The sequence below is a fragment of the Periophthalmus magnuspinnatus genome, chromosome 8 (assembly GCF_009829125.3).
Source record: "Periophthalmus magnuspinnatus isolate fPerMag1 chromosome 8, fPerMag1.2.pri, whole genome shotgun sequence".
NCBI classification, from domain to species: domain Eukaryota; kingdom Metazoa; phylum Chordata; class Actinopteri; order Gobiiformes; family Gobiidae; genus Periophthalmus; species Periophthalmus magnuspinnatus.
In genome coordinates, this window is record NC_047133.1 from 7,539,739 (window position 1) to 7,608,811 (window position 69,073).

At 39.0% G+C, this 69,073-nt stretch overlaps 1 protein-coding gene across 2 annotated transcripts; it reads left to right on the forward strand.

Annotated features, from left to right (window-relative positions):
- The first annotated feature begins 7,055 nt into the window (after positions 1-7,055).
- On the forward strand, positions 7,056-53,817 carry sstr3 (somatostatin receptor 3). Of its 2 annotated transcripts, none has more exons than XM_033971881.2 (2): positions 7,056-7,238; positions 51,979-53,817. In XM_033971881.2, exon 2 carries the CDS (start codon positions 52,055-52,057, stop codon positions 53,489-53,491), a length of 1,437 nt encoding a protein of 478 aa, XP_033827772.1. In that variant the 5' UTR covers positions 7,056-7,238; positions 51,979-52,054; the 3' UTR covers positions 53,492-53,817. The 2 variants fall into 2 exon arrangements, with proteins under 2 accessions (XP_033827772.1, XP_055079791.1); XM_055223816.1 differs by having other exon boundaries at positions 7,062-7,238; positions 51,984-53,811.
- The last annotated feature ends 15,256 nt before the right edge of the window (positions 53,818-69,073 follow it).

A 69,073-nucleotide genomic window follows, 5' to 3' on the forward strand; every position in this document is an offset into this window, starting at 1 on the left:
TGTGTGCTGTCATTTCACCCTGATGCCCTTCCAGACGACGATACAGAACTCTGCGATGCAAAAGGCCATGCTTCAAAAACAGCCTCACCCCCTCAGCCTCCACACAACACGTCCTCCTGCTCTGCTCAGATGATGTGTTATTCTTGTATTATGTCTTCTCTGTGTTGTGTTGGAGCAAACACCTTTTGTACTGATCTTGGCGCTCTTGCTCAATATGTGAAACCTGTGGTGACAAATCTTGGTGTGAGGCTGGATAATGATTTAAAACTTGATGTCCAGATTAGCGCTGTTGTCAAAACTAGCTTTTTTCAAATTCGTCAACTCGCGAAAGTCAAACCTGTCCTGTCGCAGCATCATTTTGAGATTTTAATTCATGCTTTTATCACCAATCGTTTGGATTATTGTAATGTTCTTTATATTGGTCTGAACCAAACTTCTCTCGCACGTCTCCAACTTGTTCAAAACGCAGCTGCTCGCCTTTTAACTGGTACAAAAAAACGGGAACACATTACACCTGTTTTGATGTCTCCCTGTCCCATTGGCTTCCTGTCTCTTATCGTATTGATTTTAAAATTCTTTTATTTGTCTTTAAATGCCTCCACGGCCTCGCTCTACAATATCTGTCCGACCTGCTTCAGCCTTATGCTCCTGCTCGCTCACTCAGGTCTGCAGATCTTTTACTGTTAGTGGTCCCAAAAATGAGGAGGAAACTTCGAGGGGACCGGGCCTCTACTTTTAAATCAGGTCTTAAAACGCACTTTTTCTCTTTAGCTTTTCATTGATATGTTGACTTTTATAGTGTACAGTTTGTCTTTTATAGTGTACAGTTTGTAGTTATTTATTTGTATGTCTGTCATTTATCTGTGTTTTTAAAAATGTCTGTTGTTTTTAAAGTGCATTAGAAATAAAGTTGGATTGGATTGTGTTGTGACTGGTGTGGGTCCTATGTGCAGTTTTTTTTGTTTTTGTTTTTTTGTACAGCTGTGAAAACAAATCTCCCTGCACGGACAATAAAGTAACTGAAAAAAACAAAAAAAACAAAACAAAAACAAAACAAAGCAGCATGAGTTATTGATATGGTGTGGAGTTCAGTCACACAGGAGGAGCTTGGAGTAGACCCGCTGCTCCTCCACATTGCAGAGGAGTCAGCTGAGGTGGCTTGGGCATCCGGAACAGGGCACGCCCCACCGGGAGGAGGCTCCGGAGAAGAACCACGAACACCCTGGCTGACCTGGGAATGCCTTAGGAACCCCCCCGGAGATTAAATTAGCTCAGTTTATTCCGTTTGAATCCTTTTCCCGACATGAACATTATTGGCCCATAGACTCAACCCCCACAGATGAATGCCTTGGCCAAGACACTTAACCCACATCACCCCCAGTGTCTGTGAATGGGTGAGTGGTTCCTTGATGTAAAGTGCTTTGAGTGCCTTGAAGGTTGAAGCGCTGCCCCCGTGGTCCGCTCCTGGTTAAACGTAAGAAAATGGATCGATGGCAATGTTATTAAACGAGGCTTGATTGTCCATTTCTAATAAGAGGAAAAGAAACGGACATCACAACCACATATTTCCTCTTCTTCCACATCAATGACTGCTGTACATTCTCATTTACCTCTTTAAGTTGGAGGTTCGATCCCCCCAGCTGCACCATTCCGCTGTAGTGTCCCCGTGCAAGACACCTTATCATTGCCCTCGTTTCTCGCGGGGGTTACGTTCTAAAAATAACCCGCAATAGGCGAAATCCGCGAAGTATCAGCTTTATTTTTTTACAAGTCGCAATTCAGGACGCAGAACACAATACACGTTCATACGCTGTAAAAAAAAAAAAAAAAAAAGCATGCCAAATTGCACAAAAAAAGGTGAACCACATTATAGCGAGGGACAACTATACACGATTTTTCTCCATATATTTACGCAAAATGTATGTTGCCCCAGTACAGATATATTGTATAAGCAAAAGTCAAAATATGTCCACTGTGTTTAATTATAAAAACTCAGCTGAGATCTTTGAATGTTGGGAAAATTGCTTATAAACTCATCTCTGTGATTAATTAGGATGCTCTGAATGCATAAGATACGTGAGGAATAACTTTGGACAACTGCAAACTGTTTAAAATTAACTACTTCTGTTCTGTTTTTCACGTTTTTTGGACAGTAAAACTCAGATGCAAAGAGCAAACTGAGGTCACAAATCACAAAATAGTTCTAATTTACATTTACAATTAATCAGGTTACGGCGGCTCAGTCCTGGCTTTGTTCTAGTTTAGACCGGATTTCACATTGTATCTGTTTTATTTCAATCCGCGGCAAGTTTTGTCACAATCCATAGTTTTACAGATGGATTTCGGTTACAAGATTTCCAAAACCACCAAAGGGATCCCAAACACAGAAGAGTCTGAGAGAGGCACTGAAGATGAGAGAGGAGTGGATGAAAGGAAAGAACAAAAGATGGAGAGAGGGTGAAAGGAGCCGCCAAAAAAAAAAAAAAAAAAAAAAAAAAACGTCATGGAAACAAGACCAAAACAAAAAGAAACAAAACAAAACATACATCCTGTTATAATGGACCACCTGAGTTATACGCACGTGATCAATGATGTCGAGAGCGGGATTTGAACCGCCAACCTTTGGATCAATGGATGAACCTGTGTCTAAGAACAGTTTATCGGAGTTTTTAAAATGCATTTGTGGTTTGGTGGGATAGAATATGTGGTCAATACTTATCATAGATTAAAGAGGCAGATTTTGGAGAGAAAAAAGTTAAGAAGAAAAGAGCAAAAATACAGGAAGTGGCGGCGAGCTCTAAAACTGACTCCCTCTGCCGCTGTCACATACACCGCAAACTGCATACAAAATACAGAGACAATTTATGGATAAGAAATGCATTTTTGTGGTGGTTAAGGAATTATCTCTACGTATGTTATATCTGCGGCTCGTGTCCAACCAGGAAGTAAAATGATAAACTGCACTTGAATTAAAAAACCCCAAAACAAAACAAACAAACATGAAATAAATAAAAATAAAGTAAAGTAAAGTAAAGTAAAGTAAAGTAAAATAAAATAAAATAAAATAAAATAAAATAAAATAAAATAAAATAAAATAAAATAAAATAAAATAAAATAAAATAAAATAAAATAAAATAAAATAAAATAAAATAAAATAAAATAAAATAAAATAATAAATAAATAAATAAAATATCAGTCAAAATTAAACTTTAAATTTTTTTGTACAATTTTTTCCTATATATAATAATGTTAAGTGTCTTTTGCAGTCTGACCTGTCCTATGAACTTTACATGTTGATTATCAATGCCACAATGCAATTTTAGACTTGGACAAACATCATTGATCCAAGAAGGAAATGACCCCGTGGTCTTGGTCCCAGCAGCTCAATAGTGTAATAGAAAATGTGAAATGGTCTGCATGATTGTCTTGGTAATTGTTCTTAATTGTTCCAAACAGTTACGTCCCTCTCATCCACAAATGGACAAAGAGCTTCCATCCTCACAAAAAGAAGTATTTTCTCAGTATTTTCTCTATTGTTTTCACACTTGTTCACGCTGAGATTGGCGTGTTTGGGCCGGTGTGGTGTATACGTTTGGTGATCAGACGCTTCTCACGTGGTTCATGGTGTTTGTGGGGAATGATGTGCGCTGTATGTGAACAAGACCAAACCAAAAGTGAAGAAAACTACGTAAATCCAGTGATGAGGTCACTCCACAGACGAATTAACATGTGTAAAAACAATCTAACACAAGCTGAAGTACGTCTGCTTGCGTCTCCATGTTTATTTTGATTTCGGCGCTTCACCTTTGTCTCTGCTCAAACCACATAGCCAGAAGAACCCTCGTGAGTTTGCGAACTGACAAATATTGTGATAATTCATGTTGCTGTCCAGGTAATGAAAGTATGTCGCACCAAATAATTCTAGCTCAGGGGTCGCGAACCTTTTTCCTCTCTTTTTATAAACTGAAAATGCCAGAGAGCTTCTCATTTTAGCGTCCACCAGAAACTGAGTAAATATAAGAGCCACGGCCTTAGATGAGTCCAGTTAGAGAACATTAAACACAGAACATCATTTATTAACGCACAGTCAGGCATCGTTTCACGTTCGTTTCCACATTTATGTTATTCAGCTCATTATGTATTATTCATAAATCTCTTGTCGAGCTGCTTAGAAGGAGGTGGAGAGTGACTCGTACCCCCTGAGGTTGGAGACCGCTGTTCTAGGTTACACGAGGCGAAGTCGAAAAACCTCCAAACCTGAAATGACTTTTGAAAACAAGAGTGACGAACAGCACAGAAAAAAAAACAACCCAAAAAAACCCCACATAAATCCTCTACCTGTTATTACTGAGTGAAAAGTGACATTCAAAATACTGTTTTTTACACTTGAAAAATTTCATCTCTGCAATTTTTTTTCTCACAATTACCCCCCAGTTTCAAGTAGATTCTGAATGGACCTGCTTTAGTTCCATTCAGCTCTTTTTTCACAGTGAAGGTTTAAAAGCCCTGTTTAGTTTGATAGTCCCGAGTCCTAGTTTAATGTCGCACTATGTAAATTTTCTAGTGGGAGATTCATCACCCAGTTGTCTCCATGGAGATGTTATTGCTTTCCCTGGAATGTTCCACAGCACCGTATTAAACTTATCTCTTGTAACCTTTGGATCAGCGGACGAGCACTCGACCAACTGAGCTGCTCTCGTCCATGAAATAAAGTTGTTTTATTGCAAAAAAATGACAAAAAAATGCTGCAGGTGCAAGGTCCAATTTACTATGTTTGGGTTTGCCTGTCCCTGTTTCCATGGAGATAGATTAGGAGATAGAAATTTCTCGCAAAGCCAGCCAGAAAAGCTCTGTAGTGCACCTTTATTCATTGAGAGCAGTGCTTGTGGCTGAGAGATTTGTTGTTCTTATGGCTCTGGACTAAATCTGGACTGAATCTACATCGTCACACTTTCTCAAGTCCGTGGTTTTGCTTTGCTGCTGTGAATGTGACACTAATAATGCTCCATAGCTCCATTCCTTCACATAACTCGCCGTTTTAAATCTGAAAACTTGGCTCAAAGCTTCCATGACTTCATTTTGAATCTACTTACTGTATTTTCCGGACTATAAGTCGCCCTGAAGTCAAAAAAAGGCATAATAATGAAGAAAAAAACTCGGTTGTCGGGTTGTCAATGTGACCGTTAAGAATAAATGTGAAATTATAAACTCAGATTCGATTTATATTCCACATATATCTGAGTAAAAGTGCGACTTATACTCCGGAAAATACTGTAATTATGTTCATTTTAGCAATCGTAATTTATCTACATAACTGTTTTCAGTGTTATAGTAAAAACCAAAAGTAAAATCTGTCAAACGGACAAAGAGTTGTAGGAGTGAAGACGTTTCGCTGCTCGTCTAAGCCTCTTCTTCAGTTCTGGTCAGATTACTGCTGGACACTGCCTTATATGTTTCTAAAGTGAGGAGCTAACGACCCTGAAACTGGCAGCTTTGGTTTATAGTTTCTGTTTGTAGGCGAGGTCTAGTGTTGTAATGTTTTAAATAGTGTATGTAGATTCAATCGTAAGGCGTCTTTGAAAACCGTTATGAGCCGTTTATTAGGGTTTATTACGTTCATTAGGCCTATGTTATAATTTGGACATCTTAAATCACAATATTGATATAGAGTGACGTTATAAAAGAAACTGACTTCCCCCCGTGAGAGCTGACGTCACTGTAAACGTCATCACAACAACACCCCGCAGTAGAAAGTTACGCAGAGCACTTTTAAATAGATTTTCAAACATTTTTACTGTTGAAATGACAATGCAATGGCGACCAAATGCAGGCAAAGTTTAAGATGTTACCTTATTGAATCTATAGGAACAGGCTGTGGGTTATAATACAAGATGTAGATAATGTTGGTTTCTGTTTTGTTGCACGAAGAACAGGCGCAGAGGCATCGTTCTGTAGATCTTTATTGTCGGTTACAGCGATACAGTCGGGTTAAAGGCAGTAGAGTCTAAGCTTGCACTAATGTTTTATAGGCAAAGCAAGTTTATTTGTAGAGCACAATTCGTACACAAAGCAATTCAAAGTGCTTTAATGAGTAAGAAAGACATTAAAATCACACAAATCAAAACATAAATAATCACAAATAATCAGCATAAAATCAACATTAAAAGAAAAAAGTGCAGAATAAGCCTGGATTTAAAGATTGTCAAAGCAGAGGTCTGTCTCACATCTTAGCTGCATAAAACTGAAACACTGATTCTCCACGTTTAGTCCTGACTCTGGGACCAGCAGGAGGCCGGTCCCTGAAGTCCTCAGAGTGTGACATGGTTCATATGGCACTAACATGTGGGAGATGTACTTTGGTGCTAGGCCATGGAGAGACTTGTTCACAAACAGCCTGCTCTGCTTTAAAGTCAGAGAATATTATATGAAGAAGAGTGGAGAGTTAAACGTTCTATGCATAAGAAATTTAAAGCGCAGTCGAACATTGTGATTGCATCTGTGTTTTATAATAATCACACATTAAGAGATCTGGCCTTAACCCCTTAGAATTCCGGGTCATTTTGGTGAAACTGCCTTTGCTCTGACCTCTCCAAATTAAAATGATCACCATTATTGAACCCTCTGTAGTAAATACACAAGTTTTGGGGTCTTTGTAAAGGTAACACCCTGTAGTTTTACCCACAGGTGTCAGAATCACTGTATATATGTCTGCTAAGCATTTATACACTTTGGAACACACATAAAAAATAATATTTCTCGTTCTCGCCTAATTTTTTTTTAACCAAAATGACCAGAAACAGCTGTTATTTTCCCTTATTATGACACATGTCCACTGCTCTAAGAAAGTGAGCAACATTACATTTGTTTGCCATCCACACTATACATACTTAGAATCGGGAACAATAAAAAAAAAGTCAACCCTCTCGAGCTGAGCATATTGGTTTTACGCACACTTTTACGCACACGCACACGGGGACTCCTCCCACTCGCCGTTACCTAGCTACAGCGGAGAGAGACCCGTGGCTGCAGGCGACTCCTCTCATCACTCGGTCCAGGGACAGCGAGGGGGGAAAAGCGCGCGTGGAGAAGAACCAGCTCCTCCTGCTCCAAAACCGACGACTCCTCCGGGATGAACGAAGCCCAGGATAAGCCACAGCACTGCATCTGATCCGATTCTTCCTCAAGTATCCAAAACATCCACGCGAGTTGGTTAAGTTTGACAAGTGCCGTGCGTAAAGGTGAGTGTAAACTTAAGATTGCGGTATTCCTGGTTAGTTTTAAAGTGTTTTTGGTGAATGTTTTAAGCGCGTTGAGTTGTTACAGTCTAAAAAAAACACAAGGGAAGCTTTCACATCACCTGCGCAGCTCGGGAGTTTTCTGCTGGGATAAAAATAGCAGTGGTGCTGATGCCCAAATTCCCCGTGGAAAATCTCTCCAAGAAGTCAACACGGAGAGAACTAACCGAGTTTAGACCGAGTGCAGTGATCAGCCCCTCGTTCAGACAATGCAATAAACGCGCGGTTAAATCGATGGCAATTCTCTTGAAAAGTTGCCAGATCAGATCAACAAAATGATCCAATTCGCAAAGGTTGTGGTCTCATTTAGATTATCCACTTTTATAACCGAATTTAAGCTTAGAAATGATTAAACGTGTGACCAGATTGCAGCCAAATGTGTATGAGTTTTGCATATACAATTTAATAAAACTAAAAATAATAATAAATAAATAAATATTTTGGCATCCCTATTCGTAAAATAAAAGTATAAGTACAACGTGTGACCATCTTGCAGGTTTATATGATTGTATATGATTTTTGCATATACAATTTTATATATATATATATATATATATATATATATATATATATATATATATATATATATATATATATATATATATATATATATATATATAATAAATACAAAATAAAATAAAAATAAATACAAAATAAAATAATACAAAATAAAAATAAAATAAATAAATAAATAAATAGGTATATAACTATAAAATATAATGATCCTATTCGCAAAGGTTGTGGTCTCATTTAGATTATCCACTTCTATAACCAAATTTAAGACTATAAATTGTTAAACGTGTGACCATATTACAGCCAAATGTGTATGATTTTTGCATATACAATTATTTAAAAATAAAAAATAAAAAAATAAATTGGTATCCCTATTTGCAAAATATAAGGCATTTTAAATTAGGCTTGACAAAAGTATAAAAATCAGATGCTCATTGATACTAAAACTGATATTGAAACTAGATGCTCACTTCAGTAGGTATCAAAACTAAGAAAGTCACATTCACGGGACAGAAATGAACCTTTCCTGAAGCTTTAGAATGATCTTGAGCTGCATCAGAACAAGTATAAGACACACAGACTAGTACACGCCCATGGACCACTATGGAATTTACCTGGACACTGAGGGATTACACAGATATAAGGACACATGGGAATATAAAAGAAAGTACGGTCATTTAATGTTGAAAATCACATTCTATTGTCTAAAGAAAGGGTGTTTTTATTATCATTGTGGTATGGGATTTGGTATTAAGTATTAAGTATGTTCCTTTGTTTGAGGTTAGTTATTTTTTTGAGCCATTGCTGTTCTATCTGAGGTTTTTAATTAGTCCTGCTTTTCACAAGTAGCGGCGAATGCATTGGAGCTGCTTTTACCATTGCACTTGACATGGTAAAGAGGTACATAGAGATTCAGTCATTTCTCCCAGTCAGTGATCAGCTTGGGTCTTTTTATTGTATTTATTTATTTAACAGAGATAGTGCATATTAATGAACATTTGTGTAAATATCATGGATTATAGCAAAGATGCACATTTCCATCTGTTGTCCCTATAGGCGGGTGATACAGACACAAAATCTGACCAAAAAACACCTAATAGAACAGTTTAAAAGTATTCACAGACTTGATTTAAACAGGGAGTATTATGCAATATCCATTTTTTTTAGCTTTCTCCCATGTTGTAATGTTGTTCCCTCATCAAAAACATGTCTGAAGAGGTTTTAGATGTCATCCGTGCATGTTTGAGTAATCTAGTGATCTCTCCCGTGCCCTATTTGGACCCTCTGCCCACAAGCCTCAGGGTCAGCGTCAGCGTTTGGGTGGAGGATCAGTGTCAGTGTTTGAGTGGAGGGTCAGCGCCAGTGTTTGGATGGAGGGATTAGCGTCAGTGTTTAGGTGGAGGGTCAGAATTTGGGTGGAGGGTCAGTGTTTGGGTGCAGGGTTAGCGACAACGTTTTGATGGAGGGTCAGCATCAGCGTAGTTTGGGTGCAGGGTCAGTGTTTGGGTGGAGGGTCAGCGTTTGGGTGGAGGGTCAGCATCAGCGTTTGGGTGGAGGGTCAGCGTCAGCGTTTGGGTGGAGGATCAGTGTCAGTGTTTGAGTGGAGGGTCAGCGCCAGTGTTTGGATGGAGGGATTAGCGTCAGTGTTTAGGTGGAGGGTCAGAATTTGGGTGGAGGGTCAGTGTTTGGGTGCAGGGTTAGCGTCAACGTTTTGATGGAGGGTCAGCATCAGCGTAGTTTGGGTGCAGGGTCAGTGTTTGGGTGGAGGGTCAGCGTTTGGGTGGAGGGTCAGCATCAGCGTTTGGGTGGAGGGTCAGCGTCAGCGTTTGGATGGAGGGTCAGTGTTTGGGTCCAGCATCAGAGTTTATGGAGCGTCAGAGTTTGGGTGCAGGGTTAACGTCAACATTTTGATGGAGGGTCAGCATCAGCGTAGTTTGGGTGGAGGGTCAGTGTCAGTGTTTGAGTGGAGGGTCAGTGTTTGGGTGGAGGGTCAGTGTTTGGGTGGAGACTCAGTGTTTGAGTGGAGGTTTGTCACTTTGTTCCTCCTGGACTTTGTTTCCTCGTCTATGGACCACTAAAGTTTAATAAAGAGTTTAGTTTTTGATATTTTCAGCAGAATAGTTTTAAATGTGACACAGTGTTGATGTTTGCTTCATGTGGTGGAGGAGCCTGAGCTTCATGTGGTGGAGGAGCCTGAGCTTCATGTGGTGGAGGAGCCTGAGCTTCATGTGGTGGAGGAGCCTGAGCTTCATGTGGTGGAGGAACCTGAGCTTTTTTAGATTCTTTAATGTTACTCAGTGGGTTCAGGTCCCACCCGTGATAAGGGTCACACTTAGACTTTATCTGGACACATCGGCTGGTCATGAAAACACCACGATATATTATTACAGAGATACACTGTAATAAACTATAACATTGAATCTACTTTAAAAGACACAATAACAATAATGATGAGCCCAGTAAAGTATTTTTAAATGGACACATCATCAAGGCCTGAGCTGCAGCACAAACAGAACAGAATGAAGCAATAATTATCCACAGAAGTTAAATATTTAACCCTCCACAGCTCAAATCTTATTACAGTCGTCCTTCACTATATCACAGTTCACCTTTCGACGGCCTCGCTGTTTCATGGATTTTTTCAGTACAATTTTCCATATTTTTTTTTTACATCGTATGATCGTGCATTGTGTTCTGCGTCCTGATTGGCTGTTGGACTGTAGACCATTGTCCATCAGTCTCCTCCGTGCCGTGTCTCCTGTACAGTACAGAATGTGTTCAGACAAATTTACATAAACGTTGGATCGCAGTGTGACTCTGAAGTGCTGTACGTTTGCAATTTGTTTTCTCCCCGACAAAACCCACAATGTCGATGAAACGTTCTGCACCGACAAAGACGCCGACGAAGGTTTGAACTTTGAGAGAGTTTAAACGAGAGAGAAATGTGAGAAAATGTTAATGCCTGTGTGAGAAAAGTGTATAAAGTGTGTGGTGAGGGGTTTTACAGCCAAAAACATATAAAATAATAGTAAAAAATGAAGCTGATTTTGCGGATTTCACCTATTGCGGGTTATTTTTTAGAATGTAACGATAACCGAGCGACCACTGTACAACAAAAATACCCCAAATCTCCTCTGTTTTACAAAGAAAAAGTACATACGATACATTTGAGCCCCTATATCTACGGTTCCATCTTTCTTATACTGAACAATAAGTGGATTATAGTCGTTATTGTGTCGACGCAGGGGCTTGACATCTGTATTGCTGATTGCTTTGAAACGGGAGTTGATCTGCAAAATGACATCTTGAAAATAAGCGATTAAAGATTATTCAAACATGAATCACTCCAAATACAACTTCAGAGGCTCAATGAGAAGAAACAACTAGAACACGGTTAAACGCTCTGAAAAGTCCATTTTGCAGAATAGGTCTGATTTAAACCTCATTAGTCCGACATCATCTCCGCGGACTAGGGCAGAACAGTTTGGTAAACACGTCTAATGACATTTGCCCCGACGATCACCGCAATTGCGATTAGATTTGCAGTTTTGATTATTTTTATTATTGTTTGTAGAACTGTGGCACGTCTTGAACGCACCCAGGAGCATCAACATCCATAAGAAACTAAAATTAAAACATGAACTGCTAAACTAATGAGTATCCCTGAACACGTTTACCACAATCAGTTATGTTTTATTGCCGCTGTCAGTTCGCAAACTAGAGATGTGGTGCATTAAAATAAGGTCAATAAAAATAGCATTTAAAGGGCTGATCTGTTATAACGTTGTTTCCTCGTCACAAACAGACCTGGAGTTGTGTTTTGTTTCATTCACACATGTTTAACACACAAACCCTGCATATTTAGAGTTCTTCTCCCAAACTGAAAACACTCTGTTCCACCTTGTGATGTCATCTGGTAATACAGGAAGTGCTCCACTGTGTTTGTAAACTCCACACACCTTCACTAGAATCATTTAGATCAGGGGTGTCAAACTCAATTTCAGCGAGGGCCACACCACATCAGCCGTCTCAAATTTGCAAAGATATAAAAAATATGTCTGTGTAACCGCGTAACTCTGACATTTTAAGACAGTCATACATTGAAATTTACGTTGTCGTGGGCCACATAAAATGACATGGCGGGCCGTATTTCGCCCCCGGGCCTTGAGTTTGACATATGTGATTTAGATGATCTAGGCCCTGGAATTGCCCAATTTCTACTGAACTAAAGGTAAAAGAAGCTGTTAACTTGAAAACTACCACTTCATGACATCACAAGGTGGAACAAAGCATTTTGAGGTTTGGAGATGTACAGACTGATAATTAAGTGTTACTCAAACATGTTTGAATGAAACAAAACACAACTCCAGGTCTATTTTTGAGGAGGAAACAACATTATAACATAGATCAGAAAATAGAGTAATATGGGCCCTTTATAGACCTTTATGTCCCGGTTTAGTCTTTTATGTGGTTTAGTGTTTGCGTTCTCGCTAAACGCATCGGACAAAGTAAAACACACACTGCGTTTAGATTAGCGTCTCTTATAGATGCAGCTCAGATTTTGCTTTTGGGAGGAAATGAATATGCAAAACGTACAAAAAAAGAAGGAAAAAACAGATGAAGTTGTCGTGCGAGTGCTGCTTGGTTTATCAAGACAACAAGGACGAAAACACTGTGGAGGTTTATCATGTGGGAAAAACAGGTGTAAATTATGTGTAGAGGACAAACAGCTCCAGTTTCTGCACAGATGGGGCATTAAAAGTCATGTAAAGTAAAAGTACACGAGTCTACAGTTGATGGTTCACAGTTAAAACATCCTAATAATACGCAATTTTGAAGGCAATATAACAAAAAACACACATTTGACCTTTGACACTTTGACCCTAATCTGCAAAAAAAGGTGAACGTCCTTCAGCTGTCCTGGGTAAGGCTGGGTATCATTAAGATTTTGCCGATACGATACATACCTCGATACAAAGGCCATGATACTATACATATATTAATACAGTACTTTTTTGATTTGATACAATATGATACGATATATTTCAAATCAAAACAGTGAATCAAATATCAAATGTACGGCATGAACAAGCCACACAATACAATAGTACTACGACAGAATAATTTGGTAAAATACGCAAAAAAAGTATGACGATTCAGCCACCCGTGATATTGATACTGTATCAATACGTTAAACAATACAATATACTGATATTCTTGATATTTATTATGGCATCAGTGTCAAGGCTGAGAATCATTAAGGTTTTGCCGATACGATACATACCTCGATACGTAGGCCACGATACGATACATATCTCAATACAGTACTTTTTCGATTCGATACAGTAATGACGCAATATATTTCAAATTGATTCGATGCGATTCAGTGAAAAATACAGCGTTTCGTGACCCGTAATGATCAACCCCATGTTAATAAAAAATAAATATTAATAGTGCATTTAGTCTTATGTTTACAAAAGATGGATGAACATAAACAAGTGCATTGTGTTTAGTGCATTTTGCTAACTAGAAGCACACATCAGACTGTTCCATTGGTCAATATTATTCATCCACAGCTTATACGAACTCCACATTTACATTTACACATGTGGATTTTCACGGCTCTGAAGGATCACGACGTATCGACTAAATCATGACCGCGATAAACCACTTTGTTAAACCACTATCTGTGCAAAGTTAATATAAAATAAACCTACTTTAATAATCAAAACAGTGAGTCAAATGTCAAATGCCACACAACACATTAGTACTATGACAAAATAGTTTGGCAAAATATGCAAAAAAAATATGTCGATTCAGCAGCCCGCGATATCGATACTGTATCATTAAATTAAACGATGCGATATATTGATATTTTGATATTTTTGCACACCCCTAGTCCTATGACATCAGTCTCAAACGGCCAAGTCGCTAATCCAAGTCACTGTCGGCAGCACTATAGAAGGCTATTTTAAAAGTTCAGCCTGCGTTTCCCAGCATGCCTCTCTTTTACCCAGCTGTTTCTCCTCTATTACCCAGTTTTAATTGTATTGAATGAATAAAAAGGCAGAACAGTCAATGACCTCACATCCTGGAGGCCTCTGCGTGAGCAAACCGAGCACAAACAGCACAGTCCTTTTGCTCAGACGCTAAACTCTTGTGTATATATTAGAATTTCAGTAGGAATAAGAGGCGCAGTTTAACGGTAAATCGTGTGCATCACCATCTTTTAGCACGAGGCTCGGTAAATCTGCGCTGTGTGTCTTTACAGTCACGTGCAATAACCCTGTATGTTAATCCCACTCAGAATCTGCATAATGGAGGCTTGTCTGAAATGATTAATTGAGTTGAGGTTTTAATTAGACAAACCTGGTCTTGGTTTGGCCAGGAAATTGTCCAGAATTGGCTTTTTAGTCCTAGTTTAAAGATACACTTTGTAACTTTTTGGTGGGAAGCGAGTCTGTCATCTGTTTCTCCTTCAATTTATACATCTAGTATTTGTATAGATATAGATATATAAGCTTAATAACCAACTGTGGAGCGTTCCAGGCACAGCAGCAGGATTGAGTGTGATGAAGAGGCTGCAGTGGCTTAATGCTAACACAGTTTTAAGTGTGCTAAAGTGTACAAGGTTGAGATAAGAAACATTAGCGGTGAACATATACACACTGATAATCCTATGTTATGTTAGATTAATACGACATTACTTACATATTTGATACAGTTTGTGATTAAAAACACTTTTGAAATTCAACTGTCTCTTGTTTGATGAAAAACAAAGCTAAAACTGAGCTGTGTAGTTGTCAGTTTGACCTGGAAGTGATGTCATTTCTTAACAATCCCAAAGCTTCTAAAGGGAGATCAGGAGGTTACATAGAGAAGCTTTAAACTTTAAGCTTTTGGACAGTCCTGGTTTAGTCTCGGTTGAAATGTTATAGTGCCAATAAAAAAACGCAAAGATAAAATAGTTTTGACTTTTTGGCTCAGCACAGTCAAAGAAATCGCACCATTTCTCAAACACAAACGTCTTGGCGGTGGTTCCATACTGCGTAACAAACCTGTTGGACCTGACGTAGCATCTGTCTCGCCGGGAGGGCAGCTGTGCGTGAATGTCCTCCCCTCCACGAAGTGTTGGCAATCTGCGCAATTAGAGCGCACTCAGCATCGCGACCTCACAAACTCAACTGTTCATATCATCACGTTGGTCTGTGACTAGTGCAGAGCATCAAGTGTTATGCCATAAAACTCTCCTCTGACAAACTTTGCTTTTGCTCTTTCTCTGGATAACATTAAACCAGACCAATTCTGCAAAAAATGTTTTCTTTTAACCGTCTTATAGTTGCTTCCCCTCAACATTTACTCATCTGAAGTTGTATTTGGAGTGATTTGTGCATGTTTGCGTAATCTTTAATCGTGTATTGTCAAGAGTTTTTATGCAGAATAAGACAGGAGATTTTGTTGTTTGTGGGGGAAATTATGCCACTTCAAAAACTGTAGCCTTGGCCATTTAATTGTGTCCAGTCAAATTGCATTTCCAGTTCCAGACTGTGATTAATCTTTTAGCTCTAGTTTGCATTTGACCCATCCTTCAATACAGCTTTGCGAACCTGACAGGGACCCATCTTCAAATTTGGAGCAATGTTTTAGGTGGGAAAAAACCCAAAACTTAGCAATAACATGACTTTTAAATCAAACTCGTCCCTGTTTGTCCTAAACTCTTCGTCACATCAACAGATCAGGTCACAATCGTCCTAAACTATTTCACCAACTTAACATTCAAATGATTTTTATTATTATTAATCTTATTTTGTGCCTTCTTTGTCCATTTCAACCTTTTTAAGTTCATTTAAAGAGTTGTACATAGTGATAATACTGTACTTCTTACTTGTTCAAGATTAGAATTTATAAATGGACACGCTGCAACTGAACAAAGTCATTTTTTCATTTGTAATCAACTTTTTTTGTAGCTTTCTCACGTGTTCTGGGAGTTTTCCCTCATCGAGAACGTGAGGAGGTCTGGGATTATACTTTATGTGCGACGTTTCGATCAGTTTAAATCCGGTGGCGCTCGAAAAGTCAAATCATTTCTTAGATGGGATCTGCTGTGACAGGTTTGAGTACCACGGCTCTAGTACTAGTCTTTAAAACACACAATGACTCAAAAGGCGAGTTGGCTGCAATTATTCATCCAGCTTTTTCAGTTCCGATACCGATACTGATACTACCTGATCTTAACCAATACCAGTGTAGAGAGAGAAAATGGCACTTCTTAAAACACAGTTCGCTTATTACACAAGAGATCCATTCTGTTATAACTGTTATTTACTCTTCAAATCACTACTGAAGAACTTTGTATGAATAAAAGCTCAAAGATTATGAGATGTTCTGTGCCAAAATCAGCTGTTAATCATCTTATTATGTCCAATTAAAGGCCCAACCGGGAAATGGACTGAACCGATATTATGGAAACAATACCAGAACCAGACAGTTTTTCAGTATCAGCGCTGATGTTTGATACCAGCATCAGTATCATTGCATCTCTAACAATGATCGTTCCCATTTTCCAATTTGGAGCAAAGCTTTGGGCTGAAAATAAATAAATAAATAAATAAATAAAACATCTTGCATAGTGTACAACCTTTAAATCTGGTAGTTCTCGGAAAGCCAAATATTTTTTAAGTACCGTATTTTCCGGACTATACCTCGCTCCTGAGTATAAGTTACACCAGCGAAACAATGCATAATAATGAAGAAAAAGCATATATAAGTCGCACTGGACTATAAGTCGCATTTTTGGGGAAATTTATTGTTCAAAATCCGAGACAGACAACAAACAGGAAGTAGTTTTCGTGACCTTAAACTAAACTAAACATTTACAGTATTGTTCATGAATTATCATGGTCTTATGGTCTTATAAATGAAGGGGAAATAAATAAGGGAAAATTAAATATGAAAACAGGTCAAGTATATTTTCTTATAGGTATTACAAGCAAGTCAAGTACATTTTCTTACAGGTATTACAAACAAGTCAAGTACATTTTCTTACAGGTATTACAAACACACCAGCGCCATCTTTTGCTCAAACAAGTGAACTGTAACATGTATAATCAACCTTTACATAACACATAGGTAAACACGTACATGACGTATACACAGTGAACTACATACATGTCGGGTATGTTAATGTAAGATATTAACATTTAATCAGATAACTAAAAAATAAAAAACAAGATAACAAGTTTACTCTGGATCTCACTCCAAATCACTAAATCTATTTAATTCTTCACTGACTTATATTTGACTTATGTGACTTATATTTCACATATAAGTCACATCTGAGTATAAGTCGCACCCTCAGCCAAACTATGACAAAAAGTGCGAATCATAGTAAAATACAGTAGTACCACTGCTCAAGTTGTACTTTTTTCATAAAGCTAATTGAATCGGAAACACTGATCCCAGTTTTTGATCTGCCTGTCGTAGTAGTAACCTACTCGCCTCTGTGTACGTTATGTCCCACTTTAATATCACAAATCCTTCAGTAAGACATACAGCTGTACAGGCCATACCTAAGAGAGAACACTTGACATTTTCATAATCCCGACCACATGTGGCTGGCATACAATTCATTAATCAACCAGTATTGCATAAGTATTATTTGGTAATATTAAATACCAAAACACCTTTATCAGTGGTAAAGATAGAGGGTTTTGTACATGTCCTCGTCACTTTAATGAAGAGGAGATGGAAAGGCTGAGGAGCACATAGAACTGAGAATTAACGAAGAACCCTCCTCACGGTTCGCTGTAAGAGTCTGTCCAATGCTCCGCCCACAAGCCTACGTCACCCATGCTCCCACAGGACAATTCTCTATAAATATACAAAAATGTGATGCAAAACTGTACACTACAGCTTCACAAATCTGATTCGATGTGCAGTAGCTTCATTAGCAGGAAGTAAACTGATTGTGTTAATACCGCAAGAAGTGAAATACTCCCCTCTTTAATGCTCCTATCTATTACAAAATTGGTGTAATTGAGGAAAAAAAAGTGAGAACATGGGTCATAGTCACTCATCTGATACGTTTTTAGATGGTCTGAAAACGCAAGAAAAAATACAAAATGGATTTAAACAACACATTTTCAGGAGCCTGTGATCAACACGAGAGTTCATGGTCCTGTAACTGTAAAAAATCAGCTGTTCTGGTTCCAGCTAAGTCCGTTTTTTCTGGTCAGATTGTGTTAAAAACAAATCTCGGGTTAAAGTCTAACGTGAGTAACACAGCTTCAGACAGAGCAGAGCCTCCAGTTAGCGCCACACCCCCAGGGAACGTTGATGGCATCAGCTGAAAAGTATCAGTATCCCGGGAAAAGATATTCTTAAAGCGACGTTGGTTTTCCTGGTATGTTATTTCTCCCACACATTTTGTTCGTGGTGATTTGAAAAGTAATTACAAGCTCTATTTAATCCACAGGAGGGACGCGTCAGGCAGGCCCAATTATGGCAGAAAACAACTGCATAGAGAGCAAAATGAAATCTAATCAACTGTGTTATTTACAGTCCTGTCATATGAGCTTATCTGTTTGGTTACAGCGACTAAATATCACTGCAGACTTTGATTATTAGATTAACCCTTAAAGTACAGGCCCATGTGACCCGCCCTGACCACCTTCTGTTCAAAACCTCCATCTGGATATGAATCACGCACTTAACATCTGACTCCGACCCAAATCTGCACATTATACACGCAATATAAACCTTTTTTTTTAAAATACTTTTCATCTGATATCATCAACAGTCCCTGGGGGTGCGATGCTAACTGGAGGCACTGCTCTGTTTGAGGCTTTCACGCTCAAATTTGACTTCAATTTGAGCTTTTCTTTTACGCAATCTGACCAGAAAGACTTGGCGTAGCTGAAACTGCAACGTGAGCTGATTCGTGCTGTTAAACGAGTCCGAATGCAATCAAATAACATTATAGTCACAAGCTAGCTAGCGTTAGCCAATAATTTTTTGTACAGTTAGTCACTTTCACTTTTATTGTTGAAAGTCAAACTCCTAAACAGAACCACGGACGCTCGTATTAATCAAAAACTCCTGGCGGTGTTTGCTAAAGTTTGCCGCCACGGTGTCACCATGGTAACTGCTGAACATTCTGCCATAGACATGCATGTAGAAACCCCACAGCGTGACGTCACCGCGGCGTATCAATTGGCAAAATGAGCACGCAGTAAAAGAGCTAGTGTATTGTGTTCACTTGTGTTAGCCAGAAGTTAGCCCTTGCTTTTTTTCCTTCGCTTCTTCTTTTTTTTGCTCTTTCGTGGAGGGCCTCATGTCTCTCTCCTCGTCGCCCCCTCTTCCTCTAATGTCACGGTAAGAATTTTTGAAGCACAATATATCACTACAGAGAAATATCACGATAAACGATAATCTTTGAATGACTTTATGCTGTTGACACGAAGCAGGATGATCCCAGTAAACCTATTTTTAAATAACAGAAGGATGAACCAAGCGCATTTGTCCACTGAGCTGAAGGTTGTTGGTACAAATCCCACTTTCAACGTAAAAATATCATCGGTAGAGCTGTCAGATCCACTGATCCACAGATTGGTGGTACGGCAGCTCCCACAAATGAATAATGTTGTTATGTCCTTGCACTTTGAGTGTCTTGAAGGTGGAAAAGCGTTATATAAAAATGTGACCATGACCATTTACCAAAGAGCTTAAATCTGACCTTATTCCATACAAGTTAGCAAAAATCTCTCCGCTTTTGTAAAGACATTGTACACGCGGTAAATACAGTGGATATAGTGATTATAGTGACAGTCCGAGCTGCACACTTTCATTCATGCCCCTTCTCCTCTCATAGTGCGTATTTTAACACTGCTGTGGTTGTGCTGCTCTGGCTTCTGCACGGGAATTCATGCAAAACAGTTATTTATACAGAAAAAATAACTATGTATTTATATATAGACAGATTAAACGTGTGAATCATGAGTTTAAAGGTCCTATATTACGCAAAATAGACTTTTGTGAGCTTTAAGTCATGTAATAGTGCTGTATTACCCGATGACATTACAAGTTGAAAAAGGAAATTTAGTTGCACTGTTGAGCTTCATAAAATGTACTTTAACCTACAGCCATGTTTCAAAACCAGGTGATTCTTGTTTTAGCTGTTTTTCAGGGTCATACTTCACTTTTGGCTTTGATTGAAAGCTGAATACGCACAGTTATACAGACAAATTAGTCAGTGACAGACTTCACCTTTGTAAATGAGGTGTGATTATCTCTATAGAAACAGATAGACTAATAATAACGTCCAAGGCAAAGGCACAACAGTGTTACTATAGGTCCAGACTCGCAGTCAAGACTCTGGCAACCTAATCCATGATAATCGCTATTTTGACGTGTCGTTCTATTAAAGAAGCTGGAACAATATTTTTTTTGGAGGTCAATGTTTATCTGTGGACTTTTTCTTTGTACTACTGAGAAATTATTGGTTATTTTTTGGCTGTATAATAAGATTTAAGCCATAAAAGTTTGAATTATTAACTTGTATGACTCATTACAGATGCAAAACTAATGACTAAAGAGTTTCATTTTGCTGTTTATTTATCGCAGCTCAAGATTTTGAACAATATTGGAGATTTAGTGTAGTTTAAATCTGCTCTTGGGTTTTGTGTTAGTGGCTTAGATTAGTTTCAGTATTATCGTTTATCGTCTATATTTACTTCAGTGATATATCGAGCTTCAAAATGTCTTATTGTGACATGCCTAAAGGTAGAATCATTGTTAATAAATAATGACCAGATTGGGAACAAGAGCTGCACTAAACCAGATCTTAATGAGAACTAAACCAGTATAACACATGGTATGCACGGATCCACCTGTCAATCATGCCCATTTCAACTCTAGGAGATTCACCAGTGTAACCAGCCTATATTAATAATATATGATTATATACATTTTATACTCTCTGTACATTCTAACATACTGCCTGCTCCATTACCACTTCAACTCAGTATCTTGGGATACTTCGTGGTAGCCCCACGTGGAAGTGTGACCTCATGTGTTGGGAATAAACAGAGCAGACACACTGATGGGAGATGGGCTGATGGGAGATGGGTGGAATGCTAGCACCGATAATGGCCTAAAACTCCTCCTAAAACTTTGGGTTCATGTTTTATATGTCTATATCCGAGTTTTGTGTCCCTCAGTTTGCAGATGCCTCCACTCTGACGTCGGTCTGTGCTTTTAATCAAAGGAACAGGTGAGTGTTGTCACTGTTGCTAAGTGGTGCTAATGCTAAGCAGTACTAGCCACAGCTAATGTAAAGTGCTAACGTAACTTTTTAGTGTTTTGGTACAGACTGCCTTCGTTTTAATAGTGCATGCCGGAAACTTAAGTATTTAAAATGTTAGCTAATTATCACCACAGCTAATGTTTGGATATCTTGTTGTTAGTGAGTAGCTGCTAAAAGCGCTAGCAGCTGCCATTCATTCATTCATTCATTGAAGGATGAAAAGTTTATAAACACTTGCCTTATTTGAGTAGTCTTATGTATTAATACTAATACATTTATGAATTGTTATGGTACCACTGTGATGTACATCTAGAATTTATTTATTTATTGCAATAATGTTAATGACATGCAGAATACTGAAACTGGAATGTCTTGTAGAGGCCAAGTTTCTTCTTCTTCTTCTTCTTCTTCATGTCTGCTTGGATTGGATCTTACCGGACAGCAAGGTCTGAACTGCCGGTGTCCAACGGACTAATGCTGCATGAATGATACTGCAAATGTGGTAGGAGGCTAAAAGCCTCGCTCCACCTACTCCAACACATCTGGACTCATACACACACATTCAAACTCTATTTGCCTCGAATCATTTCCTCTGTCGATAAACTGGACTCCAGAATGGTGTGGATTAATACAGTGGACTGTACTCAACTGTTGAACTCTTTAAGTAGAACTTATCAAATGAACTGAACAGTGCACTCTGTAAATATTTTACATACTTTTTTTTTTGCATATTGTCACAATACATGGTACATGGACACTACATCCTGCTGCTGTTGTTATTGTTAAGTACTGTCTCTCTTTCCTCTATGTCGAATCAGATCTGAGCCCAAAATCGTTTTTTGCTTATACCAGATTCACAACTTCATAAGGTATTGAAGAAATGTGTGTTCTGGGTCCGGCGCAAAGTTATTACTAAACTGATATTAGGAAATTAGGAAGTTCAGCGGTGAACAGCGGTGGTTTTCCTTCCTCCTTTTACTTTTAGTTCAATAGAGATCGGCAATTCCAGGGCTGAAATCATCCAAGTGATTCTAGTGAAGGTGTGTGGAGTTTAAAAACACAACTATGTATGTTAAGAGGAAATATTATAACACGGATCAGAAAAATATGGGACGTTTAACCATAAACCAAGTCTACAAATCTGCATTTAAACCACCATAGACACACATATACAGATATAAATATACGTTTGCCACCAGTTGTGGAGGAGGTCTGTCTGTCTCTGTATTAAGTCTGAATAAGAATTCAATCAGTGCTTCAGCTGCTTCAGAAATGTAGATCAAAGAGGTTATCAATAAAGCTTTCTATAGGGCCCCAGACTGAATACATCATGAAACCAGCGAGTAGGAGCCTTCTTTTCTAGATGTATTCTGCCAATTATAGAGGAAAGAGGAGAGAGAGGACATTTTAGTAGTTTCCATTTTTGCACTTGAAATTCTGATTGTACTACTACTGCACTACTATTAAATATTGATTCACTGTCAAAACTTTGAGCGACTTAATGTCATAATGACTCGGGATTTGGAAAATGACCTTGGTTTATGACAAAGAAAAAATGCAATAGTTGGGTGTGGGAGCTGGGTCCAAAAACGACTAAGCAAACTGGGCCAAGCAGTTCATATACCATGGAGGACATTCTGGCAATATGGCCTCGTGTGTAGAAAAAAGAGCAGGGTCTTTGTACTCCAGAGGTTGCAGCTTGATTGCTGATCGGCTGCAGGTGAGTAGTGGGTGGTAACGTTGGTGAGAGTGGTGCTAGACTCACAGAAGGGAGGGGAGACAGCACAAGAACACACAGGGAAAAAACAAGAATCCTGACACTTAAAGGGGAGAACTGACTTTTAACTGCACCAAATCAACTTTAAAGGTCCCATATTACACCAAACTGACTCTTATGAGCTTTAAGTCGTGTTATAATGTTGCTACCTCCTCAAAAATACACCTGGAGTTATGTTTTGTTTGATTCACGCATGTTTGAGTAACACTTTATTATTAGTCTGCCTGTATCGCTTAAATCCAGGGTTGAAATCATCCAAATGATTCTAGACATAGTGGCATGGTTCCTGTATCACCACATGATGACATCACAAGGTGGAACAGAGTGTTTTTTTCAGTTTGAGAGAAGAACTCAGCCTCAATATGCAGGGTTTGTGTGTTAAACATGTGTGAATGAAACAAAACACAACTCCAGGTCTGTTTGTGACGAGGAAACAGCATTAGAACAGATCAGACAGTAGTGTAATCCGGGCCCTTTAACTGCAGGTATCCAGCTTGTTACTTGTCACATTTTTTTGCATAAATATTACGATTTAAAATGTTTAAAATATAAAATAATGATCCACATGTGTCGTAGATTACAGGTCTAACTATATAGCAAATAATAACATAATCATATATATTATAATATGACAGAAAACATATACACAATAAAAATGTTTGACCAAATTACTACAGCTACTACTACTACTACTAGTACTACTACTACTACTACTGTTACTGCTACTACTACTGCTACCACTACTACTACTACTATTACTACTACTACTACTACTACTGCTACCACTACTACTACTACTACTACTACTACTACTACTACTACTACTACTACTACTACTGCTACTGCTACTACTACTGCTACTGCTACTATTACTACTGCTACTGCTACTACTATTACTACCACTATTACTACTATTACTACTACTACTACTACTACTACTACTACTACTACTACTGCTACTGCTACTACTACTGCTACTGCTACTATTACTACTGCTACTGCTACTACTATTACTACCACTATTACTACTATTACTACTATTACTACTACTACTACTACTCCTAGTACTACTTCTACTGTGAGTTATTATCCCTCTGGTGTTTTAGAGGACACTTTTCCTTTGTTAAATACAGAAATACCCAATTCCAAAGCGATTAACCTGCCTTTCATTTCGACTCCACACAGGTCTTTTATGACTTGCCTAAAGTGTTAGTGTCACATTTAAATTCAAACTCCTTTCAAATCAATAATTTGACAGGCTCTGGATTTGTTAAAAGAATATAAATTAGTTTTTTAATGGTGTGGGAAATGAATGAGATCTTTGCAGAGCTGGAGGCAGTGGGACCATAGGGCAGTGTGGAGGAGGCACTGAGAATATATTAAACATAAATATAACCTATGTATGAAAATCTAATGTGTAAAACAAACTGACAGAGCAAATGCATTATTATTAGCCCTTAAGATGTTTTTTTCCTCATACATTAGAGCAATTTGAGCAGTACACATATATTGTATCAGAGGTCAAAATAAGTCCCTCATTACGTTCTAAAAATAACCCGCAATAGGCGAAATCCGCGAAGTATCAGCTTTATTTTTTACAATTATTATATAACTTTTGCGGCTGTAAAACCCCTCACCACACACTTTATACACTTTTCTCACACAGGCATTAACATTTTCTCACATTTCTCTCTCGTTTAAACTCTCTCAAAGTTCAAACCTTCGTCGGCGTCTTTGTCGGTGCAGAACGTTTCATCGACGTCGTGGGTTTTGTCGGGGAGAAAACAAATTGCAAACGTACAGCACTTCAGAGTCACACTGCGATCCAACGTTTATGTAAATTTGTCTGAACACATTCTGTACTGAACAGGAGACACGGCACGGAGGAGACTGATGGACAATGGTCTACAGTCCAACAGCCAATCAGGACGCAGAACACAATGCACGATCATACAATGTAAAAACGCATGTAAAATTGCACTAAAAAAAGCTGCAAAATAGCGAGAACGCGAAAGGTGAAGCGCGTTATAGAGAGGAACCACTTTAGTCCAATAATCAGGAAGTGCGCGTTAGCATGCTAGTTGTTGTTTTATATAGAGGGTGTTCATAAGAGTCTGTTTATGAGTTTAAAAATGTATTAAAAAGGCAGTTGATAAGGTATCTTAATCAGATTTGTTCTATTGTACACAGTGGTTTCCAAAGTTTTGACCTAATTTAAAACACCTCTATGTGGACATCGTTAGCGGCACGAAGCGCATCAAGATAGTACTGGACTTCATGCCATGTTCGCTGTAGCAGAGCTTAATCAATGGCTGCAATCGCATCTGTATCTTTGGCTTTAGTTCAGTAATGTCCCGTGTCTTTGTTCGATACCGCTGTAACGACTGACGGGGGGGACCAAAGAGACAGAACTCAGGGAAAAGTTTGACAATGTTTATTAACAGTTTCAAACGTGCAAATGAAGGTAGATCGATCGGGGAGTTGAGGGCGGGGTTGTTTGCCGTGGTTCAGGTGTATAGCGTGAGCAGCAGGGTCTGAGACGAGGTGAGCAGCACCGGTAGAGGCGAGCTGGGTCAGGAGAGGTGAAGTTCGTACCGGTCGTAGAGAGCTGGGTTGGAGACAGAGGAGCTGAGCGGGTCCAGGCAGCGGGATCTGACGAGGAGCAAAAAATATCCAACTTAGAACGAGTCACAAAGACTTCGTTTGAGGAGAAGCCATTTTTTTAGGGGTTCATTCAAAACGATGCCTCTTCAAGCAACATTACAAACTTTTTTTTTTGAGTACAATAGAGCAAATCTAATGAATATATCTTATCAAATGCAATTAAACTTCACTTTATGGACTCCCTGCGTAAGAAAAGTAAAAAAAAAAAACCTTGAGAATTAGAAGAAGTTGCTCCGTGTTTTACTATGTCATCGATGAACAAAACTTGGTACCACTTCATAACTACAAATTATTTAGCCTTAATAAAGCATGAACAAAAACTTAATTCATAATGAAGTAACTATTTAATGAAGGCGTTAGGTTATATTGTTAATTCATAATGAACTTTGGCTTAGTAGCTTCTTAATTAAGTAATTGTTCATGCTTTATTAAGGTTATTAAAGCATTTTTCTAAAGCGTTTTCTATGAATGTGTTGCATGTTTGGTGGGTGGAGAGGCACAGGTGCAGGTTGGCTGTCAACACCACCGCGATGACGGAGTAAATGAATAATGTATGATCATATAAGGAGACTAAAATCACATTAACACTTTTAATTAAAACTCATGTGTATTAACATGAGGTTAGACTGTGAACGAACGTGCCTTCCGTAATCCAATTTACTAATATTTTGGCAAATCATTTCTGACAGTCGACGTTATAAATTTTGTACAAGCACCAAACGTGAAGATAGTTGCCAGATCTGCCTCTTCATATCTCCTTCAGCTCGTGTTTTACTAATGGCTTCTTTTTGCGGCACTGGGTCGCTTGTTTCGCTTTGAAAATCTGCCAACCCTGAGCCATGAGAAAAGTAGAGAGGAGATGATTGGCTTTTATGAAGACTTATGCTCTTATTTTCTTAAAAATTTCCTGTTGGGGGACCCCTAGACCCACCTGCCTCCAAACTGACAGAATTTTAATTGAGGGACCTTTATTTCTTGAGTTAGCACTTCATAGAACTTAATAAAATAATACTTAAAAGGTCCTATGTTACGCAAAATTTACTATTACCAGTTTTTAGCCATGTTATAAAGCTGTTACCTCCTCAAAAACAGACCTGGAGTTGTGTTTTGTTTCATTCCCACATGTTTGAGTAATTTGAGTAACTTTATTATTAGTGTGTCTACATCTCCAAAGCTTAAAACGCTCTGTTCCACCTTGTCATGTCATGACGTGGTTTTTTAACTTAATAGCTACTTTTTACCTTTAGTTCAGTAGAGATAAGCAATTTCAGAGCTGAAATGATCCAAATGATTCTAGTGAAGGTGTGTGGAGTTTAAAAACACAGTGGAGCACCTGTATTACCACATGATGACATCACAAGGTAGAACAGATTGGTTTTCTTTTTGAAAGAAGAATTCAGCCTTAATACGCAGGGTTTGTGTGTTAAATATCTGCGAATGAAACAAAACACAACTCCAGATACACTGCCTGGCCAAAATAAAAGGTCACACACTCCGTTCATGTTCCGTCTTTAGCTTTGATTACGGCACATTCGCTGTGACATTGTTTCGATTCTCCAATGTCACAAGATTTATTTCCATCCAATGTTGCATAAATTTTTCACCAAGCTCTTGCATTGATGATGGTCGAGTCTGACGCTGCACAAAGCTTCTCCAGCACATCCCAAAGATTCTCAATGGGGTTAAGGTCTGGACTCTGTGGTGGACAATCCATGTGTGAAAATGACGTCTCATGCTCCTGAACCACTCTGTCACAATTTGAGCCCGATGAATCTTGGCATTGTCATCTTGGAATATGCCCGTGCCATCAGGGAAGGAACAATCCACTGATGGAATAACCTGGTCATTCAGTATATTCAGGTGTCAGCTGACCTCATTCTTTGAGCACAGACTTTTGCTGGACCTCGACCTGACCAACTGCAGCAACCACAACATATTTGCTTAGTTAAATCCAGGTGGTGACTTGTTTTTTTGTTTTGTTTTTTGGCCAGGCAGTGTATATAAATCCATTAAAAACATGTGCAGGTGTGTGTATAGAAGTTTGTTACCAGATTATTAAATTGCGATTGTGTCACCAAAGTATCCAGTTTTGCTTTTCGTTGAAGTGTAGTCCAGTTTTGTGAAGCAAAACAGCTAAAAGTCTTGTTTCCTCAGCCTTATGCAGTCATGTGATCTGGTATTAAATGTTCCTGTATCAATGATTAACAAGCAGGTGAGATATTGAGTCAGTCTGTGAAGTAGTCCCTTATTAATACATTAATACAGTGTTGTTCTCTTCTGACGGATAGCGATGGCCAACCCATTTTTTCATAGTGTACAGTGATGGGTTAAAATCCATCGTCTATTATGAAACGAAGGGCTGAGAGGAAGAGAAAGAGTCTAAAGGTTGCGTGTAGATTCTATCTCCATAATCCAGGACAGAAAGAAAGGTCGTTTGAGCAATCTCTTTTCTGTAATAAAATGATCATTTGGATTGAAGTCTACGCTTTAAACCCGTGTGATCTCGTGTGAGCCAGATGCTAACCACTCTGCCATAGTCCCACGTTGATAAAACTCAATTTCCACAGCCTATTATGTGAATTCAAAAGTACATTTACAGTTCTTATCTGAGTCATAATATTTGTCGTCTCTGTGTCACCTGTGGGCAGTGAAAAGGCTCTTGTTTGAAAATGGCCGTAGTCTGGAGTCTTTTGTTTGAGCTGTTGCCGCTAACGTTAATTAACATTGTGAGGGCTTCGAGCAAACAGCGCAGTAGACGGGGAACTGCCATGTGACTGGAAAATGACCTACTGCAATTTAGACAAGCAAGAGTTATAGTAAAACAGTAATGAAATCTCTTCTTTTAATATGAACTCATGTCCCAGATTAATCACTGTGAACATAATACAGAAGTGCTTTTAATTTGTCTGTGTTTGAACCATAGACTGTATAAAGAAGTGGACTAAGTGAGTCTGGCGTCACCCATAACGTTCGGCTCCAGTCAAATGAAGCTCATCGAGGCTAGCGGTTATAGCAGCGAATTTGGAGCCGAGTTCTGTATTTGGAAATCCGACCGTGAGTATCTTAGCAACCAAAGAGCCAATCAGGAGCGAGGCTGTTGAAGGTAACACCTCTTCCCGCTCGCACCGCTGGTTTGGCAGGGGGCGGGCACTTAGCAACGCTGTCAATCAAACCTGTTGGAGCGACATTGAGGAAAAAAAGCTGATTTGTCTGTTATTTATGTTCATATCTTGATTCATGGACAATAGTGAAAGAAATAAACCCCAGGATCATGTAGAGCGGGTTAATATGAACATTTTCAGACCAAAATGACGAGTCTGACAGCAGCAGTTACAGAGAGAGGGACCACAGCTTTACAATAGAAAGTGAACTGGAGCCAGAGTTGATGAATGTTTTTCCAATCCAAGAAACTTTGCTCCTTCCCAGTCAGTCCATTATAGGGTTACTCCTTTTCTCGGTTCAGTCCTGGTTCAGTCCTGGTTTAGTCCTGGTTCAGTCCTGGTCTAGTTCTGGTTTAGTCCTGGTCTAGTCCTGGTCTAGTTCTGGTTCAGTCCTGGTCTAGTCCTGGTTTAGTCCTGGTTCAGTCCTGGTTTAGTCCTGTTCTAGCCCTGGTTTAGTCCTGATTCAGTCCTGGTTTAGTCCTGATTCAGTCCTGGTTCAGTCCTGGTTTAGTCCTGGTTTAGTCCTGCTTCAGTCCTGGTTTAGTCCTGTTTTAGTCCTGGTTCAGTCCTGGTTTAGTCCTGATTCAGTCCTGGTTCAGTCCTGGTTCAGTCCTGGTTTAGTCCTAGTCTAGTCCTGGTTCAGTCCTGGTTCAGTCCTGGTTTAGTCCTGTTCTAGTCCTGGTTTAGTCCTGGTTTAGTCCTGATTCAGTCCTGGTTCAGTCCTGGTTTAGTCCTGATTCAGTCCTGGTTCAGTCCTGGTTCAGTCCTGGTTTAGTCCTGTTCTAGTCCTGTTCTAGTCCTGGTTTAGTCCTGGTTTAGTCCTGGTTTAGTCCTGGTTCAGTCCTGGTTCAGTCCTGTCCTAGTCCTGGTTAAGGCCTGGTTCAGTCCTGGTTTAGTCCTAGTCTAGTCCTAGTCTAGTCCTGGACTAGTCCTGGTTCAGTCCTGGTTAAGAGCAGGTTTAGTCCTGGTTCAGTCCTGGTTCAGTCCTTGCTTAGTCCTGTTCTAGTCCTGGTTCAGTCTTGGTTCAGTCTTGGTTCAGTCCTGGTTCAGTCCTGGTTCAGTCTTGGTTCAGTCCTGGTTCAGTCCTGGTTCAGTCCTGGTTCAGTCCTGGTTTAGTCCTGGTTTAGTTCTGGTTTAGTTCTGGTTTAGTCCTGGTTTAGTGTGGGTCTTGTTCTTAATCTGGTCATTACTTTTCACTGATGATTCTTCCTTTAGGCCTGTCTAACACATTTTGAAGTTCGATACATCGCTGAAGTAAATATAGACGATAAACGATAATACTGAAACTAATTTATGCCACTGACACAAAACCCAAGGGCAGATTTAAACCACAAAAACTATTTTAAATCTACAATATTGTTAAAAATCATGAGCTGCGATAAATAAACAGCAAAATGAAACACTTTAGTCGTTAGTTTGCATCTGGAATGAGTCATAGAAATGATTTATTCAAACGTTTAAGCTTAAAGAGTTAGAAATGTTCCCGTAGTGCAAAGAAAAAGTACACACAATAAATACTGCCCATAAAAAAGCACTATTCCAGCTTCATATATAGAATGACAGGTCGATGAAGTAATTATGGTGACAAGTCTCCCGTCCTTTGATCATTTCTGATGGACGTCATGGAGTCAGTGAGATGATCATAGTGACTGAACGCTCACTCTCAAGTTTCAAATATAGTGTAGGTCTTATGTAACCCCACGCAACATTATGACACTGATAATATAGGGCTCTTCAAGACATTTCGAACTTGAATGAGGACTCTCAAGTTTACTGCCTATTACTTTATAAGCACTGTAAATGAGCTCAGTACGCCACTGGTGATATTACTCCAAAGGTAAGTCCTGATCTATGTTAAAATGTGGTTTTCTCATCACAAACGTACACTGCCTGGTCAAAAAGAAAAGTCACCACCTGGATTTAACTAAGCAAATATGTTGGGGTTGCTGCAGTTGGTCAGGTCGAGGTTCAGCAGAATGAGGTCAGCTGACACCTGAATATACTGAATGACCAGGTTATTCCATCAGTGGATTTTCTCTTCCCTGATGACACGGGCATATTCCAAGATGACAATGCCAGGATTCATCGGGCTCAAATTGTGACAGAGTGGATCAGGAGCATGAGACATCATTTTCACACATGGATTGTCCACCACAGAGTCCAGACCTTAACCCCATTGAGAATCTTTGGGATGTGCTGGAGAAGCTTTGTGCAGCGTCAGACTCGACCATCATCAATGCAACATCTTGGTGAAAAATGAATGCAACACTGGATGGAAATAAAACTTGTGACGTTGGAGAAGCGAAATCGAAACAATGCCACAGCGAATGTGTGACGTAATCAAAGCTAAAGACGGAACAACGAAATATTAGAGTGTGTGAGGTTTTTTCTTTGGCCAGGCAATGTACTTAACTAGTTTTCAGAATTTTTTCTTTTTTTTTTGTATTGTATTTTAAACAGGGCGCCCATGAAAAAGAAAGGTCTTATTGGGTCTCCCTGCAAAAAAAATAATAAAAAATGGCAGTCGAAAAAGTGAGTGTGACTCGTTCGCCTCCAGTCAAATAAAGATCATTGAGGTCAGCAGTTATAGGCCTAGTTCTGTATTTGGGAATCCGACCGCGAGTATCATAGCAACCAAAGAGCCAATCCGGAGCGAGGCTGTTGAAGATAGCGTTCCTTCCGCCCACCACAGAAGAACTCAGCCTAAAGATGCAGGGTGTGTGTGTTAAACATGTGTGAATGAAACAAAACACAACTCCAGGTCTGTTTGTGATGAGGAAACAACATTAGAACATAGATCAGAAAAAAGCGTAATACGGGATCTTTCATACTTAGTAATTCTTGAGCTGCACTGGCTGATGAGTTGCAGAGGTAAACGTGTCCCTGTTTGAATGACATAGCACCGTCGTAATCCTCATTCAAGCACCTGAAGCGTAGTTCGTTTTAGATCTACACACGTCTGTTATAGCCTTGGGTTAATTTTAGGTGTGAATACTGTAGACGTGCACCCATCAGTTTAAACATCAGTTATACAAACACAAATGAACCTGTGGGTTGCCATTTGCTGTCACTGAAGGCCTGTCATTCAGAGAGCTATTTCGGGTTGTTTGGAAACTGGCTGTAGACGTCGGATCTGGCAACCTGCGGTGACGAGCTCATTGTGCTTTCCGACTGCGTTGAGGACCAAAACAAAAAATATAATATACTCAACTTTTACTCATATTTAAAGGGCCCATTTTACACTATTTTGTGATTTATGTTATAATTTCCTCGTCACAAACAGACCTGGAGTTGTGTTTTGTTTTGTTTTCACGCATGTTTAACACACAAACCCTGCAGATTTAGGCTTTTCTGTTCCACTTTGTGATGTCATGTAGTGCTCCACTGTGTTTTTAAACTCCATGCATCCCAACTCGAATCATTCGGATGATTTCAGCCCTGGAATTGCCCATCTTGACTGGACAAAAGGTTAAAATATAGCTGTTAACTTGAAAACTACCACTTCATGACATCACAAGGTGAAACAGAGCATTTTGAGCTCTAGAAATCCAGACAGATTAATAATAAAGAGTTACTCAAACATGTGTGAATGAAACAAACTACAATTATGCATAAACAAGATACAAACCTGAATCATTTACAAGGTTGTTTTTTCAGAACATACTCATGATCTTTTCATCCAGTCCAAATGATTAAAAGTGTTTTTCCTTTTAAAGAGAGACTTGTTTGTGTGACTGTACGTGGGCTGAATATGTGGAATGCTCTGGATTTACAACAAAAGCAATGCCAAATTATTCATAAATGTAAGTTTAAATATAAAGACAGGTATGTTTACGTGTGTTGTCATACTGCACTGTCTCTGTACACTGCTGGTTCTACTTGTAGTTTCCTCATCATTGTTGGTCTGCGCTGTCTTTTACCATTGCTGGTGTTCTTGTTCTGTTCTGTTTCTCCGTTTGTTGCTTTCTAACAGCGCTTCATGGTTACTTACACTGTATGTCTAATGTGCTGTCAGTGACCTTCTGATGCAGTTATTGCCATGAATTGAAACAAGTTATATCTATTTTTTTTTCAACTGGAAAGAAAGCTGAAACAAAGCATTTAACTTTTATTAAAATGAATTTTCAAGCTTAAATATGAAAACAAATGTGCATTAAGTGTACTGGATGCATGTATACTGGCTTCTTGTGTTCATTAATCTGCTCAAAAAACCCGAAACAAAAAAAAATAAAAATAAATAATACATATATTTTTTTAAACCTGATGTGATATGCAGTAGCTACATCTGTGGGATTCACACTTGTAATGTAATAGCGCTCTGGAGGGGGAGTGACTTAGCATGAGAAGAGGGACTCAGATTGTGAAGCATTAAACTGAAACTAATTTTAATACATTGTTTTTAGTGAATATTGCATTTTCAAAACAAACAAACAAAAAAAAAACTCTGACATGGTGATCTAAATATGTGCACCGTATTTTCCGAATTATAAGTCGCGCCGAAGTGTAAGTCGCACTGAAGTCTAAGTCGCACCGGAGTATAAGTCGCACCAAAGTATAAGTTGCACCGAAGTGTAAGTCGCAACGAAATATAAGTCACACCGAAGTATAAGTTGCACCAGCCAAAAAATGCGTAATAATGAAGAAAAAAAAGATATATTTCACATATAAATCGCATCTGAGTAAAAATCGCACCAAACTATCAAGAAAAGTGTGATTTATAGTCCAGAAAACACAGAATATGCAAATGAATCCCCCCATACGTTTCATATCTCCTCTATGAGAAATCCCCATTCCCATTCATCCCGTTGCCTGTGTCCAGATGCCTTGGTTGTACAGCCCTGGTCTCTGTCATGTTTTTCCTTAGATCTGGAGCGATGGAGCTTTTAAAGTGCAGCTCTGACCTTTGTGATGGACGCTCCGTTTGTGGTCCGAACGTTTGGCAGCGCTCATCCATGGCATTTCACCACGCTGACAGTTAAAGTGCCTGGATTTATCTGGACTGTTTGTTTGAGATTCCACACTGAGCCGTCTCTCAAACAGCAGGAAGAGGCTATATAGTGTTGGATGATGTTATAATTTCACATGGAGGGCATTGGCTTATGTAACTCTACGGTCTAAGTCGGAAATAACAGTAGATTATAATTTATGCACAATAATGCCATAGAAGTAAAACAACAATAAGACAAGGGGAAGTGTTCAAACCAGTCAAAATTTTAATATTGCAAGTTATAAATGAACGTTTCAGAGTGATTTTTTGCTTTTGTTGTCATTAGGTCCAAGTAACACAACAGAGCATAACCGTCGGCCTGTCACGATAACACATTTTGAAGCACGATACATCGCTAAAAAAAAGAAATATCACGATAAACGATAATATTAAAACTCCTTTAAGTCAATGACACCATAACAGTAAAGTGGCTTATTCAACCCTTTACAGCTCAAATAATAAATAACAAAAATCTCGCCTTTTTTACTTTTTTGCGTAGCGGTTGTTGAGTTCAAATCTCCTGCACAGGCCGATGTTTCGTTTTGGCCGATGTGTTGCCTAGAACGTACACACAAAGCTGTATTTTAACACTTTAATATGAAGAGGTAACTTTGATAAATGTGGTCTCTAAAAGTGCTCGGTGGGAGTTTGTGGTAAATCTGAATGACGTTTGAGGAAAATAGTCAAATTCAGCCCCATATATTGGCCTAAAAATATCGACAGATCTTATCGGTCATCACTTCCTCTGGATTCTAAACAATCGGCATCGACAATGAAAAATAAAAACCATATCGGTCCGTGTCTGATTTCTGACTGCAGCGGCTCAGTGGCAGCAGGAGCAGGTTCAGGAGGAGGACAGGAGGAGCAGCTGAAGGGAAACTAACAGGTCAATATTTTAACTGTCAAATATCAAAGTTCATCCAAATGCAGGGCACCGCCATGTTGGATTTTGTAACTCAGAACATCCGACCTCTTTCTTGAAGCTTTCAGGACAGAATTGCCCTGCAGTAATGGTGTTTTTCTGAAGTAGCATAAAAGTGCTCTGAAACTGTGGGAGGACGCAGGGCCATTCAGATGTCACGCCGTGTCTGGACTTTCACAAGTTTCTATAGTTTCTTATCAAACTTTTGAAACTACTGTTGTCGAGATTGTGCAAGGCGCGGATTTTTGCTCCTGTATCATTATATTATCAAGATCATATACAGACGCAGCAACAGGAAGTCACAAGTATCTCAGGTCTTTTTAAAGGTACAGTATGTAACTTTTTTGAGGAAGATTTCAAACTGAATAGCGACATTTCAATGAGCAAATTAGCATTAGCTGCCAATAGATGCAAACTGTGTTTAAAGGATACTCAGGCCTAAGGGGCAGTTGTCTGGACGTCAGCCCCAAAGACAAGCCTGCGTCGGTGAAGTCCTTCATCTGAACTTTCCTTTGCTAATCGATAGTTGTCTCTGTTTCTCTGCTCTGAGACACAGGCCCGACCTGCCTCCAGTGTCGACTTATCAATATTTAATGTTAAGAGTAAAGCACTAACACTAACAGCCTGAATAAAGCCTGAAAAAAGACCTTAATTAAGTGATTACTAACACTGAACTATTGTTAATAAGCCTTTAGTTCATGCTGGTCTCCATGGAGATGCTCTGGCTGGAATGTTCCACAGTATGGCAATAAACTTATCTATCTTGCATTTATTTAATTTCAGTTGTTTTTGTTGCTCACAAACACCTTAAACTACCTGGAAGCCTTAGCCTTTTGGTGTCACTTCATTGTCTCCATGGAGATTTAATGCCATACTGCGGAATTTTATAGGGAAGCAATTATATCTCCAGAGACAAGTTGGTACAACCTCCACCAGAAAATTTACACAGCACTAACCTGGCTCATGTGCACCACTCTGAAGTGACTTCTACACATGTATCAATCTGGAATGGCTCTCATCCAAAGTGATTAGAAAACACAGAACGTCATGACGAATCTGAAATGTCGATAGTGGAACAAGCTGAAAAATCAAGAGAGAAAACCAGAAGAAAGGAAGAAGTGCTTCTTCCCTCTGCACGTGTTTCATAAAGTAAATAATCTGGATTTTCACAGTGGCTGAAGTTCGTCTGTCGGCGTCGCCATGTTTCTTTTGGTTCTTGAGCACTTCTCCTGTAGCTTCTGCTCAAACCGTGCGTTCTGCTCTGTGATTGGCCCGTCAGCTGCTGGGCAAATTTGATCATTACAGCAGGAGTCTCTAAAGATGGATTCTTGTGAGTTTGTGAACTTTTGTGAACTGATATTTGTGAGTTAAGATTAAGTTAATAAAGTTTATCTTAATAACTCAAAAATAGAGAGACTCCATCTTGTTGGTCAAGGATAGCATGGTGCACCTTTAAGTCTAACTCGTGTAATTGCTTAATATTCACCATTATTTATGTTACTTCCTCTCTACCCCAGGCTATAACTGGGTTGTAACACTGATACTTAAGGTAAGGTACACTTAATTTGTCCTCTGCATTTGACCCATCTCCTCAGGAGCAGTACTTGGGGATCCACCTCCATGATCTTGTTACTAGACTCGGTCAGGGTAACCTTAGCTGGAGGTCACAAAAAGGCATTAGTGACAGCTCTACTTACAATCAGCCATTTTGATTGTTTCCTCACATGAGCCATGCGTCAGTGCAGATCTAAGGATGTAATTGATTGCTATGACAACCCATTTGGGAATTCCTGGAAACAGCTCATCAGTCCAACAACAACAGTCTTTTCACCTGCTCCCCCTCAGTCCACACAAGACTGTAACGGGCTATGATGCAACCTGCATCTAAGGAAATACACACGTATTGCATAAGCTTTACTTTTTGCCTACTTTAAAATTGGACATTATAATAGGCAATTTGAAGTAGACACCGGAGAGCCCATCGAAATCCTCTCACATCAAAGATCAGATTAATTTTAGCCTTAGCTTGGTGTCCTATATTTCCCCTTTAAAATCAGCAGGAGGTAGAAGTGGCTGTGGAGAATATTGATTACTTGTGTGGCTTTGGTCAGATGTATTAAAAAGTGGAGCATGACACTGTCCCATATTATAACTGTGTTGTTTTAAACGTCCCATAGGAACAAGTGCTCCAGCATCGGCGTGCTCTGATATAGTTAGTCATTTTTTTTTCTTTTTATTTGATTTGATTAGATTTTTTTTTATTTACCCCTATTCAAATAAACCAAATCAGTAAATAAATTAAAATAAACAAAACTGGATTGAAGCAAGCATTAAAATCTAACAAACTGGATACGTATTTGAGCAGGTACTGGTTATGTACTGGTCAGAAGTAGTAACAATACAATAACATTTTCAATAATATCATTTCTAAGATAATCAAGTTTTTTTTTCTGATTCTACCACATGGTCCTGAACATTAGACGACTATTCTAAAACAAAGAGGTAAAGGTTAAAATTTCACGTCATAATTTGTAATGTTCATATCTAGTTTTGATAATAAGTTAATATTACTTTGAAACAGTTTTTTTTTATGTTATATTTTGTACTATTTTATATCTAAATCTCAATATTGATCTAAAACAACGGCGAAAAGAAACAAGTCTGCTGAAATCTGGCTGAAAACTGTAGCAGTGATTCCCGCCTGGCGCCTTATGGAACATCACTGCACACTTAGTTAAAAGTTCAGAAAAGCCAGTTTGGCACAAGATCTCAGCTTTAAAGAGCCGATATTACACTAAAGAGATCAGTGCCGTTCTTGAAATGTTTGCTCTGACTCAGCATGTCAGCGAGTCCACCCACAACAGAGGACGCACTCTGGACCTGCTCATTACAGTAAATATTTCAAATGTCAGTGTGGTGGATGTTGCTCTGTGTGATCATTTCTGTGGCCTGTCTGTTATTCTCAAACCACCGATGATTTGTTGAACTCTGAGATTAGTATTGGGATGAGATCGGATCGGTATCAGCAGTTGCAAATATTAAAAAATAGGAGCCACAAAAAATCTCCAGGACCTCACTACCACAGTTTATGTAGAACAAGGGAGAGGTGTTTGTCGCACATTATTGGAATTTGCAGTAAACAGATTAACGAACCCTCCAGCCCCACTGCCATCAAAACTAATGTCCACATCTAAGTGCAATGAGTGCAGTATTCCTTAATGACACGGTTCAGGGCATCAAAAATGGATTGATTCCACAACACAAATAACAACCCTGCAGTACTGAACAATTACCGACCCATCTCAAATCTGCCGTTACTTAGCTTCCTCCAAATGAATAACTTCTTTAACACTGCACCGAGACTGGTCTTATCAAGGTGACAAATGACATCTGCTTGAACACTGATACAGGCAAAGTTTCAGTCCTGTTACATCTGAGTTCTGCCTTTGACACTGTTGATCATGGGATCCTCTTACAGAGACTAGAGGACTGGGTGGGCATCTCTGGTACAGCACTAAACTGGTTCAAGTCCTGTCTGAAAAACAGGAAGTACTCTGTTGAAATTGGAAACTGTCTCAGATCACATGGCTTTGGCCTCTGGAGTGCCTCAGGGGTCAATTTTGAGGCCCATTTTGTTCAATCTCTACATGCTGCCAATATGGACCAGTGGATTCACTCTGCCACTGCATCCAACAGATCAGTGTGTGGAAGTCATAGTTTTTGGCCTATAGAAACATAGAGAAACAATCACCTCCAGTCTCTCTCTCTCTCTAAAACCGGCAAATCAGGCTAGAAATCTAGAGATCATAATGGATTCTTTAACAGTCTCGCCAAATAACAATAACTAACATCTGTAGTTTTTTTACCATCGAAAAACATTGCAAAAATTAAACGTATACTAAACCAGACTTAGAGAGACTTATCCATGCGTTTCTCTCCAGTAGGTTAGACTACTGTAACATCCTGCTCACTGGCCTCTCGAGCGTTAACACAGCTGCAGTACATCCAGAACACTGCTGCTCAGGTCCTGACTAGAATAAGGAAGTACTTCACACATGCGTCCTGTGCTCAGGTCTGTGCACTGGCTCCTGTGGCTCAGAGAATAGACTTTAAAGCAGCTCTGATCGTGTACACGTCTCTCCATGCCCTAGCACCAAACTACATCTCCGACATGTTAGTGCCACATGTCCTGGTTGAGTTCTTGGCTGTTTAGCTTTGCATATGGGTTTTATTCTGCACTATTCTCTTTTAATGTTCATTTAACGTTGATTATTTGTGTTTTGATTTGTTTGTATTGTGATTTTAATGTCTTTTTTATTCTGTAAAGCGCGTCGATTATTGTGCGTACCAATTGTGCTATACAAATGAACTTGCTTTAATGGATTTTCGTTCACATTTTTCTGCCACCTCATTAGTGACCTTTTCATTTTATTTCTAATTGTGTTTATTCTATGTAGCACCGGTTTTACGTTTGGCGCAGCGTCCAGGCAGATTATTGTAAAGAGCCTATTGATCCCGCGAGTGTCTTTACCGGACACATCATTAGAGCTCTTAATAAGTACAGGCAACTGGGCCAGATTAGACATTGTATAACCTTTGGCCTCTTCCCTTTGTTTACCAACTGAATAGACGTATTGTTCACAAAAGGCCCAAGAAAAGGCAGATGACGTCAAAGGACACAATACGGTAGAGATGGAGGAGTAATGCGGAGGGCTGCTACAACACAATGGAATAACAACAACAGGGAACAATGGCCTTAGATGCAACGCTCCCAGGATCAGGTATTTTCACAGTTGATCAGGAAGAACATTCAGTTAATGGAAAAAGGCTGTTTAGATTATACAGAGAAGTTTTTGAGTGTGAAGTTTTGAGTATGAAGCCCTTACTTAGGATCACATATTGTATTTATTTATAGCAAAAGGAAAATTCAATTCTAGCAACTGGACAAAGGTTTTGGAAGATGTTTCGCTGCTCATCCAAGACGCTTCTTCGGTTCTGGTCAGATTGTTGGTGGACACTTCCTTTTATCAATCTGTACGACACTGAAATCTAGGACGTTTTCACACTGCCACTAATGAGGTTGATGTAACGGAGAATTCACCCTGAGAGCGGTGTTTGGGCCAGTGTGAACCCAATAGTCGCACTCTGGACCACAGTAAACGGCCGGTCCGAGAGCACTTGAAACAGGCGGTCTCAGAGCAGCTCCACCCACACTTTGGAGCGTCTCTACCTCACTCTGGAGTGGGAACAAGTGCAGTTTGAATGCGGCCAACGTTGGGCCAAACTACGCAGTCTGCCTGGACAGTAAAGTGCTTGGAGTTGGACGACTTAACATGGAGGGCAAAGGGAGGGAATACTCAGAGCATCAAAAGCTAAATTGAATCTTATAAGACATGTTAATGCGTTGTTTTCAGCAAATATAGCATTTTCCAAAACAATAAAAGGAAACATGGTGATCTATATCAGTATGTTATATGTTACAGTTAATACCCCACAGATTAGCCTCTCTTTAAGCGCTGGTTTTCATTTTATAGGGAAGATTTTAGGTTTCATTTGGATCTTAGTCTAGAAAGATACATGTGGATTTTCTATACGGAGTGATATCAGTCTGGTCACAACTCCCACGACCGTCCAATCATATCAGTTCATTTGAGTGACGCATGTGAAATGAAGGAGCTCATTGGTCACCTGTCATTTACAAACAAAATCACTTTTCCTTCACTGCAGATTAACAGCGTTTAGTGCTTTGCTCACTGATCCTATAGAAATTCACAGTATTTTTCAAATGTTTTCTGGCTAATTCACCTGTCAATCACGCTCATTTAAACTCAGGGTGATTGAACAGTGACCAGACTCACATCTTCGTAAAGTACTGGAGAAGTTTGTATTTTGACTCCCGGGCTACGTCATTACATCTTAATTCCGTGTTCATTATGATAAAAACATTGAAATGCTTTGGTTTTTAAAGACATTGACCTTGGCGCAGCGGAGTTACTTCAGCTCTTCTTTCATGTCGTCCCTTCGTTTATATTTCAGTCCTGTTACTTGAGTCTATTTGAAGTCTTTTGTGTTTAGGGGGCCCCCAGCTGAGATCTTAACCAGACCGAACTCGGACCCCCCTCTGTAATGCTGAGCAACAGACAGAAACATGGAGCAGAACTCAAAGGGGTTTATGCATCTGGAGCACGTCTGAGGATGTGATTCTCACTTTGAGATGTGATCATGTGCTATAGATAGACATGTTTAACTTATTCAAATCAAGATCCAGTCATTTCAACTCATCAGTGATCTACAGTTTTTTTGTTTTTTTGCTTTTTTTAAATGAAAACATCAACAGCCAAAGCATGTAGTTTCAGATATTTTTGTGTTAAATGTAGGTTTGTCAAAAATATATATAAATAAATGAATAAAAATACTACTTAATGCTGAAACTAATAACAAAACTCAATACCAATTTGAAAAAGTATTATTTTTTCATTCAAAAAACCCTCTATTCCTGTATTTTCTGATCTATTCTAATGTTGTTTCCTCGTCTCATTCGCACATGTTTAACACACAAACCTCCATATTTACGACAGAAAATACTCTGTTCCACCTTGTGATGTCATCATGTGGTAATACAGGAAGTGCTCCGCTGTGTTTTTAAACTCCACACACCTTCACTAGAATCATATGGATAATTTCAGCCTTGGAATTGCCCAATCTCTACTGAACCTTAGGTAAAAGGCTGTAGCTGTTATCTTGAAAACTATCACTTCATGACATCACAAGGTGGAACAGAGCATTTTGAGCTTTGGAGATGTAGACAGACGGGTAACAACATTATAACATGACTTAAACCTCACGAGATTCAATTTTGTGTAATATAAGACCTTTAAAATAGATTCAGGAAAGGTCAAACTTTGCCCTTTTTATGTAATTCAATACTGACATAAATGAATCTGAATACTGAATACAAATGAGCATGTTGTTTCAATACTAGTTTTTTAGTGCATATATACATCCTGTGGTCTAATTTCATATAATCAACAAGTAATCAGGGAAAAAAATGAATAAACACAAAGCTAAATCTAAAAAAAAAAAAAAGAAAAAATCATTATCTGTTTACTCTGTTGCCTCAGAACATATGCCCATGTCCATCACACAGAAAACACATTTGGGATTTGACCAGGACTAAACCTGCCGACCAGCTCAAGTGTGAATGTTTGTCTATAGGAGCATGTGTGGGCCTGAGGTGTCAGACTGGACATGATGTTTCAGTGAACAGAAGCAACACGAGGCTGATGTGGAGACAATGTGACACTCAAGAATGAATGGCACTGTACCTCCAAGAAAACAAGAACCAGGTTTCAAGTAGACGTGTTCTGCTTGTGTCTTGTATACAGTTATAATCTGTGACACCTGCGGATCATTGTGTTATAATTTACACATTTAAAATCACAATATTGATCTAAAACGACTTAATAAAAGAAACAAGTCCGCTGATTTCCGTGTTAGAAAACTGTCCAATGGGAGTTGACATCGCTGTAAACATCATCACAACAGAGCAACGTGAAGTTTTCTCATAGACTGTATATATAAATGGACATAGCTAACCTGCTAGCCGCCACGGTCCAAATAGGGGGTGCTTCTGGCTCCATTGGCTTTGGCTCCAATTCACTTTACATTGAATTGTCGCTCCTCTCTCTGTAACTGCTGCTGTCAGAGTCACCATTTTGATCTTAAAATGTTCGTATTAACCCGCTCTACATGATCCTGGTGGCTTTATTTCGCTATTGTGTCCGCAAATCAAGACATGAACATTAGCAAACGGTTTGATCGATAGCGGCTCACTCCCTGCTAAACCAGCGGTGCAACTGCTCGCTCCAGATTGGCTCTTTCCGCAAGTATCATAGCAACCAAATATATTAACATTGCTTCAGATTCACTGCTATAACTGCTAGCCTCGATGTGCCTCATTTGACTGGAGCCAAAAGCTATAGGTGACATCACACTCACTTTGTCCACTTTGAAAAGTGGAAAAGAGAGAAGTCTGCACCTCCTATGAATAACTGCAGATCACGCTGGAGTGTACTTTTTGTTTTTCATTTGAACCAAAATGACTACGCGACGCTGCCGATTATCACAGATTAAGAAAAAAAAATTGGAGAAGGAAGTAAGTAAGTCACAGTGGGCGAGTGAAAAAGTGAAAATGAGGGTTTATCGACGCAATGACTTTAACCCTTTATGGACTGAGCACATTATAGACCAGTACAGCTTGCCTAGGCTTTTTTATATTTTTTTTTGCCAAAAAGTCATGTTAAAGAATGTATCAGCATGTGCTTTTGCCTTTTCTCACACAACTACCTCTACTTTACATAATTATTTTTGCATCGAATAACTGAGTGGAAGTATCCCGACAGCACCTGCGCTCTGATTGGTCGTCTTTGAGTAATGACAGTAACATAATTAAAGAGCCACATGCCTCTGCTTTGAGACGCCCTTTGAATTTACATGATCGCACAATTGTTTTCGGAGTTACGGTAATGGAAAGTCTGCAACCGCGAGTCTATCGGCAGAGATAGCATCTGACGCTATAGGGCAGGGGTGTCAAACTCAATTTCACCGAGGGCCACATCAGCAAAATGGTGGCACTCAAATTTGCATAGATGTAAAAATATGACTGTGTAACTGCGTATCTCCTGATAAACTGACATTTTAAGACATACGTTTTAATTTACCTTGTCGCGGGCCATATAAAATGATGTGGCGGGCCGCATTTGGTCCCCAGGCCTTGAGTTTGACATATGTGCTATAGGACAATAAGAACAAATAAGAACAAACATGCAGGAATCACTCCAAATACAACTTCAGGTGAGGAAATGGTGCTCGGAAACAACTATAACATGATTTAGCAGAACATGTTGGTTTGGACAAAAAAGGTGTTAATTGCCGGCAAATTAAATTTTTTGAGACGCGTTAATTCCAAAAAGAGTGTTACAACGACACAAATATTAAATAAAGTTAATCAAAAATGGTGAAATTTCCAACTGAACCGCTCAATTTATTTCACAAACTGATGTCAAAACCTCGTCTCGTCTCATTCTCGTGGACCCGGTCTCGTCTTTGGCCTCCTCTGGTGAAAACGGTGTCTCGTCCCACCCTCAACATCTCCACTAATCTGCCCCAAGGCGAGTGTGGCTCTGAACACAACACTCTGAGCCCTAATACGAAACAAGTGTAACGTTCGGTGGGAAACTCGGCCGCCGCGCTCACTGGAGATGTTATTGTTATCATTTGTTATCCCGGCTTCTTCCTCGGAGCGTTTCGTTTTCATTCCGAGAGCACACCCTCGGCTTTAATTCTTATTGTGGTGCAGTTGACGCAGTTTGTTTTGATTTGCGGCGGTGATCTTCTTCCCCCGGTTTCCATGGAGCTTTGTAAACGAAACGGCATCCTTCTTAACAAGATGGAAGTGTAGATATTGAAAATGATTAATGAACAATCAAAACAAAGTGCTCATGCCTTGGATAAAATGCATGTTCTTGTATTTGTTTTCTTGTGTGTTTGGAAATTGAATATCTTGTGTGTTGGTTCTGCACCTGCTGCCTCCCACTTAACCGTCTCAAGTCCACGAGGCTGTGTATTGTGTGGCTTTGATCGTACCGTGTACACGCTTAAAATCCTGCAACTTTTATATGAAATTGAGCACTGACAAAATAAAAATGCATTAGCAAAATTATAGTTGATTAACTTTTACATCTGCCTTTTAAAATGGAACAAAAAAAAAGCTTAAAGAAGATATTTCACTGTGATTTTTGGACTATGAAACACACTGACTTTATGAAAGAAACTCAGACATTTAAAGTAATGATAAGAACAATAACAAAATATTTGGAAATACACATTTGTAGATATGAATCATAAGGTGAAATGTTGGTTCAACAAATGAAAAAACATCAGTCCTCAAATGTTTTATTGCCAAAAGAATTTTATGTTTACAAAAAATGTGCCCAAGCTTCAACAATGTGAGATTTTTGAAGATTTGATTGTGTGTTGAAATGATTTTATTCTAGTAGAAGGACAAGGTAGTGATTCAATATTTTGATGTTTTCTTGGGGGCAAAATAACTACGCCATTAAAAATAATTGTCTGGACGTAACATCTGATTTATAATTTGAAGTTAATGTAATGTGACAATGTGATAAGTGGTGGAAGGTAACAAAGTAAAAGTAGTAAAGTACAGAAACCTAAAATGTCTTCTTAAGTACATTTTACAGTGGATACTTTTTGCTTTTACTTCCCTACATTTGAGAGCAGGTGTCTGTACAGTTGTCCCTCACTATATCGTGGTTCATCTTTCGTGGTTTCGCTGTTTCATGGATTGTTTTAGCACAATTTTTCATGCTTTTTTTTTACAGAGTATGAACGTGCATTGTGTTCTGCGTCCTGATTGGCTGTTGGACTGTAGACCATTGTCCATCAGTCTCCTCCGTGCCGTGTCTCCTGTGCAGTACAGAATGTGTTCAGACAAATTTACATAAACGTTGGATCGCAGTGTGACTCTGAAGTGCTGTACGTTTGCAATTTGTTTTCTCCCCGACAAAACCCACAATGTCGATGAAACGTTCTGCACCGACAAAGACGCCGACGAAGGTTTGAACTTTGAGAGAGTTTAAACGAGAGAGAAATGTGAGAAAATGTTAATGCCTGTGTGAGAAAAGTGTATAAAGTGTGTGGTGAGGGGTTTTACAGCCAAAAACATAAAGAATAATTGTAAAAAATAAAGCTGATACTTCGCGGATCTCGCCTGTTGCAGGTTATTTTTAGAACAAGGGACCACTCTACTTTCTACTCCACTACATTTTTGAAGTGGACTGAAAAGTAAAAAGTACTTTTCATATGATTTGAGGGTTATTTTTTACCATGTTCGTGGCAACATCCTGAGTTTGAGTTCGGCTTTGAGCAAACAAAAATAAACACACAAAATTCATAAGAAAAAAGAAGAAACTGATTTGAATTGTTACTGTTGACTAAACTATGTCTCATTTTGAATTTATATCACTACATTTACACTTTAACTAATAAACAACACTTGGGTGAAATACTTTTACTTTTTATTCTTAAGTACTTTCATAAACCAGTGCTTGAATACTATTACCTAAGTTGATTTCTTCATGTGATACTTTTACTTTTACTTTTCACCTCTGTATCTGTACTTTTTACTTAACTAACCAAACTGAGTACTTCATCCATCAGTGAATGTAACACAGTCGACATAAAGCGTTTGTCCCGCTCACGGGAAAGAGAAACCAAAACCTTTACTCAAGTAAGAGTACTAATACTTCAACAAAATACTGAATAAAAAGTGACTGAGGTAACAGGGTTGTTCTGTGTTTAGCTGTTTCGCTCACCAAATACCTTTTGAACAACGTGATGATATAAAAATAGCCAACAATACAGTGTTATTGAGTGAGCTGTGAGGCTAGTGAGGGGTGAAATGAAATGTCAGCAAAGCATTCTGGGAGTCCACGGGAGGTCTGTGCCCAAACCATTATCCAAAGAGCACAGCCATTTTTAGCCGAATTTGACAGGTTTGAACTATATTATTTTTGAGTGCTTTGATTTTCAAGAGAAGTGTTTTCCAACGAGGGGTATGGGGACGATTGGGCGTACGGGACTGGAGAAAAACGAAGGAAACTGGGGTCGATCTGCAAAATGTAAGCGATTATAGATTGCTCAAATGTGCACGATTCAAATAAATGAGACTATACAGCTATAAAACATGATTAAAACATCTGAAAAGTCAATTTTGCAGAATACGTCTGATTTACAAAGTAAACCGTCACTTATCTGCGTAACAATCGTGCCCTTTCTTTAACGTTTGAGGGAAAAAACAACCTGAAATCGTCCCGCTTTGCTTCCCTTACGCAGAAATCGATGACCTCCCCCTAAAAAAAACCTAGTCGTTAATGAGGCAGACAGTTTGAGTAAAGTCACTGTGGAACATCGTGCTCCTGAGGGAAAGGCTCCTCTCTCCGCTCAGGGCAGCTACGTTAGAGTCAGACACGTTTTTGAGCCAATTAAGTGCGGTTTTCTCACCCGATTGGGACAGATGAAGCTGAACTTGTCACGGTGAAACCCGCTTGCCTTGTTAATAATATGGGCGCCTGTCTGTAGGAGTAACACTGCTAATGTGGAATACTGCTTATGGTTATGTAATGCACTTGAGTTATGGATACCAGAGGTTATTTTTGGTTTTTGTTCCAATTGACTCTACGTAATGTAATAGCGATGTCAACTCGGTGGTGTGGTAGTAGCTGTTTGTATCGAAAACCATTTCTTTTGATAAGAATTTATATGGAACAACAGCAGAAAGTAGAAGTGAGTGACTGAGTTGGCTGGTATTAGATGTTTTTTTTGGTATTTACATGTAAAAAGGCAGATTAAACTCACGATTCACAAGTTTAAAGTGCTTGTATTGCTCTGATTCATGTTATGTTGTTTCCTCATCACAAACAGACCTGGAGTTGTGTATTTTTTGTTTCATTCACACATGTTTAACGCACAAACCCTGCGTATTTAGGCGTCGGAGTTCTTTGCTCAAACTCAAACACTCTTCCACCTTGTGATGTCATCATGTGGTAATACAGGAAGTGCTTCACTGTGTTTTCAAACTCCAAACACCTTCACTAGAATCATTTGGATAATTTCAGCCCTGGAATTGCCAATCTCTACTGATCTAAAGGTCATTTGTTGTTAGCAGTTAACTTGAAAACTCACACTTTATGACATCACAAGGTGGAACAGAGCATTTTGCAGGTGCTGAGAGTCCTTTTAGGTTTAAACTTAACTATTAGCATTGAAACTGGCAACTGAAACGAGAGAATGGAGTGAGGCTCATTCTGTGTTCTGATTGGATGACGCACAATTATAACATAAAGAACTTGTCCTTCTTGTCCAATGTCCTTGTAATTAAGAGTAGAGTTATTGTCAGTCAGTGCTATATTTAATTTGAACATATCTACCTCAGGGACACAGTTAGGTCATGTTTATAGAGGGAAAAAAATCTAAATTGTTATGTTGGCCTTTAGTTCCTCTGAAAATCAATACTTCCTGTCTTGCCAATGCAGCTGTACATCGCTCACACTGACATACACATAATACACAATATTACAATATCTGTTTTCCTATGATTTCACATTCTGCAGAGTCTATTTATGTTTGAAGGTCCTATACTACACAAAATGTACTATTGTGAGCTTACAATGAGCTAATGTTTTATTACTGAGCAGGTAAAATGAATGAATGAGTGAGGATAGTGATGACGTTATAACTAGTTTTGACATTCAGTTTCAGGGTTGAGACTCCATTCTCTTTTATTTATATTTTCCTTTACCTTTCTTCCCTTTTTATTTTCCTTACTTTCCTTAATTTTTTTCCCCTTTTCCTTTTTTCTCTCTCCCTTTTTTCCCCTTTTTCTTCCTTTTTTTTTCTTTTAAACACAGTGGAGCACTTCCTGTATTACTACATGACATCACAAGGTGGAACAGACTGTTTGAGAGAAGAACTCTGTCTAAATCTGCAGGGTTTTTGTGTTAAACATGTGTAAATGAAACAAAACACAACTCCATGTCTGTTTGTGATGAGGAAACAACTTTATAACATATATCAGTAAATAGTGTAACACGGGCCCTTTAATCATTTTAATGGACGCCCGTGTGGATGTGTCCAGTTCTTATCCAATCTGCCTGAACAATGGTTGTGATGACTGCAGCTCACCTACAGTGGAAACCTACAGTCATGAGCTCATTTACTTTTCTCCCATGATCCTTTGCTGTGTTTTCCATTGTGAATTACTTAAAGGCTTTGTGCTAAACCATCAGGTCTTTTATGTTGAAGGTCCTCAATAGAATTCAAGATGATCAAAGACAAAAGAGTGTGTAAATTAGGTTAAAGGATTATTATTATTATTATTTTATTTTATTATTTTATTTTTTTAATTAAAGCTTATATATTACACAAAATGCATTATTGTGAGTAATGTTATAATGTTGTTACCTCCTCAAAAACAGACCTGGAGTTGTGTTTTGTTTCATTCACACATGTTTGAGTTACACTTTATTATTCGTTTGTCACGTCTCCAAAGCTCAAAATGCTCCGTTCCACCTCGTGATGTCATGAAGTGGTAGTTTTCAAGTTAACGGCTACATTTTACGATTAGCTCTGTAAAGATTGGCAATTCCAGAGCTGAAACGATCCAAATGATTGTAGTGAAGGTGTCTGGAGTTTAAAAACACAGTGGAGCACTTCCTGTATTATCACATTATGACATCACAAGGTGGAACAGAGTGTTTTCAGTTTGAGAGAAAAACTCAGGCTAAATATGCAGGATTTGTGGATTAAACATGTGTGAATGAAGCAAAGCACAACTCCAGGTGTGTTTAAGAACCCGATCCTCGAAAATTTACATAGTGCACCTTTACATTTTGATTGATTAAAGAAAGGGTATTTAGCAAAATGGACTTTTTGGAGATTATAACGTTGTTTCCTCATCAAAAACAACGTCATCCACACATGTTTCAGTAGTACTGTGATCCCCGGGGCCGTATTCGAACCCTCCTTATGGTTAGTTTTTCAAATCTATCCAAAGCTCCGCCCACAAAGCGACGTCACTCATGCTTCCACACGACTATTCTGCATAAAAAATACAAAACATGATACAAAACAATACAGTACAACTTGACAAACCTGATGTGATGTGCAGTAGTTTCATTTGCTGGTGCATGGTGCGACTGTTATGTGATAGCGGTCTGAAGGGGGAGTGACTTAGCGCGGAGAGCAAAGGGAGGGGAGCATCAAAAAACAAAACTGAAACTTATAAAATGTGTTAATACGTTGTTTTTGGCGAATAGCATTTTCAAAACAATAAAAGGAAACATGGTGATCTAAATACGTTATGTGTTAGCCGTTAACACTCTCTCTTTAATCCTGCAGCCATATATTTAATTATATAAACTATACTTAAGTGTTCCACATTTTAGTGAGAGCAAATATGTGTCTTAAGTCGTTTGTGAATAACCTTTGTAACTCCGAGAGCGCTCTGTGGGTATGGGTGGCAGTTTTAGCACGTAGCTTGTGGATATCCCCGTCTGGCTCTGTCCTCTCACGCAGCAGATGGTGACAAAGCGTTGGAGGGAAAAATAATAATCACATAGATACACAGATCCGACAGAACTGTATGAACATATGTGCAAGAAAACACAAGAAGGCTTTGTCTAAGAGCTTTTGTCAAATATTGGTTTGTTAGCTTCACTGCAACAGGACCAGCCTTCACTCTGGCTTTTATGGAAGACTTCAGATAGAGACTGATCCAGGTCTAAACCCAGGACTAAATCAGATCTAAACCAGGTATAAACAAGGACTAAATCAGGTATTAACCAGGACTAAACCACATCTAACCCCAGGATTAAGCCAGGTCTAACTCAGAGCTAAACCAGGTCTAACCCAGGACTAAATCAGATCTAAACCAGGTATAAACAAGGACTAAATCAGGTCTTAAACAGGTCTAAACCAGAACTAATCCAGGTCTAACCCGGGACTAAATCAGCTCTAAACAATGTATAAACAAGGACTAAACCAGGTCTAAACCAGACGCAAAGCAGGTCTGAAACAGGACTAAATTAGGACTAAACCAGGACTAACCCAGGCCTAAACCAGGTCTAACCAAGGGCTAAATCGGATCTAACCCAGGACTAATCCAGGTCTAACCCAGGACAAAATCAGCTCTAAACAATGTATAAACAAGGACTAAACCAGGTCTTAACCAGGACTAAACCACATGTAACCCAGGATTAAGACAGGTCTAACCTAGGACTAAAACAGGTCTAAATCAGAAGCAAAGCAGGTCTGACACTACATTAACCCAGGTCTGAAACAGGACTAAACCAGCACTAAACCAGATCAAAACCAGGTTAAACCAGAACCAAACCAGGTTTAACCAAGGACTATACCAGGTCTAACTCAGAACTAAAACAGATCTACCCCATAAGTAAAACAGGTCTGACACTGGACTGACCCTGGTCTAAACTGGGAATAAAACATTTCTAACCAGATCTGGACACAGCTGCAATCAGATGAGATGTAAAAGGTCTGTTTTGTTTTTCATATTTTTGTGCTATGCTCTTGTCCTTCCTCTGCAATTAACTGAAATGACCGGACATAGAAAACACAAATTAGTATTCACACATCCTTTGTTACAGCATGCTCTACAGGTCAAGTTTTCAAAGTGCTCTTTTTGTACCAAATAAACTGTTAATATTAAAGAGGCGGTATTATGCAAAATCGATTTCTCCCATGTTATAATGTTGTTCCCTCATCAAAAACATGACTGAAGAGGTTTTGGATGTCATCCATGCATGTTTGAGTAATTTAGTGATCTCTCCTGGGCCCTATTCAAACCCTCCTTACGGTTAGCTGTAAGGTTCTGTACAAAGCTCCGCCCACAAGCCTACATCACCCACGCTCCCACACGACAATTCTTCATAAATATACAAAAACATGGTACAAAACTCTACACAACAACTTGACAAACCTGATGTGATGTGCAGTCGATTCATTAGCCGGATGCAGCTGATTGTGTTGTTATAATGCTCTGAAGGGGGAGTTACTTAGCACGGAGAGCAAAGGAAGGGGAGACTCAACTTTTAATATATATATATATTTTTTTCAGAAAGTCTATGAGAAAAATGAATGGGAACTTTATTTACAGAGCTGGGGTTGTGTTGTGTAAATTCACGTTTGCTCTACTTCAGGACATTTTTGCGTAGTGTTTGAATCAAGGAGCGTCTGACAGGAAGTCGTGAAAACTTTGAACAGCAAGTTTACCAGCCTGATCCCATGTTTAGTCAAATGAGCGGTCTAACGTGCCAGAGACCCTTTAAATAACCAACCACTTTAATGTGAGACAAACCTGACATTAATGTTCTGAGACTGAATGAAGTTGAGGTGGCACTTTAAAACCTCAGAAAAACGCAACTTTTTTGAAATTCTCGGTTTTGACCACCAGTCTATGGCTCTTCAAGATGGCCACATCATTATAGACTGATGGCTTATATATCTCTGGACATAGCTAACCCGCTAAACGCTACTTTCCACACAGGAAGTGAACATGGGCTTCGCTTCCGGCTCCATCGACTCACTTCACTTTCTATTAAACACCTGTTGCCTCTCCACAGATCTCACCTGCAACTTGCCCTGATGCTGTCACCTACTTGTTTCCATGTAGAAAACCAGAAAAGTTGCATAGTGCACTTTTAAAACTGGCTTGCCTTGTTTTTTCTTGCATGTTCTAACCGCCTAATCTCTCCTTTTGCAGAGCAGATGGCCGGCAGCTAAGGCGTCGCAGGGAGCCACGCAGTGACTGAAAAAGAGGTTTGCCTTCGGGGGACGCTATGCCGCTTCTCGGGGCGGACATGACGGAGGAGCTGTTGGCGAACGGCAGCTGGGACAGTCCAACTCCGGGTGGGCTGTTTTTTCTCATGTTCAACGAAAGCGCTTTCAACGAGTCGCTAAACTCAACCAACTCCCCTGATCCCATGGGACCTAGCATAACGGGCGTGCTAATTCCATTGATTTACATAGTGGTTTGCATCATCGGACTGGGAGGGAATACTCTAGTCATTCATATAATCCTGCATTATTCCAAAATCGAATCTGTCACCAATATCTATATCTTGAACTTGGCAATCGCCGACGAACTTTTCATGATTGGACTGCCTTTCTTAGCGGTCCAAAACACGCTGCAGTCGTGGCCGTTCGGACCTTTTATGTGCCGTTTAGTTTTGACAGTCGACTCTATCAACCAATTCACAAGTATTTTTTGTCTAACTGTCATGACGATAGATCGGTACCTCGCTGTAGTCCACCCGATCCGGTCTTCAAAATGGCGGCGTCCGCAAATAGCCAAAATTATCAATGGGACCATCTGGGCGCTTTCGTTTTTAGTCGTTTTGCCTGTTGTGATTTTTTCAAATACTAATAAAAAAGGAAGAACTTGTAACATCGCCTGGCCCGAACCCTCAAATATCTGGCGGGCTGCTTTTATAATTTACACCTCTGCTGTTGGCTTTTTTGTCCCACTTTTGATTATCTGCTTTTGCTACTTGCTAATCGTCTTCAAGATCCGTAGCTCCGGCAAAAAAGTCCACGCCACATCGACAAAACGGAGAAAATCTGAACGAAAAGTTACGCATATGGTGATAATTGTTGTCGCGTTGTTCGTGCTTTGCTGGATGCCTTTTTATCTTCTCAACATCATAAACTTACTAGTAGCGCTACCTTCCGAATACCACGGCCTGTACTTCTTTGTCGTCGTTCTAGGCTACGCTAACAGTTGCGCAAATCCGATCGTGTACGGTTTCCTGTCGGATAATTTCAAAAGAGGTTTCCGGAAAGCGCTGTGCAGGTCTACGAGGAGGGTTGAAAATCACGAACCGATCGAGCGACAAGAGCAACGGGACGAGGTAAGGCGGGCGCTAATGCCACGGGAAAGTTTGAGAAGAGTTATCCGAGACGTGGACGAAGACGATGAAGATATGTCGGAAATGACGGAAATCTACCGAATCACTCAAAACGGGAATAGCGATTTCCGGAAGCAAACTTCGCAAATGCTTTTCACGGACAATAGACTGGTACCAGGGATGACCGAGATGTCGTCACCCGAAAAGAGAGACAAAATGGCTGACCCAAAATGTCCAAATAACTCAATGAACGGGTCCGGTCTGGGTGCTTCGCTTCTTTTGAATGGGACCAAAAATGGAAGCATCAAAACTCTACCAGAGGAGAACACGGCGGAACAGAGCACCTCCTTAGAGATCAGCTACTTATAACTGATCAAGAGAAAAAGTGGTTCAGCTTATTTGAACATTGGCCCCATTTTCTAAAGCTGTAAATAACCATTTTGAAGCACAAAAGGACTATATTTATGTAATGTATGTTTTGTACAAATGTTAAACAAATAGAAAGTTTATTAAAGACCCTAAATTACGCTATTTTCTGACCTATGTTATAATGTTGTTTCTTCATCAAAAACATACCTCACAAACCCTGCATATTGAGTCTGAGGTCTTCTCTCAAACTGAAAACACTCTGTTGCACCTTGTGATGTCATCATGTGGTAATACAGGAAGTGCTCCACTGTGTTTTTAAACTCCACACACCTTCACTAGAATTGTTTGGATAATTTCAGTCCTGGAATTTCCAATAGCTACTAAAAAAAAAAAAAGGTGAAATGTAGCTGTTAACTTGAAAACTACCGCTTGATGACATCACAAGGTGGAACAGAGGATTTTGAGCAGTAGACAGACTAATAATGCAGGTTACTCAGACATGTGTGAATGAAACAAACACAACTCCAGGTCTGTTTTTGATGAGGTAACAACATTCCAACATGACTAAAAGTTTGTGTAATATAGGACCTTTAAATGTGCAGAAATTGTCTCCATGAAGATGTTATTTCTTTGTCTGAAATATTCTGCAGTATGTCATTGAACTTATATCTTACATTTATTCGAATGCAGGTGTTTTACATGGGTAAAGAAAACTGTACAATTTAGCGGGTCGCCTCTTGACAGATCTTACTTTTAACTTGGGTAAACTTGACCCGATGACGTTAAGTGCTTGTCTCCATGGAGATAGATAAGTGACCCAAAGCAGCTAAGTATACATACCTTGTCCTCAATGCTTTACTGTGTAACATTCCACGCAAAGCAATAACATCTCCATGGAGACAAGCAGGTGATGTTCCCCACACCGACAGGCACCGACAGTGGTTACGTACCTGCTGAAGACAAAGTTATAATATTTAATTCCTGGTGTGAAGCATGGATTAAGGAAGATGGAGGAAATCTTGGAGTCAAAACTGTTTTCTCTCCTGTCCAAAAACTTATCTGTGAGTAGCTTGAGTTTCAGGAATCAGAACATGACATTTCTCTGGTCAGATTTGTCCTGTCCCCTATGGCATCGCTGTCCAGAGAGGATAAAAACAGTCTCTTTCTGACATAAACCAGGGCTATTTTTATCGTTGCCCACCAAAACTGTGACCATCAGCAGTGGAGAGTGTCTTGTGACGGTCCAGACTTGTGCCTTTTGCAGTACAGTTCAAACTAGTGATACGAATTTAGGAACGAGCCGGCTCTTTTGAACGGTTCTTTAACGTTAACGGTTGGATCCGGATCAAATTTTGAATATTTTTTTGTTTCTAATTTGTATGCGTTTTTATCCTAATTAAAACTGAACTGAAACAAGAATCAGTATAAAAGCAGAGCAGGCGACACGAGCGAGAACTTTGTGCACAAAAAGACGTATTTGGCATCAGTTACTTTTAACATTATTATTGTTATAGTGCAGTGTTTTCTTTAGACTGCAGTTGTCCCTCGCTATGTTCACCTTACGTGGTCTCGCTGTTTCACTGATTTTTTTTTTGTGATAGTGTAAATAAGAGGATACGATTCAACCCGTGCAGAGAAAATGACAAAAAGACTGAAACATGAACTGAGGAACTAAAACAAGCATCACATTTGAGAGAATTTTTGTACAGATTTAAACTACAGGGCAGTTTTTTGATGTAGAATAAGACAGAATATTTTGTTGGTGGATGGAATTATGATACAGTGGTCCCTTGATATATCGCGGTTCACCTCTCGCAGATTTTTTTTTTTTTTTGTGTGTGATTTTCCATGCTTTTTTTTACGGCGTATGAAAGTGCATTGTGTTCTGCTTCCTGATTGGCTGACAGACGGTAGTGTCCATTGTCCATCAGTCTCCTCCGTGCCGTTTCTCTTGTACAGTACAGAATGCGTCCTGCTTGACAAATTTACATAAATGTTCGATTGACGCTACAGCGGAGCAACGCCAGGACGGAGAGGCACGGTCAGAGGAACTGTGAAATACGCGTGAGTCACTATTAATTAATTAAACAAGAGAGAAATGTGAGAAAATGTTCATGCCTGTGTGAGAAAAGTGTATAACGTGTGTGGTGAGGGGTTTTACAGCCTTAAAACATATATAATAATTAAAAATAAAGCTGATACTTCGCGGATTTCGTCTATTACGGGTTATTTTTAGAACGTGACCTCCGTGATAAACGAGGGACCACTGTATAAACTCACTCTCACTCTCAGTTTGAACCAGTTTATGTCGCTGTTTTACTTAGGAAGCATGACACAATCGGTGCGTAGTTCAACTATTGTCCAGGCGGGTAAATCAGGTAGTTTTGGCAAGTACGAGGGCTGGAACGTCCAGAGGTGCAGGTAGGTATCGGGCTGGCTAGCTAGCAGGCAGAAAGACAGGCAGACAAGTACCTAAAATAAGACAGAGGCGCTAGAGACGTATCAACGACAAAGTGGCGAGGAGTACACGGAAAACCAGACGTCTTATACTGCAGGTAACTAGGGAAATTGGATCCAGATGTGCCAGCTGTCAGATCAGGGAAGCCGACGCCCCGGTGGTTGGAGAGACAAACAACATAGAAGAAAGAGGGAGACAATGGAAAAAACAGGAGTACGGAGGATCCTGACATTTTAAACAGATCTGAGGCTTGGTCGTTTCTCTCTGTGATTAGTTTGTAGATAAAACGAGTTCTCACATTGGCTTCTGTCATATAAAAACACAGAAAAAGAGCCTTTGAGAAATGAACGGATCCAAAAGATTCGGATTCCATAAAAGACCTGCAACTTCCATCGCTATTTTAAAGCTTTGTACAGACTCCTGTCTTTAAATCGTTTTTGTTTTTTTGGACAGAAGTAACACCGGTACACATATAGTCATTGCTCACCTTGAAGCCTGCTCGTGTTCCGGTCAATATTCCATTTGTTTCGCTCTGGCTTTTTCGATAATGGAAATAAGAGGTGGGTAGAGGCAGCAATGTGGTAACTACAGACCAAATATTCTGCTAATGTTAAGTCTGTGGTTTCGAAAATGGATTTATTGCAAATGAAGTGATGCGTCTTGTGTTTATTTTTAACCACAGCTGATATTATTATTACTGTGCCAGTGTGTGTCCATTGCGTCTTGTAACCTTGGAGATTGGTTTCAGCGTTGGCTCATTTAGTTCGGAGAAAGGTCCGTCTGTTTCTGAAGGTGGCAGGTTTGGAGAACACAGTGTTTTTTAAAAGTTCATGATGTGATTGGGTCTAAATCAGTCTGTCAAATCAGCTTGTTTCAACTTTGTGATTGCTGCCACGACTTTTGAAGCTATTTTGAAGGTTAAAGTTAAAGGTAATAACCATAGACTGTGTAGATAAATGGATGTAGTTAACCTGCGAGCCGCCGCTGAACAGATTTGATTGACAGTGTTGCTAAGCGCCCACTCCCCGCTATACCAGCAATGGGGCGTTACCTTCAACAGCCTCGCTACGGATTGGCTCTTTGGTTGTTATGATACTCGTGGTCGGGTCTGACTGAAGCCGAGCGCTATGGTCGACGTCACACTCCCTCAACCCACTTTTTTATACAGTCTATGGTAATAACTATAAACTAAACCAAGATCTTTAAGGTTTTCTTTCCTCCATCTCTTTCGTTCCCTCATCCTCTACAAATACAGACGAGAACAGAAATACAGATTGAACCTGGATTAAACTGGGGCTGAACCAGGACTAAACCAGGACTAAAACAGGACTAAACCAGGACTAAACCAGGACTAAACCAGGACTAAAACAGGACTAAATCAGGACTAAATCAGGACTAAACCAGGACTATACCAAGACTGAACTAGGACTGAACCAGGACTAAACTGGGGCTGAACCTGGACTAAACCAGGACTAAAACAGGACTTAACCAGTATTAAACCAGGACTAAGCCAGGACTGAACAAGGACTTAACCAGGATTTAACCAGTACTAAACTAGGACTAAACAAGAACTAGACCAGGACTGAACCAGGACTATACCAGGACTGAATCAGGACTAAACCAGGACTGATCCAGGACTAAACATGGACTGAACCAGGACTGAAGCAGGACTATACCGGGACTAAACCAGGACTGAACCAGAACTAAACCAGGACTAAACCAGGACTATACCAGGTTTGAACCAGGTCTAAACCACTAAATACGAACATCACTGAATCAGGATCAAACCAGAACTAAAACCTCTTTGTAAACTCAACAGAACTGAATCTCATCATATCATATTTACCATAAACCAGGTGAAAGGTAAAAATGTGGTGAAAATGTAAATTATACCATATTTCAGCGACCTGCTTCTGACCAAACCTCCTCATCAAATCTAATCAGGTTCAGGCCTGGTTAGTACTTGGAGCCACAGTGTTGCCATCATCGTTTCCTTGCCGTAGACGCCCACATTGCCCGGTAGGAACGTGGTGTGTGTCTGAGGAGCCGATGGTGCAGACTGGCAGCCTCACTTCTGTCAGTGTGTCCCAGGTCAGGTATTATAGGCGAGAAGGAATGAATAAACTACTTTGCGCATCTGGAAAAGCACTACATAAGACAAATGCATTATTATCATTTGACCAACCCAATCTTGTATTCAATGTAATGTATGTAAACTGTTGCTCTTAAGTGGCTTATGTACAGGTCTCATTCTTTGTCCTTTATTTCTGACTTGGTTAATCATTTTTTAAAAGTCACCTTCCATCACAGAGGTCACGAATGTTAATCTTAAACCCGATACACTTTGTTCTAGTTTACTTCACTGGACTCCAAAAAATTCTGTCATTCAAAGTGTCAGATGTTCGTATTTTTGTAACAGTATTTTGTACATAGAGCTTAAGTATGTATTTATTTTCTACAGCAGCTTGTAATGTTTATGTGTTTGACAGAATTGCAGATTTGAACTATTTTTAAAGTTGTCATTTGGGATTTGTAAAAACGCTTTTGCCTCGTGATTATATGTATGTTATTATGGATTTTAAAATGAACAAAGCTTCTATTTATATAACATTATTGGTGTTACAAGGATTTGTGCTGATAATGTTGATTAAATGTTGTCATGAGTCAAAGGGCGGCTGACTGAGTTCTTACGAGTCACATGGGCCTTCTGGTAATTATTCATTCATGTAGTGCTCAGTCTAATTATGTATGATTTATGCATATTAAAAGACCTGAAAAGTGCAGTCTGAAAGGAAATAATACAGTCATTATCCTCAAATTAATTTCATATTTTGTGAGACAGGAGTCCTATTGTGATACCATTTGGCAGAAATTCTAAATTAAAACTGCAAAGAGATTTAACGATTTTAATTAAGGCCTATTCATGCGTCGGGTCTGGGAACGAGCTCACAGGACAGTAAACAGGGACGAGGGGGCCGATCCGCTTTCGAGGACCTGAGATGCTGTTTGGGAGAAGTTGGACTGCAGATGGCGCTATTCCCCTGCACAGGAGGTAAGTGAATGGATCTAAAATGTGTGTAAATCAGCCACAAGACACGTCACCCTAACGTCATGCGACCGTTCTAAAGAAGCATCCAAAAACACAATGATCTGTTGTAAAAGAAGCTTTATTTTGAAAGTGAGAATGTTTGTTTCTTTTTCGAAGGACTTTTGATGAGTTAATTTGAATACTTGATAGACATAACATTTTAATTTGAATTTCCTGATTACTCAAATGGTGCCACTTGGAAGCCATGAGTCACTTACAGAAGGAGTTGGACAAATCTCAAATCTCAGAAGCTAAAAAAAGGTCGGGCCAGGTCAGTGCACAGATTGGAAACTGCTGGGAATATCAGATACCACAGTGTTGTTGTGTCATTAGGCAAGGCACTTTACGAACATTGCCTAGTATGAAAGTGGTGCATGTGTGAGTGTCGCTGGCGGTCGGAGGAGCCGATGGCAACTGTGGCCACAATAGTAGTTTACCATCGAGTGTGAAGTGAATGAATAATGCTCTGTACTGTGCGTCTTTGAGTGTCCAAAAATATATATATGTAAATCAGATACATTATTATTATTACTGTTGTTGTTGTTGTTGTTATTGTTTTTGTGGTTGTTGTTATTGCTGTTGTTATTATTATCATCATCATCATCATCATCATTATTAACAATTTCTGACATTTTTAGAAAGGTCTGATCAAAGTTTCACCGAAGAACATCATGAACCATGGGGCCCTTAATGGAAAGACGCTGGAGGGCTCCAAAGAACAGTTCAATAAAATCAATCTGGAAAATGAACAGTTATAAGCGCTCTCCTGGGCACAAATACTGACGACTGTGACGTAGCCTGATCCCAGCAAACACGACAATGAATGTTTGAGTGAGTGGAGTTTGGATGTCCTGTTAAAGGTCCTATATTACACAAAATGGAATATAGGAATATATAATATAATATATATATAATATATATATATAATGGAAATCTTGAGAGGATTTATCCATGTTATAATGCTCTCCAAGGCTCAAAATGCTGTGTTCCACCTTGTGATGTCATGAACCGGTAATTTTCAAGTTAGCAGCTACTTTTTACCTTTAGTTCAGTGGAGATTGGCAAGTCGAGGGGCTGAAATTATCCAAATGATTTAAAAACACAGTGGAGCACTTCCTGTATTACCACATGATGACATCACAAGGTGGAACAGAGTGTTTTCTCAGCCTAAATATGCAGAGTTTGTGTGTTAAACATGTGTGAATGAAACAAAACACAACTCCAGGTCTGTTTGTGATGAGGAAACAACATTATGGGCAATATGGGACCTTTAATATGTGATTTTTTGCCAAATAAATAAATAAATAATATATGTTCTTTAATTCCAACGTAAACACCCAAAGCTAGACTAATGAACGCAGTTGAGCCGTTGGTGTGTTTTGTAGATTGCAGAGTGACCACATAGATACGTTGCAGTTTGTTTCTGCTGCTGTGTCTGCTCTTCTCACTCTGAGCGCGCCCACGCACCCTCCACGTCGCCGAGCATAAAACTGTCATTAAAGCCACATTAAGGAGACATTTCCTCCGATCGCACTTGATTTGCTGTGCCCTTGACGCTAACAGGGAGCAGAGTCGTGCAAAGAGCTTTGTGTTCTGCAGAAGAGGGACTACGGCCTTGTGTATGTGTTGACTTGAATCCAGATTATGTTGAGGTATTTACTTTTGATTGTTATGTACGGACAATATACTGTACTGTATATATAAATGGACATAGCTAACCCGCTAACCGCTGCCTTCTACATAGGAAGTGATCATGGACGCGCTTCTGGCTCCAATTCACTTTCTATTGAAAAACTTTCACCCCTCTCTCTGTAACTGCCGCTGTCAGACTCGTCATTTTAGTCTTGAAATGTTCGTATTAACCCGCGCTACATGATCCTGGTGTTTTTATTTGGCTATTGTGGCCGGAAATCAAGATATGAACATTAATAACAGAGAAAACAGGTTTGATTGACAGCGTTGCTAAGGGGCGTTACCTCGGTTGCTATGATACTCGCAGTATTCCTTATATGAAACTCGGGAATGTCATCGAGATCCGGAAACGCTCCCATCAGACTGTAAACCGGGATGAGGGAGAGTACGGTCCCGCTCACACTTGGGATACAGCTCTGAAGAAGTCGAACACCAGATGGCGCTGTTGTCCTACTGCTCCAAGTAAGAAGACGATGCCAAAATCAGTTTAACGCATTTAAAACAACTTCAGCTGCTTAAAGCGCTACACGTAAATGTCAACAAAAAGCAGATGGCACGATACATAGGAAAAGGACAATAAAACATGTTCTAATTGCACCTGAAAAATGCATTTAGTGAACTGAGCAGAAGACGAGAGACCAGTATACAGCCGATCTTTTATTTTGCGTACTTTGGTTGAAGTTACAGTTGTTCCTCGCTATATCATGGTTCACCTTTTGCGGTTTTGCTGTTTGTTTTTTTTTGTTTTTTTTTGCTGTTTGCTTTTTTTACTGTGTATGAACGCACTTTGTGTTCTGCGTCCTGATTGGCTGTTGGACTGTAGACCATTGTCCATCAGTCTCCTCCGTGCCGTGTCTCCTGTGCAGTACAAAACGTATTCAGCCAAATTTACGTAAATGTTGGATCGCAGTGTGACTCTGAAGTGCTGTATGTTTGCAAGTTTTCTCCTCGACAAAACCCACGATGTCGATGAAACGTTCTGCACCGACAAAGGCGCCTGTGCTCGTGACCAACAAGCCGAAGAAGATGTTAACCATCGCAGAAAAAGTTGGACTTCTGGACACGCTGAGAGAAGGTTACGCAGCTGTAGGGGGCGCCATTATGGAATAAATTAATCTTCAGTTCTTCACATAAAGAAGGAGGAAAATAACATAAGGATGACAGCAGCAATAAGTTTTAACAAGAATGCAAAAACTATGTGCTTTTTGGATCAGTGACAAAAAAAAAACATAAAAATTTGATTTGTTATAGTATTATTATAGTAGTATTTCTAAAAGCTGTCATTTTTATTTACAGTATAGTATTAGGTTTCGTTCTATAATACTGTGCTTTTTTTTTTTTTTTAATCTACGAAGGTTTGAACTTTGAGAGAGTTTAAACAAGAGAAAAATGTTAATGCCTGTGTGAGAAAAGTGTATAAAGTGTGTGGTGAGGGGTTTTACAGCTGCAAAACAGATAGAATCATTGTAAAAAAAATTAAGCTGATACTTCACGGATTTTGCCTATTGTGGGTTATTTTTGGAACGTAACCCCCGCGATAAACAAGGCACCACTGTACTGTATTATTTCCATTTTTAGTTCTAATTATTTGCCTAAGTTTGCAGTTTGAGGTTATCTTTAGTGTAATACCACCCTCTTGTGTTCATTTTAGGTTCATCCTGTTCCAGAGGTGTACATAAGACTGTTTTCCTGTCTGATTTCAGAGCTGAAGTGGCGAATCTGGGCTAAATGTGAAAGATTCTGTTTATCTGCTCGTCCCCTGAATATGTCACTTCTCGTTTGTATAGAATATTGTGCATTATGACATTTTTTCCCCCATCGCTTGGAGACAAACAGGTGATGCAGAAGTGAAAGGTCAAATCCATGGGGATGAGCGTCACAGATTGTTTTCGAATGTGTTTTTTTCACTGTTCTAAATATAAAAACCCATGTTATTATACTGTATACGGGTAAGTTAAACCCATTTAATGTATGAGGAACATTCACCATAAAGCACTAATCTCTGACAGCGCCATCTCTCCAGTTCCTTGTAGATTTATTTGTTTTTATTTTTATTTATCTTTACTTATACAGGGAGACCCAACGAGAGCACTTAATCTTTTTCATGGACGCCCTGCTCAAAGTACAGAAAAAATCCAAACAAAAACAAACAAAACAAATGAGTATATAAGTCAATTTTAAAACTTTAATGATGGGACTCTTGGCTCTCTTAGGGGATCTGATTCTTTTGGATCCATTCATTTCTCAGTTGCGTTCCAAACACTGGCTCTGTTAATGTATATTTATCTGACAGAAGTAGCCAATGTGAGAACTCATTTTATCTACAAACTAATCACAGAGAGAAAGTGTGTTTAAACTGGCTCAAACTGAGAGTGAGAGTGAGTTTAACCTTTGGAATTATTTATGCATAATTAAAATTAAACTTTGCCCTGTAATAATTATCATTTTTGAAGTAACTGTTATTATGAAGCCAACTTTTTTTATGTTTTGTTCACTTGTGGTTCCTGCTCTGCTTCTGTGCTAATTCTTGTGTTGGTTCAGTATAAAAATGCAAATAAATTAGAAAGAAAAAGATTAATCTCTTTTTAAAAATGAGATCCGGATCCAAACGTTCGTGTTGAGGAGTCGTTCAAAAGAGCCAACTTGCTCCCAAACGTCACATCACTTTTGAAACGTTAAAAACAGGTGCAAGTGTGAGTGTAAATGTTTGTGAAGGGGTCTTGCCTGTCAGTGCTCTCCTATCATAATGTAACCCACTTCAGGGTATGTACACATATGGACCTCTAGGTTCGTAGGAGCTGAGATATAGCAACAACAACGGACTCAGTAAATGTAATTAAACTTTTAGTTAAAAAAACATTAAAGAAGTGCACAATACAATTTCACATACATTTACACATTTGGCCCAAAAACTAAAATAAAAGTGTCCCATGGGAATTGTTCATTTCCGAAATGTTTCTTTGCAACTTAGATCAATGTTCAAGTCAATAAGTCAGGGGATAGTCAGTCATGGAATGTGTCCGGAGTAGGCTCGTTGGTATTGGTCAGTGGGACTGACACAAATCCTACCACAGGATCCATTGTATGGGATGATAGGGCTCACGATTCGATTGGGAGGCTCGCCATCAAACGGATTTCATCAATGTCGGTATACACCAAGGTTGGAACATCACTTTTCCAGTGAAGTACAAAAACCTGACCTGTATTAGTAAAACAGGTTTTGCGATCCAATTCTCAATGTGTGCAATTGCAAATAGGTTCATATCAAATTCACATAAAATATCAACATAGTGTTGTACAACATAAATTTATCCTATCAAATGGAAAAATAACTTAATATAGTTAACATGTAGGTAACTACAATTACTTTCCAATTAACTTTCTCATATTCAAATAAATGTCTCATATTGTTAAAATATATCATTTTAACCAGAGTAATTTCAATGGAATTTCACAATAATCACATTTTACCAATGCGTTCACTTATTTATGGAAAACACATTAACTTGTACAGTATAATGCATATTCATATTTCTATGTATCAACTCTTTAACACAAAGTTTTAAATAAATTAAATGAAATATAACAAAAAATCACAGCTTTGCTGGTTATACGTATTTTAGATAACTTAATTAACTGAAAATGACAATTTTTTATCTTCAATTCCTTTTAACAATATATTTTTTATAAAATGAACTTAAATGTACAAAATACTCAAAATAATGAGCTAGCGTGTTCGCAAGGAGCTTCTTAATACAGACAATGTGAACATGTGCGTGCTAGCTTACCAAGACGACCAACTCGGATGATTCACCAATTTTAAAGTAAGTCACCAATGGTTCTGCCACCTCCAACAGGAGCTTTAATCACATTAAAACAAACACTTTAACATTTGTAACTTTCAAAACACAAAACTTCGGGTTTCATACCTTTTCTCTATTTTTTCCAGCAACACGTGAGGGAGAGGCCGTGCTCTGCGCGTAAGGAGCACAGTCAAGCTGCCTGCGTGCGCTCATACCACTTCCGGTTTCGTCAAAATAAAACTTCGACTTTCAAAATAAAAACACTTATATTGAAACGCAAAATAAATGTAAAAATACTCATTTTAAAACTATTTAAATATTATTTGGCTCTAACCAGGCGGGTTACAATAACAAACAAAAAAAACTAAAATAAAATAAATAAAAATAAAATAAATAAATAAAAAAATAGGTAAAAAACAAATAAATTAAAGTAAAATAAATAAATAAAAATAAATAATGAATAAAAAAATTATAAAAATAAACAAAACAAAAACATTAATAAAAAATAAATAAATAAAAACAAAATAAATAAATAAGTAAAATAATAAATAAATAATGAATACAAAATAAATACATTAAAATTTAAAACAAACAAACAAACAAACTAATAAATAAATGCAATGTGCACTTTTAAGCCAGTATTTCTAACTCTGTTTCAGATTTTAGCAAATTTCTCACTGTGACAAAGTGGCTTCTTTTGTCCCATTAAACTCACATTCTCATCTTTATATATGATGATTCATACACAGGCGGTTGAGGGTAACGTGTCTTGCCCAAGGACACAACAACAGCGTCACTAGTTGAAGCTGGGACTAAACCACCAACTGGTCGGTTTAGTCTCAGCTTCGTTTAAAAATAAGCAACGCTGCGTAACATTCTAGGCAAAGGAAAAGACATCTCCATGGATACAAGACAACGAAGTACCCACCGAAAACTGTGTTAAAACAAAGCTCAAACTTAACTTTAAGCAGCATCTTGGACGAGGACGCTGATCTGTGCACAACGAGGCACAGGGTTTAATCATAACATAATGTATTTTCCAGCCTATACGTCGCTCTGGAGTATAAGTCGCACCAGCCCAAAAATGCATAATAATGAAGAAAAAAACATGTAAGTCGCATTGGACTATAAGTTGCATTTTTTGAGGAAATTTATTTTATAAAACCTGAGACCAAGAACAGACATTTTATCTTTAAAGGGAATTCATAATAATAACAATAAAATAGAGAACAACAGGCTGAATATCAGTACAGCACGCTAACGTAACGCATTTATATTTATACAGCTACATGAAGCATAAACAGAACTGAACACGTGTCTGGTTTGTTAACGTAAGATATTGACATTTAATCAGATAAATAAAGTATAAAAACAATCAGAATCAGAAGACTTTTTATTGCCAAAAACACTGAATAAGTACAAATAAGGGCATGCATAAAGTTAAAAAGATTTGCTTAAAAATAAAATAAAATACTTAGATGTAGATATATATAACAATAGTGCAAACATGGCTTATTAAGATGACCGGTATTGTAAAGTGTCAAGCTAATAAGTTTACTCTGGATCTCACTCCAAATCACTAAATCCATTGAATTCTTTATCCTCGGTGTCGCTTCTGAACAACTCCACCAACTCCGGAGGTAGATGAAGTGCTGTTTCCGCTTGACTGTCATCGGACTCAGCAGAATACAATTTTCTTTTAGGAGCGTTTTCTCAGATGTCTTTTAAATGACCGTAATGTTGAAATTTTAAATGTTCAATGGTACAGGAGGAGTAGATACTGGTGCACAAGCGAGTGTTCGACGACAATAACGACGATGTGAAATGATATATTTTTCACATACAAGTCGCACCCCCAGACAAACTATGAAAAACAGTGCAACTTATAGTCTGGGAAATACAGTAATCAAGTTCAACACGTGTGAAGGTCGTTCTCATGAAGAGCATCTAATCACTGCAGGGAAAAGATTGAACTGGGGCAATTGCCGGCGTCCTATTCTGAAAGCCCCACTACAACACTTATGCTATTAATGGGTCTAAGGCCGGCTGGGACCCCCCTGTGCTAAACCTCGATGCTAACTCTATATTTTGATTGTAAAGTGATGCTATGAGTCAGCCTCAGCCCACAAGGCGCTCACCCACCATCAGTATGGACAGCCACGCTATAACAGACTATCATGCCCTTTTTATGGAGCCAGGGAGTGTTTACATGGACCAAACAATCATTAGTGCTTCAAGTATGACTCAAACACAGGGAACATAACTTTTAGCCGTATAGTCTATAGCCAATGTGACAGGCTAGACTGCTCGTTTCACCACACAGTCAATGCAGTTATGTTTAAAAATGACTTATTGTGCTTGTTTCTGCGCGATAGTTACAATCTCTGACACCCGTGGATCATTATATTTTAATTTGCACATTTTAAATCACAATATTGATGTAAATAAACTTAATAAAAGGAACATATCTGTGGCCGAATCCCATGTGCGTCACCTATCAAGAAAATAAAACTGGAAAATGAAGTGCGTACGTCACAGTGGGCTTGGACAGGTGAGGGTGAAAACGGGGGTTTATCGGCAAAATGGCGTCTTGAAGATAAGAGATTAAAGATTGCTCAAACATGAATCACTCCAAATACAACTTCAAGAGACTAAATGGCGAAGGAAAACAAATATAACATGGGTAAAATCGTCGAAAAGTCGATTTTGCTGAATAAGTCTGATTTAAGATTTTAAAATTGCCTATGTTTGATGTTGATTTAACTTGATATAGTAGGTATTGTGACAGATCTATTACTTAACTGTATATGGAATGAAAATGTATTGTTTTAAATAGGTACATAAGAAAATGCATGGTCAATCTGCCAATCTGGAGAACGATGCTGTAATAATTCTACGCTTTTCGCTTCATTTAGCTCATGTGCTTGGACGTACTCTGCTTTTAAAATGGTGAATGGTCAAATAAATCACACCTTATTCCAAAAGATTGTATAATTTTGCATGGAGCAGCCGAACTTTTCAGCCTCCAGAGAATCAGTGCAGCGTGACATGAGCTTACGTCATGTCAAATTTTAGAAACTTTTCTCAAATTCTGCATTGAAATGAGTGGGATTCCAGCTTAATTTGAAAAGAAATGCGGTTTGTCGGAGGATTTAGAGCTGAATAAGGTCAACACACCATTCAGTCTTGCCCAAGGACACATTTATAGTAAGAACCAGCAAACTTTGGACCAGCGGATTTAAACCACCAACCTTCCCAACACAAGGCAAGTTTATTTGTATAGCACAATAGCTACACAAAGCGCTTTACAGAATAAGAAACAGAAATGATCATATAATTTATATTAAAAAAAGAGTCCCATCAATGGACGCTACCAGCAAAGCCACTGCCACTCCTACTGTTCCCTACAACGCCCCCTACTGGTCAGCCTCTATCGTGCTCTGAGTGAGTGACAGGCAGATATAACCAGTGAACTCAGCTTAACGGTAATGGGATGTTTCATAATCAAATTGAAATCGTGATGTAGACTAAGTGTTATGACATTTTCCCCATATTGTTCCTTTTGTCACAGAACATAAGATAGAGTGTTTCTCCACTTGAAGCTTGGCGTAATCAGAATTCATGGAGGTTTTCTCTGCGTAATTTAGACTGAGTGGGACTGTGGGAGCTGATTCATTCTGTTTTTCCTCATCAGCTTCATACGGCTGCTTTGATTTGAGTGCAAGGACATTTTTTTCCTTGCATAAGACTCTGCAGCTGCTTTCCTGTCTTTGGGTTCTATCATTCTCATGTGCACAAATGAATACTTAATAGTTACAGTTATTATAGCATAGGAGAAGCTAATTTAAATATGTACTATGTAACATCTCTGGAGGAGCCATCTTGTCATCTTATCATGGTACTGCTTTGCCTGAAATGTTACAGAGTATGGCATTAAACTTGCTTGTCTTGGTTTTTATAGCCCTTTTCCACCTTCAAAAGCATTTTACATCAAGGAGCTATTCACCCATTCACACACACATTCATACACCAGTGCACACAGACACTGAGGTTGTGGTTGGTGAAGTGTCTTGCCCAAGGACACGACGACATCGTTCATCTGTGGGAGCTGGAATCGCACCGCCAGCCTGTGGGTCAGTGGATCAGACCGCTCAACCGATGATGTTTACGCCGAGAGCCAGATTCAACCCGCCAGACTTCGGATCAGTGGACAAACACTCTACCAACTGAGATACTGTCACCATCTTGGATTTATTCAATTACAATCAAGTGTTTTTAAATTTTAGAAAAACCTAGTCTTACGGTGACTCTTTCCACAGATCTGACATGCAACTGGTTTATTGACTGCCTCAGTAAGAGCATCCGGGTTAAATTAAAATATCAGGCAAATTATTCAAATCAATTCATACTATATACTATTATACTAAAATCTTAAAAGCAGGTTTGTGACAGGAGTCAATTTGTATATGAAGAAGGCCAGTATACATATTGGTATTTATAGTAAAAGCCAAAGTTAAATCTGTCAAGAAGATGTGGGCGTG

Excerpts from the sequence above, each read along its gene's own strand:
- sstr3 (XM_033971881.2), top strand. The coding sequence starts at position 52,055 with ATGCCGCTTCTCGGGGCGGACATGACGGAGGAGCTGTTGGCGAACGGC.